General features: G+C 46.6%; 1 protein-coding gene across 1 annotated transcript; it reads left to right on the forward strand.

Moving 5' to 3' along the window:
- The first annotated feature begins 20,500 nt into the window (after nt 1-20,500).
- On the forward strand, nt 20,501-58,310 carry LOC142250636 (keratin, type I cytoskeletal 18-like). Its single transcript, XM_075322822.1, has 8 exons — nt 20,501-20,828; nt 35,558-35,640; nt 40,914-41,070; nt 47,564-47,728; nt 47,869-47,994; nt 51,754-51,965; nt 56,160-56,188; nt 57,645-58,310. The coding sequence occupies exons 1-8, from the start codon at nt 20,514-20,516 to the stop codon at nt 57,758-57,760; spliced, it is 1,203 nt and encodes a 400-aa protein (XP_075178937.1). The 5' UTR covers nt 20,501-20,513; the 3' UTR covers nt 57,761-58,310.
- The last annotated feature ends 1,666 nt before the right edge of the window (nt 58,311-59,976 follow it).

Raw genomic sequence — 59,976 nt, forward strand, 5'->3', positions numbered from 1 at the left:
AAATAAAAGTTCGTCAGGAACTTCTCAGCTGCAACTGAAGTAACACCTCAGCTTCCTCCAGAGACTGGTTCCTTCTAAGTGGACAGCATACAGTAAGTGTGAGCTATAGCCAGCATAAGAAGGAGTAAGGAGCGAATATTTATATCAGAAGGGATTGGCTGCAGCTGAGGTTACAACTACCTCTTAGATCACTGCAGGGATAGAAATGAACTTTAACCCCTTAAGTACCAGATGGAATTAAATATACTCCATCTCAAGGTAAATGATCAGCAGCCGCTAAATTGTATCTGCATCTACAATGCGCTGTGACCTCCTGATCCCAGATGCCCCCGAGATCACATCAGGCCTGCCACACTCATGGCAGGCATACAGAAAATGGCAGCAGGTCATGCAGCTGCTATTGAGCTTGTGAACTGGTCCTAGTGCCAAACAGCCCAACCCCTTGGCTAATTGGTATCCATCCACTTCTCCTGACATCTGCTGCATATATACGACAGAAGTCGAGAGGATTTGCCTGGAGCAGGCTCACACATTGAGCCTGCTCTATACCTGGTGAATACTAGCTGTTTTACAGATCAGACACCTGCCGGTAACTGCTCTGAATGGAACCAGCTCCAAATGCAGCGGGTTTACCCCTAATATGCTATGGCTAACAGGAATCATGGCATCTAAGCGGTTAGACAGGAGAAGGGGCCAACTGTTACCTTCATTGGGATTCCACGACGTGATAATGTACTGCTTAATGACATTTGGGGCTACTGGGCACCCAGATTTCTATGCACACCCGTGTAGATGGACACTACAGAAATATAAAGACAATGTTGCGATCAGTGAGATACAATAAATTCTGGAGTAATAGTATAATGCAAGTCTTACTTACGGGTAGTACAGACAGTAGAATAGTCAGGAAAGCCGGGGTCTAGTAACAGGAGGACACATATGGACACAGGGAGAATTCAGGCATAGTCAGGTCACAATCCAAGGGGCAGAATTCCAGGAAGGCACATAATAGATTCATGAAGAAAACTGAGACGTAATCAGGTAACGGTCCTAGGTCAAAAGCCAGGAGGTCGCGACAGGAACAGGGAGCGAGCAGAGAGGAGTCAAAGAACAGTCTGGGGTCAAAAAACATGATCAGAACACGTGCAGAGAAACAGGCCAACAGCACAACTATTAAACCAGAATGTACGACTGGCAAGGTTCTGGAGGAGCATGCTTAGTAAAGAAACAGGGAAATTACCAGAAAGATGAAACACCTGAGTCACCCAGCACCTCTCAGAACCAGCATGGAATCCTGCGCTGTCAATCAACCTGTCAGCTCAGTAGTCCAGAAAAACACAGCAGAGCATCTCCAAGTCCAAGATGCTCTACACAGAGAAATCGTGAGAAGTAGCCTTACAAATAAAAACAAGCAAAAACATATATTTAGTAAAAATTATATTAAAATTCCTAATTTTGCAATTTATTCTCCTGTTGGTTATATTTTCTAAGTCAAGCGGGGTGTGGACAGTATATACAATATTGCTCTTGGGTAAGTCGGCACAGGCTGTAAATACATCCTGCTCTCTGTATATTGGCGTGTCTTTTTATGTACATATCTATATTTTTAGTTATCTTCTTATGTGTTCACAAGGGTGTGTACTGTACTCCTATTTATCTTTTATCATCATCCATCCCACTAAGGTACCGTATATAATGTATACCTATATATATATATATATATATATATATATATATATGTATATATATATATATATATATATATATACATAGATAGATAGATATGCATGCCCATCACTTTTACTGTATACGGTACTTGTTACTGTATGGTTGCCAAATAAAGACTTTACTGGAAAACATGTTGCAGGTAGCTGTGAATGAGCTCAATAAAGTCCCGTCCTCCTGGGACCCCTCCCTCCCTTTAGCCCCTTCTCTATATATAGTGCACGGGATACACAGCTCAGCTCAGTGCTCTACGGATCTGTCTGGAGAAAGGTACATTCCTCCATATATTGTCGGTGTCATGGCGTGGTGCCATAAGTACTTGGCTTGATGCACCCTATTTGCTGTATTATCAGTGCATTATATTACTGAATCAATAGTGAACTGTATACTTCTCTGTACTGATAGTTGTATTTCAGGTTAGCTTATGGCATAGATTGGAATTTGTTAATTGATTTGTTTGATTTTATTACATTTATTTATTACATTTCTATTATTTGTGCCTTTTTTGTGTTTGACGTGTAGTTGTATTATATATATATATATCGTATATATATATGTCGTGGGCGGGGAGGACGCCGCTGCTGCGCTCGCTAACGCTTGGGTCCGGCACTGCTGCGGCTGCTGCTACTCGGTGGCTCGAGCGGTGGGCCGGATCCGGGGACTCGAGCGGTGCTCCTCACCCGTGAGTGAAAGGGGTGGTTGGTTTGGGGGATTTAGTCCATAACGCCACCCACGGGTTGTGGTGAAGATGGGCACCACCGCTGCTGGTGACGGGGATCCCGGGAGCGATGGTAGGGAGCAGCTGGGATGTTGTTTTCCCCCTCCGTGGGTAGGGGTCGGTGGTCCCGGGGCCCGGTGGTGTGACGGGGAGGCAGGATTGGTGAGGTGCAGGGTTGCAGGGACGGCGCGGCACGGTGCCGGATGGCACGGGTGTAGTCACTCAGTAAGAGATGCACAAAGTCTTCAGTAAACCAAACGGCTGGATGGACGGGTCCCGCAGCCGGCTGCAGTGTCTTTCCCTGCACCTTTGTGTACTTGTTTGACTACGATGGATCCCTAACAACGGTAGTCCACTCCCCGGTGTATGGATGCTGGAGGAGCCCGTTTGCCCGCAGGTGCTGGCCCTTGGGTCTCTAGCCTTAGGCGGTAGCTGTATACCCTCACGGTGTGGGCGGTTGCCTTCTATCGGGTCTTTGGCTGTTAGGAAACCCCTGGGGTTCCTGTCACACTTGGATTTGACTATTGTCGGCGGCTCCAAGCCTGGTCGGGGTCCGATGACCCTGCCTGTGTGTGCTGGCTTCACTTCGCTCCCCGGTCGGTACTGGCGGGCCAATGCCCAACCCCGGTCCTACGGTTCCGCGTTGCTTCACCACTCCTGCAGACGGCCACCACCGTCTGCCAACCTTGTTGTCAGTGCCTGGGCCACAACCCAGACACTAAAGTGTTTACTCCTCACGCTTCAAACTCCAAACTCGTTCTGTCACTTTTCCCGCCTCCAGGCCTGTGAACTCCTCGGTGGGTGGGGCCAACCGCTTGGCTCCGCCCCACCTGGTGTGGACATCAGACCCTGGAGGGAGGCAACAAGGATTTTATGTTTGGCTAATGTTACTGTCCAATGGGGGGGGGGGGGGGGTGTGAGTGTTACCTGTGACGACCTGGCTAGTCCAGGGCGCCATATATATATAACCACAACTATGCCATGTCTGTACTGAGCTGAATAAATCACCTGGTCACTCAGCTGGATCGTTTTCCTTCATTTCTCATTGCTGCGGCCGGGGCAGGGACGGATCCGAGTCTGAGGTGCGGTGAGGTCAGACGTGGGTGAGCTGGATTCCTTTTCAAATATATATATATTGATAGATTATTATTATTATATAATATATATATATATATACACAAGTAAAATATATCTTTGTACCGTGTTAGCCAGTAGAGATAAAAAATTGTTTAAAAGAACTGAGAGTCCTCAGTGGTTGATACCTTTTAATGGCTAACTGAAAAGATGGTAATAATTGCAAGCTTTCGAGACTGCTCAGGTCTCTTCATCAGGCTCAATATAACACAATTTGAAGAGTCACATATTTATACACAACAGGACTTAGAATTGTGCAGTAAAAAAAAACAAAAAAAACCCCAAAAAACAAGTTATATAAAACAGAACTATCTCTATGGCAGGGGGCAAACTGTTGTGGCCATAAATTTTGCTGCAGTTCATTGTGAAAGTTTTATTGTCCTCTGATAAAGGTCTGGTCCAGGGCTGTGACACGCTCGGATGGTCAGAGGAGCACATCTTTTAACTGATGCAAAAAGACATGAATGCATGAGACACATTCATTCCTACTCTGAATGTGTCAAAGGTCATCATAAGTTTGTACTCCCATAGTCTCCTATATAAATATATATATTGTTAAATTGTTGGTTACTTTTGTTGAGGTTAAGTATTTAGCGCACTCTGGTTGCTTTAGGCAACCAGAATGATCTTACTGTGAGACAATTCTCATACATGAGGCCCCAGTTACTCCTGCAGTGGCTATAGACAACCAGAACAATCTTACTGTGAGGCAATCAGCATAAATGAGACCCCAATTACATCTGCAGTGGATATAGGCTGTGAGACAATTCTCATACATGAGGCCTGACTTACCTCTGCAGTGGCTATAGGCAACCAGAACGATCTTACTGTGAGGCAATTCTCATAAATGAGACCCCAATTACTTCTGCAGTGGCTATAGGCAACCAGAACGATCTTACTGTGAGGCAATTCTCATAAATGAGCCCCCAATTACTTCTGCAGTGGTTATAGGCAACCAGAACGATCTTACTATGAGACAATTCTCATACATGAGGCCTGAGTTACCTCTGCAGTGGCTATAGGCAACCAGAACAATCTTACTGTAAGACAATTCTCATACATGAGGCCTGAGTTACCTCTGCAGTGTCTATAGGCAACCAGAACAATCTTACTGTGAGGCAATTCTCATAAATGAGGCCCCAGTTACCCCTGTAGTGGCTATAGGCAAACAGAGCGATTTTACTGTGAGGAAATTCTCATAAATGAGGCCCCAGTTACCCCTGTAGTGGCTATAGGCAAACAGAGCGATTTTACTGTGAGGAAATTCTCATAAATGAGGCCCAACTTACTTCTACAGTGGCTATAGGCAGCCAGAACAATCTTACTGTGAGACTATTCTAATACATGAGCCCCAGTTACTTCTACAGTGGCTATAGAGAACCAGAACAATCTTACTGTGAGGCAATCTACATAAATGAGACCTCAATTACATCTGCATTGGATATAGACAACCAGAACGATCTTACTGTGAGGGAATTCTCATAAATGAGGCCCCAGTTACCTCTGTAGTGGCTATAGGCAAACAGTGCGATCTTACTGTTAGACAATTCTTATAAATGAGCCCCAGTTACTTCTACAGTGGTTATAGGCAACCAGAACAATCTTATTGTGAGGCAATTCTCATAAATGAGCACCAGTTACTTGTTCTGTGGCTATAGGCAACCAGAACAATCTTACTGTGAGGCAATTCTCATAAATGAGGCCCCAGTTACTTGTGCACTGGTTATTGACAGCTGTTGCTATAGTTAGACTTTAAAGCGAGAAATCAAGTTGCCCCACAGTAGCAAGAAAACCAAGGTTTCTTATTTTGAAGAAGAAAACAAAAATAAGAAACCTGTATACCAAATATCGACCGTACCTCATAGAATCATAGAATGGTAGAGTTGGAAGGGACCTCAAGGGCCATCGAGTCCAACCCCCTGCAAGTGCAGGTTTTCCTAAATCATTCCAGCTGTATGTTTATCCAGCTTCCGCTTGAAGATTTCCATTGATGGAGAGCTCATCACCTCCCGTGGTTGCCTGTTCCACTCCCTGACTGCCCTCACCACCTCCCGTGGTCGCCTGTTCCACTCTCTGACTGCCCTCACTGTCAGAAAGTTTTTCCTAATATCTAATCTGAATCTCCTTCCTTTAAATTTCATCCCATTGCTTCTTGTACTTCCTTGTGCTAATGAGAATAGGGTATTTCCCTCTGCACTGTGACTGCCTTTCAGATATTTGTAGACCGCTATTAAGTCTCCTCTCAGCCTTCTCTTTTTTGAAACTAGTTCTTTTAGCCGTTCTTCATATGACATGGTTTGCAGAATTTCTATCATTTTGGTGGCTCTTCTCTGGACTTGCTTCAATATATCGATGTCTTTCTTGATAATCTTTCTTGACGTCTTACCTGTTGATAACCTAGCGATGGAAAATGAGAGACATGTAAATGTAAAACAACCCATAAAGACATGGAAATCATATATGACCAAACTATTATAGTTTAGGCCCAACGTATTAACCACCCATGGGCATATAAATGTGAGCAAGCAGTGGAGGTGTTCCCATTATATCAATGAGCTTGCATATATTTAATACAGGCATTTACAGAGGAATTCATCATCTTTCTGAATTCAATTCGCTTAAAAAAGAAGCTAATAACCGATTATCCATAGATAGCTCTCAGTTAATGGTCAGTGCGAGTGTCAGGCTGGTGAAGGCCTCCAAAGTTAGACCAAAGTTGGCCAAATGCACCCATAATGACAGGTTCGGTCAACAGAATAATGTGTATGGGGCACTCAACTCTCCCCCCACAGTTGATGTTGAGGAAGTTGAATGGGTTGTCCACTACTTTTACATTGATGGTGTATACTTAGGATAGGTCATCAATGTCTGATTGGCCGAGCGCCTTCGCCGATCAGGTGTTGGCAGCAGGCGTCCGGAAATGCTCAGTTCTGGAGCTGCTCCTTCTTGTGAAATCAATAGGAGGTGGATGTGCAGTACCCGGCCGGGGCCACTACCAGAAGATGGGGCACTTCAGGAACTAAGCATTTTCCGTCACCGGGAGCAGATGATCGGCGGGGGTGCCAGGTGTCGGACTTCGGGGATCAGACATTTACGACCTATTCTAAAGATAGGCCATAAATGTAAAAGTAAGGAACAACCTCTTAAAGGATCTTGTATGACCAATTTCCAACGGTAGATCCCTTGGTTCACACCGGAAATAACTTGTTGCCAGAGGAGAATGTAGAAGACAGAGATGTCTGGCTGTGACTCTCGCATACAGAACACTAGAGCGGTCGAGGAGCTCAGCTTTTCAGTGTATGGAGGAGTCGGGAGAAACAGCTGGCGGCCAAATGACATCTCTAGTGAGTCGTGAAACAAGACCAGCACCACATGGAGCCCAAAATATGGACATTTTCAGTCCATACACTCTTGCATACATACTTCGGCTACTTTTACCATAGTCATATCCTGCAGTTTTATACATTTCTTCCATGTTACAAGTGACCACATGCAGTGACAGTTAATAAAAAACTTCATGGGCTCTCCAGATCCAGATACAAAATGCCACATACTCAGACTGCTCAGAAATTTCCATAACTCTCTAAGAGATCTCTCACAATGTTTTATGAAAAAATGCCTCCCCAGGCAGAAGTCATAAGGGGATTTAGCAGAAAGAAGAAATAGAAGTCTTGACTTTTTATTTCCAATTTTTTTTAATCCACTTCTGGTTTTAGTTGAAAAGATTAAATGAAAAACTGCAGTGGTATATAAAGAACATGCTGCGTATGAGACCACCCTGGGTGGGCGTCCATTAGGGTACTATGGGCAGTACTGTAGGCCGAGACATGGACTAATTAATTTAAAAAAGAGCTGATACTTTACTGTCACCCTCTGTACTTGACATCCCAAAAATCATGACTTTTTTTATTTCAGTTCCATGTTTCCCTGAAAATAAGACACTGCCTTATATTATTTTTTGGCCCAAAAAATGCACTAGGGCTTATTCTTGGGGTAGGGCCTATTTTTGGGCAAACACGGGTTCTGGGTAAGTTTACCCTCAAAAAAGGTAGACACCCCCAGGAGAATCATACTTTCCAGACCCCAGACATCTGTGTCGCTCCCAGTTCCTCCTGGGATCCACAGCAGGCGCTCCCAGCAGGTCCTTGTGTGCTCTACAGCGGTATTCCCCTGCTTCTAGCCAGTACTCACACACACGCACATCAGATCGCAGTAACATCACACACACACAAACATCCAGGGATACCGTACTGCTAACGGCCTGCAGGGGGACCTGAGACACTGCGGAACGTGATGACTTGAAGTGGAAAGCATCAATGCGTTCCACCACAAGTCCTCGAAGCATTCCACCACAGATCCTCACATTCCACTGCGTTCCAGGTCCCCGGGGCAGTACAGTATCACCGGATGTGCATGTGTGCATTCCGCCATAGGTCCTTAATGTGTTCCACCCAGATCCTCAGATTAAACTGCGTTCCAGGTCCCCGAAGCAGTACAGTATCACTGTATGTGTGTGTGTGTGCATTCCACCACAGGTCCTCGATGTATTCCACCGCAGGTCCTCAATGTGTTCCACCGCAGATGCTCACGTTCCACTGCATCCCAGGTTCCCAGAGCAGTACAGTATCACCTTTGTGCATACCACTGCAGGTCCTCGATGCGATCCTCGCCTTCCAATGTGTCCCAAGTCCTCAGAGCAGTACAGTATCACCGGATGTGCGTGTGTACATTCCCCCATAGGTCTCAATGTGTTCCACCGCAGATCCTCCTGTTCTACTGTGCCCTAGGTTTCCAAAATGGTGCAGTATCACTGGATGTGTTGACATTCCACCGCAGATTCTCAAAGCGTTCCACTGCAGGTCCTCACATTCCACTGCATCCCAGGTCCCCGCAGCAGTACAGTATCACTGAGTGTGTGTGTATGCGTTCCACTGCAGGTCCTCGATGCATTCCACCACATATCATCCTTGTGTTCTACAGTCTCCCATTTGAGGCCTGGTAATTTTGATTGTGGGGTCTGTGTTCTCTTTGTTGGGGGTGTCGGCTTTCTTTAATGAAGTGTCCTGCAGTATTCTTTAACTTTTTTGAGGTAGGGCTTATATTTACACCTTACTCTGAAAAAGCTGATAATTCCTGCTAGGGCTTATTTTCCGTATAGGGCTTATATTGACACCTAACTCAAAAAAGGCTGAAAATTCCTGCTAGGGCTTATTTTCGGGATAGGGTTTTTATTTACACCTTACTCTGTAAAGGCTGAAAATTCCTGCTAGGGCTTATTTTCTGGGTAGGGCTTATATTTACACCTTATTCTGAGAAGGCTGAAAATTCCTGTTAGGGCTTATTTTCCAGGTAGGGCTTATATTTACACCTTACTTCAAAAGAGCTGAAAATTCCTGCTAGGGCTTATTTTCGGGGTAGGGCTTATTTTCGGGGAAATACGATAGAGTAGATGGACAATGTTCCATCTATACTGCAGTTTCAGTTTCCTCATACTCCATGTATGTTGTTCCTCTTCCTTTAGACTATCACCCCTTTAGAAGACCATTTTTACTCAAATTTTGGGTGACAGTTTCGTAGAGGTTTGGTTTCACTGTAGATAGAGTAGATTACATTAATTTTTTCCACCATATGATCCTTCCTTGTCCCTCTTTCTATTGTATTGGCTCTAATGAGGGACTTACATGTGAAACAATAAAGCATGGGAAATATACAGTAAATGTTTGCACATGCCGTCACAGTGGAAATATACTGTTACGGTTGATGATATGAACAGGTGGTTGCCCTTGGGGTAGAAGCAGATAACTTACGAAATATGCGGGCTAAATGTTGTGGGTTATTACAATGGCCATTGTGTGCAGCTCCAGCGTAAGCCAAGCCACACATGGGAAACCTCATACCTGCGGCTGCGTCATGTGTCACATATGATAACATGCACTTAAGGTTTTTGTGTTTTTACTATGGCTTTTCTGCAGTGGAGGAATCTAGTGTGTTAGTGTTGTCTCAGGTAATTAGTATATATGTTGTCTTTACAATAAAATGTTATAAATGGAATGTATTAGAGATGAGCGGATAAGTTGGAATACATGTACAGTACAGTGCAACATGTCGACTTGGACACCCATCAATCGTCCAGCAAAGTGATCGAGGGGTGCAGAGGGGTGACCTTGGCAATGCTGTTGCATTGCAATGTATAGAACAAGCTAGAACCTCCCAGTTAAAAATAAAGAAATCAAAAAAGTTAAAAAATAAACATATTTGATATCAAAACATCAGAAAAAATCCCATCTATCAAAATCTAAAATTATTTAACTCGTACAGTAAACACTGTAACTTAGAAATAGAATTGAATAACGAGAATTACCTTTTATTGGTTGTTACACCTCCCCAAGTAATGCAATAAAAAGTGAGTAATTTATCCCAAAATTGACCTTGGCATGAAGGGATTAAACAATAGGTCTGAGATACTAAAATAAAGCGGGGACATTCCATCATACCGGCAATACATGACACTAGGCAAAAGGATGATGTTACAATATGACAAGGGGCTCCTATAGTATATACCATATAGGACAGGCTCAGGAATAGCATTATCATTTACGATCTGAGACCATGCACATTTCAATGTTGCTTTTTTCCTTTGGGCATTTAAGGGTTAAACCTTTCCCTCGTGCAGCAGCAGACTTGCTCAGCTCCCATCAGTTGAGCACTTCCGGGCTGTATTTAATCCCTCTGCTTTCTGGAGAAGTTGCTGGTTATTCTATTCAGTTAGGAGCTAGCCAGGGAGCAGAGAGGACATGTTCTTACTGCTTCTGCTGTGATTGTTTTTGGTCATTGTTGTAAGTTGTTTATTCTACCTCCTTTTCTTTGTACCCTTAGGGCGGCTTTGCACGTTGCGACATTGCACGTGCGATGTCGATGGGGTCAAATCGAAAGTGACGCACATCCGGCGTCGCAGTCGATATCGCAACGTGTAAAACCTTTTTGATACGATGAACGAGCGCAAAAGCGTCGTTATCGTATCATCGCTGCAGCCTCCGACATTTCCATAATGCCGGTGGAGCGACAGGTGCGATGTTGTTCCTCGCTCCTGCGGCAGCACACATCGCTGTGTATGAAGCCGCAGGAGCGAGGAACTTCACCTTACCTGCCGCCGGCTGCAATGAGAAGGATGGAGGTGGGCGGGATGTTTACTACATCCTGCTCATCTCTGCCCCTCCACTTCAATTGGCCGCCTGGCGTGTGACGTCGCTGTGACGCCGCACGACCCACCCCCTTAGGAAGGAGGCGGGTCGCCGGCCAGAGGGACGTCGCACGGCAGGTATGTGCGTGTAAAGCTGCCGTAGCGATAATAATCGCTACGGCAGCTTTCACTAGATATTGCACGTGCGACGGGGGCGGGACTATCGCTGCAGCATCGGTAACACATTGTTACTGATGTCGCAGCGTGCAAAGCCCGCCTTAGCTGTTCAACTTTGGTTATCTCCTGGTGCAGGTTTTAGGTGTGTTTGCCTTTTTGTTTACCCCCTTCTGTTGTTCTGTGTTGGTGGGGTTTTTGGAGTCTCTGTCCCGGTCAGTTTCCTGGGTAGTGGGGACATAGTCTTTAGGGCCAGGACAGGAGTAAGGGTCATGTTGGAGGCTTGACCCTGACTACCTTTAAGTCTACCATAGTTATTTGTTTGTATATGAACCTCCTGAATTGTAAAGCGCTGCGGTATATGTTGGCGCTATAGAAATAAAGATTTATTATTATTATTACCGTCGGGATAAGGAGCAGCACAAGGACCCCCGTCCTAGGGTGAGCCGAGGAGCCCTTGTACCATCCTTGTCTCCCCTTTACACTTGGGTACTCTAGGGTATCCCTATCCTAAGGGTTACCCCTAATGTTGGAGGTGCCTGAGTCTCATGGCTTGCTATTCAACTAAACAGAGCTAATTTGTTCCCCCCAGGGAAAAAGGAGCAGGAGTGTGATGGAAACACAGATTTAGACAGACAGGGATAACAGAGACTCCGTCACACTGCACACTCTCAGAAACAAACAGTAAGAAACTAAAGGGAAAAGCAAGAAAAGCTAGGCATCAACAAAAGGTCAACAGGGGTTAACACCACAGCCGCTCATAACAATAATGCACACAAACACCAGTAAGTCTGGATAAATCCTCTTCTCCAGATCAATATAGACAAGATATAGCTGGCACTAATGGAATAATCCAGCCAGCATATATAGGAGGAGTCTGAATATGACTCGCTCACCAATAGCATGTGACTAAAGGAGATAAACAAGTAGACCAGCAGAGATTAACTCTTGCTAGCCTGCCTATGAACTACAAGTCTGTGGGTCGACACCCAAGTCTCCCTGTGCTGATCACAGACATCAGAGAAATTAGAAGGTAGAGTGTAAGATATCTGGAGTTTCCAAAAATCCTGAAAGCCGCCACAACAGTTGGCGATGCTTGCAAAAACCTCCTTGTGACAGATGAATAGGCATTCTGGTAATGTTCTTTTACAAACAAATTGTAGCAAAATTTCGAACATGCACAACTTCTTTTAAAGACAGTTCTGCCATTGGTCTGCTGAAATGATTGTTTGTTTATAAATTTCATTTAATGAACTTTGGTGTTGATTGAAAATGGCTATTGTCATGTGATGTTCGGCTCTGCACCCACCTGCTGGTACTGTGACATCAGACTCTGTTCACACTGCAGAATTTGACAATAAACCTGAGGTTTCTGGATTGTTCAGCCTGAGCCGAATGTCGGCTAATTCAGGTTAACTGGTTTTCAGCTCTGCAGGAGTTAATTCCTGCAGACTGCTGAGTAGGACCTAAATGCTGAGGTTGCTGATTGCCAAGTGCAGCTGTTACTTCCCCATTTAAGGCACTACCTCCTTCCAGGAGGTGCTGATGATAACTTCAGTTTTTACTCCAGCATCCCAGTCTTGGTGCTTTTCCTGTGTATGGTGATCTGTGCTAAGCTTCTAAGTGGTTTGAGCGTTCTGCGGTTATGTGTTGCTTCCTCCCCTTTTGCATTGCCCCTCAGTACACATATTGTCTTTCCTGTGTGTTTTTAGTGCTGTATGTACGAGTTTCTTTTCTCCCTTGTCATTTTGTGGAGTTTTGTCTTTGTGTTTTCCAGCCCGCCCCGAGGGTGTGGGAGAGGGGGAGTAATATCAGGGCTCAGTCAGGAGTTAGGGTCATGCTGGGGGCTTGAACCTGGTTACCATCAAACCTACCTTCGAGATAAGGGACAGCACAAAGTAACAATTTTTTGGGCCAGCCTAGGGGCCCCTGTCCTGTCTCTGTTTACCCCATGACAGCTGTTTTCAAACAATTGTTTGGGTGCAATCTTAGAGTATAAGATGACCTATCACAAGGTCAAAAGTAGCCAGTGTTTGCTCTATTTTATTCCTGCTTCCCTCCTGATTATTCCATATTTTCTTTTTTAAAAATCCACCATACGGTTCCAGATATATATACAGTTAGGTCCAGAAATATTTGGACAGTGACACAAGTTTTGTTATTTTAGCTGTTTACAAAAACATGTTCAGAAATACAATTATATATATAATATGGGCTGAAAGTGCACACTCCCAGCTGCAATATGAGAGTTTTCACATCCAAATCGGAGAAAGGGTTTAGGAATCATAGCTCTGTAATGCATAGCCTCCTCTTTTTCAAGGGACCAAAAGTAATTGGACAAGGGACTCTAAGGGCTGCAATTAACTCTGAAGGCGTCTCCCTCGTTAACGTGTAATCAATGAAGTAGTTAAAAGGTCTGGGGTTGATTACAGGTGTGTGGTTTTGCATTTGGAAGCTGTTGCTGTGACCAGACAACATGCGGTCTAAGGAACTCTCAATTGAGGTGAAGCAGAACATCCTGAGGCTGAAAAAAAAGAAAAAATCCATCAGAGAGATAGCAGACATGCTTGGAGTAGCAAAATCAACAGTCGGGTACATTCTGAGAAAAAAGGAATTGACTGGTGAGCTTGGGAACTCAAAAAGGCCTGGGCGTCCACGGATGACAACAGTGGTGGATGATCGCCGCATACTTTCTTTGGTGAAGAAGAACCCGTTCACAACATCAACTGAAGTCCAGAACACTCTCAGTGAAGTAGGTGTATCTGTCTCTAAGTCAACAGTAAAGAGAAGACTCCATGAAAGTAAATACAAAGGGTTCACATCTAGATGCAAACCATTCATCAATTCCAAAAATAGACAGGCCAGAGTTAAATTTGCTGAAAAACACCTCATGAAGCCAGCTCAGTTCTGGAAAAGTATTCTATGGACAGATGAGACAAAGATCAACCTGTACCAGAATGATGGGAAGAAAAAAGTTTGGAGAAGAAAGGGAACGGCACATGATCCAAGGCACACCACATCCTCTGTAAAAAATGGTGGAGGCAACGTGATGGCATGGGCATGCATGGCTTTCAATGGCACTGGGTCACTTGTGTTTATTGATGACATAACAGCAGACAAGAGTAGCTGGATGAATTCTGAAGTGTACCGGGATATACTTTCAGCCGAGATTCAGCCAAATGCCGCAAAGTTGATCGGACGGCGCTTCATAGTATAGATGGACAATGACCCCAAGCATACAGCCAAAGCTACCCAGGAGCTCATGAGTGCAAAAAAGTGGAACATTCTGCAATGGCCAAGTCAATCACCAGATCTTAATCCAATTGAGCATGCATTTCACTTGCTCAAATCCAGACTTAAGACGGAAAGACCCACAAACAAGCAAGACCTGAAGGCTGCAGCTGTAAAGGCCTGGCAAAGCATTAAGAAGGAGGAAACCCAGCGTTTGGTGATGTCCATGGGTTCCAGACTTAAGGCAGTGATTGCCTCCAAAGGATTCGCAACAAAATATTGAAAATAAAAATATTTTGTTTGGGTTTGGTTTATTTGTCCAATTACTTTTGACCTCCTAAAATGTGGAGTGTTTGTAAAGAAATGTGTACAATTCCTACAATTTCTATCAGATATTTTTGTTCAAACCTTCAAATTAAACGTTACAATCTGCACTTGAATTCTGTTGTAGAGGTTTCATTTCAAATCAAATGTGGTGGCATGCAGAGCCCAACTCGCGAAAATTGTGTCACTGTCCAAATATTTCTGGACCTAACTGTATATATATATATATATATATATATATATATATATATATATATATATTTAACTCTAAATTATATGGTCTTTTCCAAGGGGGTGTAGCTCATGTAATCCTCAGGGGTGTATCTTCATCATCCCGTGAGCCACTCCCCCTTTGTAAAGACAAAAATAGCACTAAATAACAATGCCCATATCTCTAGAACTATATGGCGGATTTAAAAAATACAAAAAAAAAATACACAAGGGAGTGAGACAATTAAAATAAGTTGTAAAACTGGACACTTTTGATTTGTTTGCAGGTCCCCTTTAAGTCCAAAGATGCTGATACTTTTGGCAGTTCTAAAAGTGGACTTAAAAGTTATTTTTTGCCACAAAGTGTATCAGTTGTCTAGATGCAAAATTCTTAGTTTCATGCTGTTGTGTTTAACAACAAAAGATGGAGTTTTATTTCAGGAAGAAGCCATATAAATGTATATGGGATTCTTCAGGGCAAGCATATGCAAATGAATAATCAAGTAACCATACTGAGATCTTATGCGAAAGACTAAAATGTCATATAAACTGACTGCAAGCGGGGGAACAAAGGTCAAAAGGGCCACAAAACAGACAAATGAGCTGGTGGATACAGCGGGTGAAAAACTGGTATTCTTACTCGACAAGCATCCTTTAAACAATGGACTCAATGCTATATATAAGAATAGAGGTCAGTTACGTTGATATGCACCCTGGTAACAGGAGACTTATGTTGTACTCATGTAATTGTATAGTAATATTGTATTATTATGTAGTGATTCCTAGCCACTCTGCTATAGAATATGTTAGCACTACAAGCAAACAAAAATAACAGAATTATTTTAATTTTCAGAATATGGACAACTTATTTTTTTTACATTAAATGTATATATTTTTGGGATAAAAATCATGTTTACAATTTGGTTTTGTTAAAAAGTTTGTACCAATTGGCTTTTACTGGCTCTTTTTGTTCTCAACACATTGCTGCAGAATAAGTGGAAGGGGTTGTCCACTACTTTGACATTCTACTTTGACATTGATGGCTTATCCTTAGGAGAGGTCATCAATGTCTGATCGTCCGGGTCCGACACCCAGCACCCCCACCAATCAGCTGTTTCCGGATCCGGCAGAGGCAGCAGGTACTGCTCCGTCTTCTGATACCATAGGAGGCGGATGTGCAGTACCTGGCCGCGGTTGCTATCAGAAGACGGAGCAGCGCCGGAACTGAGCATTTCTAGCTGCCTGCTGCCGTCGTCGGGAACAGCTGATCAGCGGGTGTGCCAGGTGTCAAACCCCGGCCAATCAGACATTGATGACCTGCTCTAAGGCGGGCTTTGCACGTTGCGACATGGCTAGCAATTGCTAGAGATGTCCAGCGCGATAGCACCCGCCCCCGTCGCATATGCGATATGTGGTGATTGCTGCCGTAGCGAACATTATCGCTACGGCAGCTTCATACGCACATACCTGCTCGGCGACGTCACTGGGACTGCCGAACAATCCCTCCTTCAAGGGGGAGATGCGTTCGGCGTCACAGCGATGTCACCGCGACGTCACTAATCGGCCGGCCAATAGAAGCGGACGGGCGGAGATGAGCGGGACGTAACATCCCGCCCACCTTCTCCCTTGCACATTGCCGTTGGGGCGCAGGTAAGGAGATGTTTATCGTTCCTGTGGGTTTACACACAGCGATGTGTGCTGCCGCAGGAACGACAAATAACATCGTACCTGCGGTCGAACCGACATTATGGAAATGAACGACCTTACACAGATCAGCGATATTGTACGCTTCTGTGCTCATTCATCGTCGCACCTAGGATTTACACGTTGCGATGTCGCTACCAGGGCCGGATGTGCGTCACTAACGATGTCACCTCGATGATATATCGGTAGCGATGTCGCAACGTGTAAAGCACCCCATAGTATAGGCCATCAATGTCAAAGTAAGGGACAACCCCTTTAACTGAGAATTCATTAGTGAGCTCCTTGTGACAGGGAGTTTGTAACTTTTTTTTGCGTCTTTTTATAAGCTCCTCTGTGTTGATTTATGACCATATCAAAGTTCAGCTCAACTTTGATGTGGTCTATGATCATAAATTAGCAATTAGTCATGAAATTTATTTTCCTGCTTAAATGTCTACAAGGTCATGGTTTCAATAACACAATCATTACTTTCTATCTTATTTTTTATATATATATATATATAATTTTATCTTGTCCCACTGTTTGACTTAAAGGGGTTGTCAACGTTTTGATAATGCTTTTTAATTTTGTTTTTTACTTAAAGAAGTTCTCCACTACTTTTGCATTGATGGCTTTTCCTTAGAATAGGTCATTATTGTTTCATCGGGTCCGACATCCCGCACCCCTGCCAATGAGCTGTTCTCGATGCCGGTGGTGGAACCAGGCAATTGGAGTAGCTCAGCTCTGTAGATGCTCTGTCTTCTAATAGCAGTCGTGGCTGAGTACATACGCCTCCCATTCAAATCAATAGGAGGCGGATGTGCAAAACCTGGTCACGGCCACTATCAGAAGACGGGGCAGCCCCAGAACTGAGCATTTCCGGCTGCATGCAGCCATCGTCGGCACTGAAAAACAGCTGATTAGGTGTCGTACCCAGGCCGATCAGATATTGATCTTGTGGATAAACAGGGCACTTTTGTGTGGTAGGTGCTCAAGTAGGTGTTGGGGTGGCTAGCAGGGGCTATTGTAGTCATTGTAGCAGAGGCTTTTAGGCCGCAGCACAGCCATACATTAAGCCCTTGCGCCCCCGTCACCACTCCAGTGCAAATCATTTCATACGTCTGTCCTTACATACTCTAAGACAATAACTTGGACACAGGGGGATTCTTTTGAAACACAGGAACTTTACTTGGCAACTTCTCCACATCATCACATCGCATTTTGCGGGCATCATTTCTGATCCCATCGGGGTTCCCTTTAGTTTCCATTACATAGTTCAATTTCCCGGCCGACCGCTGGATCTCAGAGAACACCGCTAGGCCTATCATCTCTTCCTTAAACAATAAAACGTGTGACAGGCTCATCTTCTGCTCACACGCCTGGTCCCTCCCTATCCTTAAGGTCCAGTCACACTAAACAACTTACCAGCGATCCCAACAACGATAGGGATCGCTGGTAAGTTGCTAGGAGGTTGCTGGTGAGATGTCACACTGCGACGCTCCAGCGATCCCACCAGCAACCTGACCTGGCAGGGATCGCTGGAGCGTCGCTACACGAGTTGCTGGTGAGCTCACCAGCAACCAGTGACCAGCCCCCAGCGCCGCGTGGAAGATGCTGCGCTTGGTAACTAAGGTAAATATCGGGTAACCAACCTGATATTTATCTTGGTTACCAGCGCATGCAGCTACACGTGCAGAGAGCAGGGAGCAGCGCACACTGAGCGCTGGCTCCCTGCTCTCCTAGTTACAGCACACATCGGGTTAATTACCCGATGTGTACTGCAGCTAAATGTGCACAGAGCAGGGAGCAGCGCACACCGCTTAGCGCTGGCTCCTTGCTCTCCTAGTTACAGTACACATGGGGTTAATTACCCGATGTGTGCTTCAGCTAAATGTGCACAGAGCAGGGAGCATCACGCACAATGCTTAGCGCTGGCTCCCTGCTCTCCTAGCTACAGCACACATCGGGTTAATTAACCCGATGTGTCCTGCAGCTACATGTGCACAGAGCAGGAGCCGGCACTGACAGTGAGAGCGGCGGAGGCTGGTAACAAAGGTAAATATCGGGTAACCAAGGACAGGGCTTCTTGGTTACCCGATGTTTACTGTGGTTACCAGCCTCCGCAGAAGCCGGCTCCTGCTGCCTGCACATTTAGTTGTTCCTGTCTCGCTGTCACACACAGCGATCTGTGCTTCACAGCGGGACAGCAACAACTAAAAAATGGCCCAGGACATTCAGCAACAACCAACGACCTCACAGCAGGGGCCAGGTTGTTGCTGGATGTCACACACAGCAACATCGCTAGCAACGTCACAAAAGTTGTTCGTTAGCAGCGATGTTGCTAGCGATGTTGCTTAGTGTGACGGGGCCTTTAGGGGCACACTAACCGCCAGTCACTTGAAGGGAATCATTGGGAATTCTTTCTAGGGGACAGCTGACACTTACACCATCCGGTCTACAATCTCCAGCAGGGGATTTAGTTATCTTCAGTCCTACACTTTCAGGACCCCACGTGTCTGGGTTATGAGTTCGACCCAGAGGGTCAGATCAAATCAATACTTTGGGCTTCTAAACACTTGCTCCTTTCTGGGGACTCTCCTGCCCTCTTCCTTGCCTCTTTTATGACTAACAGCCATCACTGTAACTAACCCCTTACTAACCAAGATGTACCAGGGAAGCGGTCACTTGGGCCATGCTGCCACCTGTATATATACACGGACATATCCTCCACAGGTTAATTGCCGGGTTGCCTGAAGCTACTCCATGACTTAGGGTCCAGTACCCTGCCGTGCTTTGGGTCCCGGACCGGTTATTAGACTCGAGCTGCTGACCGTCCTCCAAGACCAGGTCTAGGCACCCAGCCTCAATAGCCTCCGACTCCTCCGGGCCCAGACCACCGTCTGTGACCCAACCTCTAACTCCCAGGGAGCCACACACTCCCCTAGCTCCTCACTACTCGAGGGCTAACACTCAACTCCTTCCTACTTCCCTCCCACCACTCTGTCTGAACCCTAGGTGGGTGGCCCTATTCCAGCTCAGCAGCCCACTGGTGTGTCTGACAGGGTGTGCTGTGAGGTGTGGTTGGGATTTGGATGCTGATGGAGGCAGTACCATAGATTGGGAACCCAGAACCATGGGTGGTTGTGCCCTGCACGAAAGAATAGAAAGTGCAGTACCCTGTGATGCCCTGACTAGTCCAGGGGCGTCACATAAGCTTGACCAGATACAGCACCAATGTTTCCGTTTAACATAGACCTTCATCAGTGTTCAGTGTAGATGGTCTGCTCAGATTGTGAGTGAAAGTAGCGCTGATGTACATCATGGTGTCCACCGCTGTGTGACAGAAGCGCTTCTGCCACACAGCGGTGGACAAAGTGATCTACACCGGCGCTGCTTTCACAAACTGAGCAGACCATCTACACTGAACACTGATGAAGGTCTATATTAGATCGATCAGGTAGTGATGACTTATCCTAAGGATAGTAGTAGTGGACAACCCCTTTAGGTGCATGTAATTGATGGCTTTGAGATAGGGTCTTATTAAAATGTTTGTGCCGAATATGCTGTTTGCTGAATACATAAAAAGATTTTTAGCTTCAAAGTCATGCATTTAACATAGATTGTAAAAAAATCCCCCCAAACATGCACAACAGATTCTTTATTCTTATCAGCATGAGTAGCAGACTGTAACTAACAATGTTTTACAAAAATGCAATTGGCATTAGATAATATTGGTGGGGTGAAGGTCTGCAGTCTAGTGAGATCACCAGTTCCTGGAATAAAGAGACTAACGCATGTGTATGACTCAAAACCATAGACACAAAACAATTACGGAATGCTTATCGATTTTAATGGGAAATGTTATGGATTAATGATAAAGTATGATTAAGATTAAATGAACTTTCCAAGAAGTCCTTTGTCTGAGACATGGACAATCTGAATGCCTTTTTTTGAAGGCTATGACTTCTTGTTTTGGGAACTTGGATGACAAGTTGGCTAGATCTTATGAAAACACCCTGGAATTCCCCGGCAGCCTCCCTAAATCCTTACTAGATGCCTTGCTTTCATTATCTATTTGTATTTTTCACTTTCATTCTTTGCTCTTTTGATTATTCAGAGTCCATAGAAGCTCTTATGGCCACCCTGTGTTCTCTGCGTGGAAGTCCCTCCAAGCTTCGGACCTCCTCAACCAGTGTCTCTTACAATGGAAGGCCTTGGGTTGAGTCTTCAGCTCAGGTTCTTAGTTCTTCACTTGCTCATGGATCAAATGATAAAGAGGTGATGCAAAATCTCAACAATCGACTTGCCAGTTACTTGGAGAAGGTCAACGCCCTGGAAAAGTCCAATAAACAATTGGAAATCCAAATCCGAGAGAAATTATCAGAAGGTGCCGCAGTGAAAAAAGACTACAGTGATTACTTCACTCTGATTAATACCCTCAAAAAGCAGGTAAGACATGAAAAAACTGACTGTGATATATAATATTAGTGAACCCCATGACATAATCAAAATGGACCCCATAATACTCAATGTTGGTGTTTACCATTGGACAGATCAGGCACATTATTTTCTTTTTTCCTATTATGTTTAGTGCAGATGTGAACCTAGCTTTATCATTCACACATAACCAATTTTCTAAGTAAATATATTTCTAAAAGTGCAATTCACATGAATTTCTCACCAAATGTCGGTAACAACCTATCCAATCCACGCAGGCAAAGAAATGAAACCATAGCTGTACATACTGTATATACTAACAAAATACTATTAGCTAAGCTACCTGTAACTACCACTAGGAGGACATAGGAGAGGTCTGCATACTGCTTTATTATTGATATTTATGTATACGCTGTATGCAGTAAGCTCTTTAGCTCCCCTAGTGCTGGCTGCAGGCAGCCTGATTATTATCTATTAAATATCTATATGCATAGAATTGTAAATCAGAACAAAAAAACATCCAACTCATAAAAAGATATATTAACCTGTTTGGAAAAAATAATTAATATTCAAGGTTGGATATTCATCTAAACCCTACTTAACCATCACATTGTACTTACATTGTGTACTAATATGGCCCTTCTTCTGGGTGTACTGTATATATGGCTGCAACCACTATAGCTGCTCCCGTACATATCCATAGACATTTAAAATCTGCATTAAAACTAACATATACAGAACAAAGATCAGGATCTAGAAGCTAATAATTGACAAAAAAACTAATTTATACAATGGAAATACTTTTACACCTCTGAGTTGCTAAGTTACTAAGTTATGAATCATTTTTATCTCTATTAACTAAGGATCGTGCGTATTAATAGAATACTAAGTGTGAAAATGGCCAAAGCTTCGCTTTTAAATTCTAGCATTTATTTTTCACGCACAATAAAGTAAAAAAAATGTCTGACTCCTGTCCTGTCTTTAGGCTAGAAGTAATATGTCTGCTCCATATGGCGGTTACAGTATCATTATTTAATGTGACAGAATGTATTCACCATGGTCAGACTTTAGCTGAATAAGAGGCTTAGGGGTGCTTCACACACAGCGAGCTCGCTGCCGAGATCGCTGCTGAGTCACGCTTTTTGTGACGCAGCAGTGACCTCATTAGCGATCTCGCTGTGTGTGACACTGAGCAGCGATCTGGCCCCTGCTGCGAGATCGCTGCTCGTTACACACAGCCCTGGTTCGTTTTCTTCAAAGGCGCTCTCCCACTGTGACACACAGATCGCTGTGTGTGACAGCGAGAGAGCGACAAATGAAGCGAGCAGGGAGCAGGAGCCAGCGTCTGGCAGCTGCGGTAAGCTGTATCCAAGATAAACATCGGGTAACCAAGGTGGTTACCCGATATTTACCTTAGTTACCAGCCTCCGCAGCTCTCACGCTGCCTGTGCTGCCGGCTCCTGCTCTCTGCACATGTAGCTGCATTACACATCGGGTTAAGTAACCCGATGTGTACTGTAGCTAGGAGAGCAAGGAGCCAGTGCTAAGCAGTGTGCGCGGCTCCCTGCTCTCTGCACATGTAGCTGCATTACACATCGGGTTAATTAACCCGATGTGTACTGTAGCTAGGAGAGCAAAGCTAAGCGGTGTGCTCTGGTAACTAATGTAAACATCGGGTAACCATACCCGATGTTTACCTTAGTTACCAGTGTCTGCAGCTTCCAGACGCCGGCTCCGTGCAAGCGCAGCGTCGCTTGCACGTCGCTGCTGGCTGGGGGCTGGTCACTGGTCGCTGGTGAGATCTGCCTGTTTGACAGCTCACCAGCGACCATGTAGCGATGCAGCAGCGATCCTGACCAGGTCAGATCGCTGGTCGGATCGCTGCTGCATCGCTAAAGTGTGAAGGCACCCTTAGTGTATGTTCCTCTCTCGGCCTATTAGTCTCCTGCAATTTAGTACTTTATGGTATGTTTGCATTAACAGCAACAGGTGTGTTTACCTACTTTTCTATGTAAAGACTATATCTAAAGTGTACGCAAAATATCCAATTGGTCTTATGGACATTCATGAACATGGAAAAGTACAAATATACAGAACTGTGTAATAGTTTCAGCCAGGTGTGGAAAAAATGCTGCAAAGTAAGAATGTTTTCAAGAATAGAAGTGTTAATAGTGTCTTTTTTTATCAAAGAACAAAATGCAAAAGAGAAATGTAAACAAGATCAATATTGTCACGATGACTCTGGGATAGTGGGGAACCGGGGCCCCTAAGTTGTCCTTCAAGCTAGGGGGTCCTATGCTATCCCTTTTCTCAGAGATGCCACTAAGGGTGGGGATGCCTGAATCTCCTTCCTGGCCCTGCTCCTGAACAGTCCTGGTCTGTTTCTCTCTGCTCCCCCATGAGAATCGGGAGAGGAGTGTAATGAAAGTCACAGATATAGACAGACAAGGAAAAAACAAAACTGTTACACAGCAAGCATGCGCACAGGTAAAGGCAATAAGAGATTCAGGAGGAAAAACACAAGAGGAAGGAAGCTACAAAACAACAGGGGTAAACTCAACAACTGCACCAAGCAAATAGCACAATTTTCACCAGATTATCTGGGACACCACACCTCACAAACCAACATAGAAACTATAGCTGGCATGGGTAGAAGATCTCTTCCAGCTTAAATAGAAGTGAAGCAGATGTGATTGGCTTCCTCACCACATGTGATCAAAGGAAACTAACAAACAGACTAGCAGAGATTATCTCTGCTAGCCTGCCTATGACTCAGCATGCAGCAGATCAACGCCTAAGGGGTACTTTGCACGAAAGTGACACACATCCGGCGCTGGTAACGACATTGCAACGTGTAAAGCCTAGATGCGCCGATAAACAATCGCAAAAGCGTCGAAAATCGGTGATCTGTGTAGCGTCGGTCATTTTCATAATGTCGCACCAATAGGAGATACGATGTTGTTCTTCGTTCCTGCGGCACCACACATCGCTGTGTGTGAAGCCGCAGGAGCGAGGAACTTCTCCTTACCTGCCTCCACCGGCTATGCGGAAGGAAGGAGGTGGGCGGGATGTTTACGTCCCGCTCATCTCCGCCCCTCCGCTTCTATTGCCCGCCTGCCGAGTGACGTCGCTGTGATGCCACACGACCCGCCCCCTTAGGAAGGAGGCAGGTCGCCGGCCAGAGCGACGTCGCAGGGGAGGTAAGTGCGTGTGAAGCTGCCGTAGCGATAATGTTCGCTACGGCAGCTATCACAAGATATCGCATGTGTGACGGGGGCGAGTGCTATCGCGCTCGGCATCGCTAGCCAATGCTAGCGATGTCGCAATGTGCAAAGTACCCCTAAGTCTGCCAGTGTTGATTCCAGACACTAGAGAAACCATTGGACAGAGTGTCAGAATCTGCAATGTGAACAGAGCTCAATGCCATCATGACTGTCAGCAAAGTTTGTGCAAAACTCCAAGTGACAAACATTTGCCATTTGTCTTCAAAACAGCATCAATTCTTCTAGTTACACTTCAATAAAGTCAGGGATTTTTTAGGATTATAGTCAGGTGTAGGAGTAACCAATTATACCAAACAAGTGATAATTTTCATATGTAGGTTGAAACCATTAAGTCATTAACTGAAACAGAAACAGTTGTGTTGGAAGCTTAAAACTGGGTGAGGAACAGACAAACTCTTACAAAGGTGAGGTTGTGGGAAACAGTTTCATGTCAAAGGTTACACGAGCAAAGCAACAAGACACAAGGTAGTTATACTGCATCAGCAAGGTGTCTCTTAGGCAAATATTTGAAAGCATGCTAAGGTTTCAAGTTCCTTTGAAAAAGCTCCAGGAAATTGACAATATTGAGGATTGTAGATGCAATGGTCAGCTAAAGAAACCTACTGAAGAAGTTAAAAAGCACACATCATGGTTACTTACCATAAAAAATTAGCAGTGGCATCAGTTCAGAACTGGCAGCAACCAGTAGGACCAAGCCACAAACATCTACTATTTGGAGTTCTCTGGCCAGAAGTGGTCTTAATGGAAGATACCTTGAGGATGGAAACAACACCAAGCAATTCAACTATGCATGAAAACATAAGAACTGGCTTGCAGAAAAATGGCAGCAGGTTGTAATACTATTGTATGTTCTGAGGATTTCGATAGCGTTAGGGCAATGACAACCAGAGACGAGTTCTTGGTGCAGGGATATTTATAATACGTAACCAACGATAGGTACACAAACGGAACAAACACAGTAGAACAATAACACACGAAATACCTTCCCGAATCGGAGCGAAGGGAATTCCCGGGGCCACGCACCGGACTCCCCCAGGGAGACCACCAAGAGCGAACCCCTATACAGGGACTGTCTGGCAATCACCCCGGAAGGCCTAAATGCGCAGCAGCCGGGACACAAGGGGCAATAGGTAAAGTCCAGGAGTGTCCGTACGGAATGAACGTCCAGAGGTTACGAACCGGAAGGAACCGGGCAGAAGTGCTGACCCAAGACGGCAGGCGGAGTCCGGGCACAGCTTGATGAAACCGGGTAAAGTCCAGAGTCGGTGTCGGTTGTCTTCAGGAGGATCCAAATGTCAATCAGGAAATAGAAGCAGCAAAGCAGGAGCACACAGCAAGCAGTATACTCAGGCACTGGACTAAGCTTAGAGGCGGCCTTTTAAGCAGCTGGACAGGAAGTAGGGCAACAGAACAGCAAACTCCATGTTAACCGAGGGCAAGCTCTTTCAAAAGAGAACTGGAAATCCCGGAAGCCTGACAGTACTCCCCCCCCAGAAACGGCCTCAGGACGGATCAGGGCCTGGCTTGTCCGGGTACCGCCGATGAAACTGAGCAATCTTCCGGGGCGCCCGAATGTTACCCACCGGTTCCCAGGAATCGTCCTCGGGGGAGTACCCCTGCCAACGTACCAGATACTGAAGCCGATGACGATGGAGCCGGGAGTCAATAATGTCCTCAACCACGAACTGCTCCTCGCCGTCAACCATCACAGGCGGAGGAGGAGGCACGACACGACCATGAAACGGATTAGGAGAAACGGGTTTGAGGAGAGAAACATGAAAGACCGGGTGTACCTTTAGATGGTGCGGTAACCGCAGCCGACAGGCCACAGGGCTCACGATCCCGGTGATCTTAAACGGACCGATGAATTTCTGTCCCAGCTTCTGCGAAGGAACCCCCAATCTCAGGTTTTTGGTGGATAACCACACTGAGTCCCCTACCTTATACATGGGGGCTGGTTTCCGGTGAGTGTCTGCCGACCTCTTGTAACGCTCCTGAGCTGTAGCCACAGTGTCCTTTAGTACCTCCAGAATCTGTCGTAGCTCCGTCAATCTGTCCTCCACTGCTGGCACCGAAACCGCAACCGGTGACCTAGGTAAAACATTCGGATGGTAACCCAAGTTAGCGAAAAAAGGCGTTACCTTAGTGGAGCTGCTCTGAGTGTTGTTATACGAGAACTCCGCCAACGGAAGCATCTTCAACCAATCGTCCTGCAGATGGCTGACATAACATCGAAGGTACTGTTCCAGGGTTTTATTAGTCCGTTCGGTTTGCCCATTTGTCTGAGGATGGTATGCAGAAGACAAACAGACATCAATCTGGAGTGCCGAACAAAACCCCTTCCAGAACTTAGACGTGAACTGCACGCCCCGGTCAGAGATGATCTCATCCGGTACCCCATGCAATCGGAATATGTTCTGGATAACCAAATCCACTGTCTCTGCGGCTGAGGGAAGACCGGTACACGGAATAAAGTGAGCAGCTTTTGTCAACCGATCCACCACCACTAAAATGGTATTGTGACCGCCTGAGACTGGCAACTCCACAATAAAATCCATTGAGATGGATCCCCAAGGGCGAGATGGAACGGGTAACGGTTGGAGGAGTCCCGTAGGAGCCACACGAGGGACCTTGCACCGGGCACAAACCACACATGAGTGGACATAGTCTTTTACATCCTTTAAACAGGTAGGCCACCAGAAGAAACGGCTCAGAAATTCCTGTGTCTTCTGTACCCCCCTATGACCAGCCAACACGGAGTCATGGACCAACTTGAGAACCCGAAGTCTTACGGCCTCCGGGACATAAATGCGTCGCTCTCTCAACCACACACCATTCCGAAGAACAAGAGTCACATCATTCGGGGGGGCAGTAAGAAATACGTCACCATCATAGGCCAGCTTGATGTCCTTCCACAAGTCCTGGTCCTGGATTACTCCAACGAAATTGGCATCCGATAACACGGTCTGAGACGGGGTTCCAGGCACGGAGTCCACGGCGTGGATTCGGGACAAGGCATCGGCTTTCCCATTACGTGAACCTGGACGGTATGTAACGATAAAATTGAACTGGTTAAGGAATAAGCTCCAACGGGCTTGCCGTGGAGACAGGCACCTGGCAGACTTAAGAAATTCCAGGTTACGATGATCTGTGAGTACTATCACTTGCTGTGCAGCTCCCTGTAAGTGGTGTCTCCATTCCTTGAAAGCTGCAATAATCGCCAACAATTCCTTGTCCGCAATGTCATAGTTCCTTTCTGCAGGGGACAACCGGCGAGAAAAGAAAGCACACGGATGCAAGAGACTCTTGTCCCCAGTCCTTTGAGAAAGGATTGCCCCTAACGCATAATCGGAAGCGTCGACTTCCACAATAAAGGGAAGTGCGGGATTCGGGTGTACTAGTATTGGCGCTGAGGTAAAACAAACCTTGAGACGATGGAAAGCTTCCTGGGCCTGGGCGGACCACACAAACTTCTGTCCCTTCTTGGTTAACAGAGTGATGGGACGGACGATCTCTGAAAAGTTACGGATAAAGCGTCGGTAAAAGTTGGCAAAACCGACAAAGCGTTGTACCTCCTTGATGTTTCCCGGTTCCGGCCAGTCTAGAATTGCTTGTATCTTGCCCGACTCCATGTTCAGTCCCTAAGGAGAGATGACATAACCTAAAAATTGTATTTGTGAGCAATGGAATTCGCACTTCTCCAGTTTAATGTACAGGTGGTTATCCCTCAGACGGGTAAGTACGGTCTTGACGTGCTCCTGGTGTTCCTGTAGGGAATCAGAAAAGATCAGGATATCATCCAGATAAATCACCATGAATTGGTCCATTATATCCCTAAAAATATCGTTAACTAGGTGTTGGAAAGCCGCAGGAGCGTTACAAAGTCCAAAAGGCATCACTAGGTACTCATAATGTCCATACCGACATCTGAACGCTGTCTTCCACTCATCTCCGGGACGTATGCGAAGTAGATTATATGCCCCACGGAGATCCAATTTAGTGAATATCTTTGCCTGTTGGACTCTCTCCAATAGCTCAGGAATCAACGGTAACGGATACCGGTTCCGGATGGTTATCTTATTCAGTTCCCGGTAGTCAATACAAGGTCTCAGAGTTCCCTCTTTCTTTTTCACGAAAAAGATGGGTGCCCCTGCTGGTGAGGTAGAAGGGCGAATAAATCCCTTGGCTAGACTTTCATCGATGTACTCTTTTAGTGCTTCTAGCGCAGGTGCCGCCAACGGGTAGACATGACCAAACGGGATCTCTGCCCCTGGGAGTAAGGCGGGCTTTGCACACTGCGACATCGCAGGTGCGATGTCGGTGGGGTCAAATTGAAAATGACGCACTTCCGGCATCGCATGCGACATCGCAGTGTGTAAAGTCTCGATGATACGATTAACGAGCGCAAAAGCGTCGTAATCGTATCATCGGTGCAGCGTCGGCGTAATTCATAATTACGCTGACGCGACAGTCCGATGTTGTTCCTCGCTCCTGCAGCAGCACACATCGCTGTGTGTGAAGCCGCAGGAGCGAGGAACATCTCCTACCGGCGTCACTGCGGCTTCCGTAGGTTATGCGGAAGGAAGGAGGTGGGCAGGATGTTTACATCCTGCTCATCTCCGCCCCTCCGCTCCGATTGGCCGCCTGCCGTGTGACGTCACAGTGACGCCGCACGACCCGCCCCCTTAACAAGGAGGCGGGCCGCCGGCCACAGGGACGTCGCACGGCAGGTGAGTGTGTGTGTGAAGCTGGCGTAGCGATAATTTTCGCTACGCCAGCTATCACCACATATCGCTGCTGCGACGGGGGCGGGCACTATCGCACTCGGCATCGCAGCATCGGGCTGCGATGTCGCAGTGTGCAAAGCCCGCCTAAGTCTATGGGACAATCATACGGTCTATGCGGGGGAAGCCGATCTGCTTTTCTTTTGTCGCATATATCAGCGAAGTCATGATAAACCGGGGGTAAAACAGGTACCTGTACAGTGCCCTCCGCATTCGGTGTTACTGGAACCGGTACAGTTGGACTAATGGTCGGACCACTCTGCGGTGGGAAGGATATTTCCTTAGTCTCCCAATCGATGACTGGATTTGTAGACCGTAGCCACGGAATTCCTAAAATAATCGGAAAATGGGGAGAAGAAATCAACATGAAAACAAGGGTCTCCTGCTGACCTGGCTTCATCACGCATTCTAGGGGTACTGTTTCCCGATCAACTGGTCCAGAAACTAACGGAGATCCGTCTACCGTCTCCATGGTAACCGGTGAGGATCTTTGTTGAGTCCGGATACCGTGTTTCCTGGCAAAAGAAGAGTCCATGAAATTACCCCCTGCCCCAGAGTCTATCATAGCAGATGTAGGTATTAACTGTCCCTCCCACCGGATCTGAATGGGAAGCGAGCAATGGGTGTATTTCCCTTCTGAGTCCTTAGGTGATGTTGACATTACAGTCAAGGGAAATACCGCATCCAGGTGTCCACTTGCCTCAGAGATATCGGACTCTGCGTCCGTGTTGTCACACTCTGCCATGGCTGCCAATACCTTATTTGGGCGATTTGGACGTCTCGGGCAGTCAATCAAGAAATGGTCCGATTGACCGCAATAGAAACACAAACGCTCACGGAGCCGGTGTTCACGACGTTTGTTGGTCTCTCGCTTTTGCAGAGAGTCCACTTGCATAGGAACGTCCTCGGCCTCCCATGGCGTCCTGAGAGCGGGTTCTCTGGAAGGAAACGCAAAGTTGGTTACCCGGTTTACAGCTGCCCATTTTTCCTGTCTACGTTCCGTCAAGCGGGTATCAATACGCACACAGTGTTGGAGAAACAGTTCAAAATCCCCTGGAGATTCGGAACGAGCTAACTCGTCCTTGATGGTACCGGACAAACCTTTTTTGAAAACTGACAATAATGCATTGTTTCCCCAGTCGGTGTCTACCACTAACCTCTTGAACTCAGTGGCATATTCAACGACAGACCGCTTTCCCTGACGTAAGGAAAGGAGAGCCGATTCAGCGGTAGCACGGCGATTCGGATCATCAAACATTTGCGCCATTGCGGTCAGAAAGTCATCCAGGTGATTTAAAAGGATATCCCGATTCTCTATCATAGGATTAGCCCAAGCCAGTGCTCGTGAGGTTAATAACATAATTATACATAACACTTTTGACCGGTCAGAACGGTAATAATCAGCATGTACATCAAAAAACAGTATACATTGGTTAACAAATCCACGAAACTGACTACGATCACCATTGAAACGAAATGGGGGTAACCTAGGCATACCAGCAGCTGATACGGACGTAGTGGGGACGGCTTCCTGAGCCTCCACTCTGACTTGCAAATCCTGAATAGCCGGACCCAGTACCTGGTGATTATGGCCCAGCTGTGCCTCCACATCTCTAAGTTTATTCTGCACCGCCTCCATCTCCTGCTGCAAGGAGTTAATCATGGAAAAAAGCTGATCTACTCGTGTCTCAGTCATTGCCCCAGCGAAATCCTCTCTTGGCCTGAGTATAATGTAATACTATTGTATGTTCTGAGGATTTCGATAGCGTTAGGGCAATGACAACCAGAGACGAGTTCTTGGTGCAGGGATATTTATAATACGTAACCAACGATAGGTACACAAACGGAACAAACACAGTAGAACAATAACACACGAAATACCTTCCCGAATCGGAGCGAAGGGAATTCCCGGGGCCACGCACCGGACTCCCCCAGGGAGACCACCAAGAGCGAACCCCTATACAGGGACTGTCTGGCAATCACCCCGGAAGGCCTAAATGCGCAGCAGCCGGGACACAAGGGGCAATAGGTAAAGTCCAGGAGTGTCCGTACGGAATGAACGTCCAGAGGTTACGAACCGGAAGGAACCGGGCAGAAGTGCTGACCCAAGACGGCAGACGGAGTCCGGGCACAGCTTGATGAAACCGGGTAAAGTCCAGAGTCGGTGTCGGTTGTCTTCAGGAGGATCCAAATGTCAATCAGGAAATAGAAGCAGCAAAGCAGGAGCACACAGCAAGCAGTATACTCAGGCACTGGACTAAGCTTAGAGGCGGCCTTTTAAGCAGCTGGACAGGAAGTAGGGCAACAGAACAGCAAACTCCATGTTAACCGAGGGCAAGCTCTTTCAAAAGAGAACTGGAAATCCCGGAAGCCTGACACAGGTGCTGTGGACTGATGAATCAGAATGTGAAATATTTGGCTATAAAGGAAGATAGGGCTGGAGACACAATAATGAGAGCCTACAGGAACAGTGAACAGCGGAGGAGGATCCTGCAAGATTGAGGCTGAATTTCAGTAAATGGAGTTGGTGAATTTGTCAGGATTAATGGTGTCCTCAATGCTGAGAAATACATACTGATATTTATCCATAATGTAATACCATCAGGGAGGCATCTGATTGTGACTGAACAACGACCCCAAACATACAGTCAATGTAATTATAATCTATCATCAGCGTAAAGAAGTTCAAGGAGTCCTGGAAGTTATGATCCGGCCCACACAGAGCCCTGGAGGTAATGATCCGGCCCTCGCAGAGCCCTGGAGGTGATGATACAGCCCCCGCAGAGCCCTGGAAGTGATTATCCGCCCCTCATAGAGCCCTGGAGGTGATTATCCGACCCCCACAGAGCCTTGGAGGTGATATACCGGCCCACACAGAGCCCTGGAGGTGATATACCGGCCCACACAGAGCCCTGGAGGTGATGATCTTGCCCCTGCAGAGCCCTGAATGTGATGTTCCATCCCCCGCAGAGCCCTGGAAGTGATTATCCGACCCCCACAGAGCCCTGGAGGTGATGTTCCGGCCTCCACAGAGCCCTGGAGGTGATGATCTTGCCCCTGCAGAGCCCTGAATGTGATGTTCCAGCCCCCGCAGAGTCCTGGAAGTGATTATCCGACCCCCACAGAGCCCTGGAGGTGATGATACGGCCCCCAAAGAGCCCTGGAGGTGATGATCCGACCCCCAAAGAGCCCTGGAGGTGATGATCCGGCCCCACAGAGCCCTGGAGGTGATGATCCAGCTCTGCAGAGCCCTGGAGGTGATGATCCGGCCCCCGCAGAAGCCTGCAGGTGATGATTCGGCCTCCACAGAGCCCTGATCTCACATCATCCAGTCTGTCTGGGATCACATGAAGAGACAGAAGGATTTACACAAGCCTCATACACAAAGATCTGTGGTTAGTTCTCCAAGATGTTTGGAACAATCTCCCTGTCGAATTTCTTTAAAAATTGTGTTCAAGTATATCTAGAAGAATTTCTTTTTTTTTTTGTTCTGAAGGCAAAGGGCGGTCACCAAATATTTATTAGATTTAGATTTCTTTTTTGTTCATTCACTTTGCATTTTGTTAATTGATAAAAATTAACTATTAACTATTCTATTTTATAAAGCATGCTTACTTTGCAGCATTTTTCCAAACCTGTGTAAAACATTTGCACAATACTATATGTCCAGGAAAAAATCTACTGCCCTAAAGTGCAGAAATAGTAAGCTCAACACCTACTGATAAGACAACAGACACCGTGCCACAAAATGTGAACAAGTTAACAATAAAATGTGTGACTTTTCTTATCAAATTTAAAAAGCGGCTAAATAAATTGCTATGGTCTCCAAGGAAATATAGTTTTAACATATTTTTAGGAAGAGTAAATGAAAATAGCACAGATTTTAGGAAAAACATTTAATTAACATAGGTCAATGTTGGGAAATGTGAGTCAATGTATATGTATAATTGAGAAAACTAATGTAAAGTGCTAGTAGCCATTATAAAATCTCTGTCTTTCTGTCCATTTACAATAGCGCTCCTCAAACTTTAAGGCCTCATCTCAAAAGTCAATCCATGGTGATGCCAGAACTTCAGCAGAGTACAAAAACTACCATACAGCGCCCATATGACCTCTGTAGCATAGCCCAAAAAATACCACCATGCAACAACCATATTTCACCATAGAAAAAACAAATTTCACAGTGCAGCTTAGAACACCTCCCCAGTGCACCAAACCTATACCACCATTTAGTAACTAAGTTCCCCCAATAGTGCCAAAATAATACCACCAGAGCAGCACCTGACACAATACCTACCAATAGGGAAAATACATGTGCTGTTTTTGTGATGGCGCCGGAAAGATATCACAGCAGGTTACATCTTGTGTTGGAGCAGATTTACTTTAATTTGATGCTGAAAGGTCCATCCTTGTTGGGTGAGCTAGCATTCATCACAGCTGCGGCATCTTGTCATCACGCCCTTCTGCTATATTTACCCACTCTTGACTTTACTCCACGCCAATGATAGATTCTCTATACTGACCACTTGGAAGGAGCCTGTCACTGGAGCAGCTGAGGTGTCATTTCAGTAGCAGCTGTGAAGTTCCTTTTGAAAAAACCTAAGAATATTATTTGTTGTGTTTTTCCCCACCCATTTGTCTTACTTTCCTTATGTTGTTTAATTGTAGTAGTGGGACTAGTGTCCCACTGCCCTACTCACTAGCCAGGGTAAGTTCAGGGTCAGCGAGGCCCTAGGCACATGATGGCGCATGGGGGGAAAGACCCTTCTAGGGACGTTAGGGAGCTCAGGGATCAGTCACAAGTGAGTGACCCCTCTTCCCTCTCCCTATCGCCAGTGTCTTCCATTACATCTTCCCTGGTTTTCCTGTTTCGCACCTGATCTTATCAGGGTGTCACAGGGAACTGCACTCCTTTTACTTATGGTGCAGAAGTCACCTTCCATGGTTCTGGGATCCTAACTATTGGTATTGCTTCCATCAACATTCAAATCCTAGCCACACCTCACACCACACCCTATCAGGCACACCAGTGGGTGGTCTAGCTGGAAAAGGACCACCCGCCTAGGTGTCAGGCAGACTGGTGGGAGGGACATAGTCAATCGAGTAGTAGCCCTCAGAGAGTGAGGAGCTGAGAGAGTTGTAGCTCCCTGGGAGACTTTGGTTAGGTCGCAGATGGTGGTCTAAGACCGGAGGAGTCGGAGACCCGGTCACAGGGTATTGGAGAAAGGTGCACAGACTTAGTTTTGGAGAACGGTCGGCACCGGAAAATCTAGTAACCAGACCAGTACCGAGCACGGCAGGGTACTGGACTCTAGATCAGGGAGTAGCTTCATGCAACCTGATAATTAATCTGTGGAGGATAGTCTCTTTATGAACTTTCCCCAAGAGCTCAGAGATCGAAGGCACCAACCCAGCGAGGGGGATAGGGCTTTCCAGCTTATGCGGCCCACTGAAATCCCAAGTGTCAGCCATCGAGAGCACAGCTCCTCTATTTAACTATAGGGAGCGGGACCCCGACAGCCTCAGACCGAGGGGTCACTCAGAAACGTCTAAACACAAGTGCATGGAGGCAGGCTCCAAACCGCCAGCAATACCAACGAGAACAGATTCCCGGACGAGCTCCCCAGAGTGGCAGCGGCACCCAGAGACTTGGTTTACTCCTGTGTCAGAGTTTGCTTAATGGTCGCACCAACATCCACACGGTCTGAGTGAGTACGCTGCGCTCCCCTGAGTCTGCCCGCCTGGCCTGCACCACGCTTCCCTACACCTCCATCATCCAGAGTCTCGTGGAGGGAACGTCATCTGGCTGCCCCACTCCATCTCCCTCGGGTACTCCCATCGGCAGCGGTGGTACTCCCCTTACCGCGAACCATGGGTGGCGTCACAAACACTAATCCCCTGTAAATAACCCCCTTTCATTTTTGAGTGGCCGCAAGCCCCCGGGTCCGGGGACCCTCGAGCCACAGCAACCACGAATCCGAGAAGTCCGATTGCTGCAAGGGCGGTACACCTCCTCTGTGTGTTGAGCCGCAAGCCAAGCGTTCCCTCACCCCAACACTACGAAGGGCAGTTATAGAGAATCCAGATTAGGGGTTACTTGTAGTAAAATATCAAAGGGGTAAAAAGTTAGAATAGTTCCCTCATTCCAAATTGGAAATAGAAAAGTGCTGATATGGACTGTATGTGGTCAAAATACCATCACGGAAGGTTCCACCCGAGGCAAAGTTGCCACCTCATCTTTATAAATGGGGTCCCTTTTATTAACATAACATTTTAGCGTACCTGTCATTTTAGCGTACCTGTCATTTTAGCGTACCTGTCATTTCAGCACACCTGTCATTTTTGAGTACATAAGAAATAACATTACTTTTTGACATATGATTTGTATCCTGTATTTTTCTCTGGTTTCCCTTTCTGCAGGCTCTATCTCTGATTTTCAGTTGTCTCTGAGCTGGTAGGTGGGGACTAGCTGCTATGATATTCCCCATATACTTTTTTTCTGGTTGTAACATGTTCAGAAATAGCAGTACTTTTGAAAGATACAAATCAGATGGATTTAAATAGAGGAGAGCAGGGGATGAAAATGTGGCTCATATTTCTGTGTAAAAATAATGTACTTTTGATTTCTGAAACTTTTTTTAAATGTCAAACTCTGAAAATCTCATGCCTTTAGATTACAGATTCAATCTCTGAGAATACAAATCTGTTACTGGCCATTGATAACAGCAAACTGGCTGCAGACGACTTCAAAGAGAAGTAAGTATAAGATATGGACAGCATATCTGAGCTCTCGTACTCAGGGCTGGTTTATTGAAACTTGGACAACAAGCAATTATTGTATAATAATATAGTTCAACTTCCATATTATCATCATCATCCAAAATTAAATATGTTGGATGGCTTTAAATTATTAATAGGAATCTTGTCCTCGCAAATTCCCAACAATGACGGCCTTAGGCAATTGTGGCACCCCTGAGGCTTCAGTCACCATAGTGTACTGCACCTCACTTAAGGTGCGGTACTCATCCTGGATCCAGAAGAGGTCAGTACCGATTCCCCAACACGCCAACTCATACACACAACCAGGTTGGCCTCCCCACTGGAGACCGGCTAGGGTTGGGTCTTAAGGCAGTCACCAAACATGGGGGGATGCCACCCACCAGCGAGAGGGAACCAGGGGAGGAACATCCACCAGGGGGAGTGAGAAGCAACACAACAGTTAGCGAGTTCTCCAGCAGGAGAGGAAGAGAGCAGTTGGGTTTTACCAGAGGGTCTGGGGGGGACGCAGGAGTCAATACGGTCGCCGAGGGGAGAGCTTCATTGCTCCCTCAGGATCGGCGCTGAGCAGGGTGCAGAATCCTAGGGTGGATCATACTTCAGGTTGTCCACCAAAATTGCATGTCCCTCTGGCCCCCACAGTTCCCAGAGCACAGTGGTATATAGGATCCGTGGTCATGTTCCAAGGCAGGCCCCATAACGGACCTGCGACTCAGACGGGAGTAAACACTTTTCAAGAACCGGGGTCCCCAAGAAGCCTCAGGCCACCGTGGAGGTTGGCACCCTAAGAAAACGCAACATTTGCCCCTCACGTCTGGGACAACACTACGAGATAGAACATTGGCCTTAACATTCTTAGATTCGGAGAGACAAGATACGGGAGCCAAGGATCTCTACAGACATCCAGAAAAGCAGGAGTCCCCTCATAACTTAACCTCTTGGGTCTACCATTTGAAGGTCAAATTGTGTTTAAATAACCATGGCAAGCCCAGCACTAACTTTGGAGGTGGAGAAGGTGGAAACATAAATGAAATGGATTCCGTCTGTAACCTACCTACATACATACATTCTTGACCTTCATAGTAACATCATTTTGTGAAAGAGTAGAGTTATCGATAGCAGAAACTTGAATGGGTAAGTTGAAAAAGGAGACACCATAACCACAATCTACAGTGAAGTCATGATCAATTAGATTCAAGGTAGAACCTGAATCTACAAATGCAGGTGTAAAAATAAAACCAGACTTAAGCGGGCTTTACACACAGTGACATCACTAGCGATGTCACTGGTGAAAGCACCCACCCCCGTCGGTTGTGCGTCACGGGCAAATCGCTGCCCGTGGTGCACAACATCGCTTACACCCGTCACACGTACTTACCTGCCTAGCGACGTCGCTGTGGCCGGCGAACCACCTCCTTTCTAAGGGGGCGGTACGTGAGGCGTCACAGCGGTGTCACTATGTGGCCACCCAATAGAAGCGGAGAGGCGGAGATGAGCGGGCCTTCCTTCCAATGGGTCTTCCTTCCTCATTGCGGGCGGCCGCAGGTATGGTGATGTTCCTCGTTCCTGCGGTGTCGCACATAGCGATGTGTGCTGCCGCAGGAACGACGATCAACCTGCGTCCTGCAACAGCAACGATAATCGGGATTTGAACGACTAGTCAACGATCAGGTGAGTAATTTTGATCGTTAACGGTCGTTAGTGCATTTCACGCGCAACAACGTCGCTAACGAGGCCGGATGTGCGTCACGAATTCCGTGACCCCAACGACATCTCGTTAGCGATGTCGTTGCGTGTAAAGCCCGCTTTAGTCTCCAAAGATACCGGTAAGAAAAAAAAATGTATGCCTGTCCCAGAGACAATCTCAAACTCTTGGAACCTGAATCTCTACAAAAAGTTTCCTCTTTTTTCTCTTTGAAACTCTTTAATGTTGTTGCGGGTGGAGGGGATGCGCTCGCCACGCTCGGGTCCGGGGCTTCTGCTGCTGCTGCTCGGTGGCTCGAGCGGTGGACCGGACCCGGGGACTCGAGCAGCGCTCCTCACCCGTGAGTGAAAAGCGGGGGTGGTATGTTTAGGGATATTGTTCGTGACGCCACCCACGGGACGTGGTGATGATGGCACCACCGCTGCTGATAACGGGGATCCCGGGAGCGATGGTAGGGTACAGCTGAGATGTTGTCCCCTCCGTGGGTAGGGGGGTTGGTGATCCCAGGGCCCGGTGGTGTAGTGGGGAGGCCGGATAGCTGGAGTGCAGGGACTGCGCGGCGCGGTGCCGGACGGCACTGGTGTACTCACTCAGACAATCACTGACAAAGTCTCTGGTAAACCAAAACGGCCGGATGGACGGGTCCCGCAGCCGGCTGCAGTGTTGTTGTTGTGCTCTCCCCGGACGGCTGATGGTGGCTGTCTTTCCCTGCACCTTTTAGAATGTTCTTGACTCCTGTGGTTGCCCACCGGTAGTCCGCTCCCCGGTGTATAGGTGCCGTAGGAGCCCGTTTTGCCCGCAGGTGCTGGCCCTTGGATCTCTAGCCTGTGGTGGTGGCTGTATATCCTCTCTGGGTGGACAGTTGCCTTCAATCGGGACTTGGTAGTTGTGAAACCCCTGGGGTTCCTGTCACATTCGGATTTGACTATTGACGGCGGCTCCAAGCCTGGTCGGGGTCTGATGGCCCTGCCTGTGTGCTTAGCTTCACTGCGTTTCCCGGTCCGGTACCGGCGGGCCAACGCCCGTCCCCGGTCCTTACGGCTCTGCGGAGTTCCACCAACTCCTGAAGACGGCCACCACCGTCTGCCAACCTTGCTGTCAGTGTCTGGGCTCCAACCCAGACACCTCAAGTGTTTACTCCTCTCACTTTCACCTCCAAGACTAAACTGACTCTTTTCCCGCCTCCAGACCTGTGAACTCCTCGGTGGGTGGGGCCAACCACCTGGCTCCGCCCCACCTGGTGTGGACATCAGACCATGGAGGGAGGCAACAAGGGTTTTTGGTCTGGCTGGTGTAACTGCCTAGGGTGGGGGTGTGTGTGTTGGTATGTATGTGACTACCTGGCTAGTCCAGGGCGTCACAATATCCTTGAAACATTGAATCATGATGTGACCAGAAGCACTGCAATATAAACAGAACCAAAGAGATGCTTCAAGTACAGGTCCCCTTTGGTGTCATTGCAAGCACAAATTTGCATAGGTTCATCAGTGTCAACTAGTAACGAAAAAGTCACTGAAACACCTTTTAAATGTGTCTCTGTCTCTCAGGCGTCTAACAAAAAAAACAGCCAGAGTCATAGCTTCCTCCAGGGACTGTGGGCAGGGACTATAAGCCATCATGTCCTCATCTGACCTGAAAGTACCTCACAAAACTAACTACGGAGAGCAGAGTCACTCTAGGAGGTCCCTACGGGCCAACATCTAGACTGTGAGAAGTAGTTCTCAACTCTACGGCCTTCCTATGGATCTTAGATTCGGCAACAGCGACTTTGTCAGGGTCATCATAGATTAGGCCAAGTGACAAAAAAACCCCCACCTCAATAGAGGAAAATGCCGGGGAACCCTCAGGCAAAGAAAATGCCTAAACTTGTGGATCACCATGGAGCAAAGACAAAACAATGCCCAATCGTCAACTTTCGTACCCAGAAGAGACCAGACGGAGGCGAAAAAGTACAACTTGCATGAGGTAGAAAAAAATTGAGAACTTCCATCCCTGTCAAAGCAGTCCGCTAACTTTACCTTGGGTTCCAATGCGCCATTAGGACTAGCGATTCGTTGATGACATCTCTTGTCCGTCTAAGGACAAAATTTGAAGTTGTGATGCCAAAGTATCCACGTGCTCCATGATGACGCTCCAGCATATTGGTAGAAATAAACTATTAATAAACTATTCTCACTACACAGCTTTTTGCACACCTGCATAAAATGTTTTCACAGTTTATATATATATATATATATATATATATATATATATATATATATATATATGCGCACACACACACACACACACACACACACACACACACACACACACACAGTGTGTCCACCCATATCCTGTCCACTGCCATTAACTTGAGAACGGCGGCAGCAATAGGCATAGAAGTGGTGGCTAGCTGTAGTAAAGTAGCCATGCGCAACGCAATGAAACCACCTATAGCGCCACCTGGTGGAAAACAACGGAGTTAGCATTTTTAGCTCGAAAACGGAATAATGTAGAGAAAAAAGTGAATTACAAAGTTGTAGGTCATCATCAATTCAGTACAAATCGACACCTTGCATACAGAAATGCTATGATTAGAACGTGTAAAACTCACAAGGCTGCGGACGTGAAGCGATACCTCATGGAGACCTTCCTACAAGTCAATAGGTATGGTGGCTGTGTGGAGTGGCCTCCACGCTCACCTGACCTGACCCCATTGGACTTCTTTCTGTGAGGTCACATCAAGCAGCAGGTGTATGCGACCCCTCCACCAACATTGCAGGATATACGACGACGTATCACAGAAGCTTATGCAAACGTGTCACCTACCATATTGCACAACGTGCAGCAAGATACAGTATGCTGTGCAGAGCCCAGATGTGCATTGCAGCTGACGGTGGCCACATTGAGAATCAAAGTTAAATGAGCGCCATATGCGTGACCAGCATTCAATGTTTTGGGGGGGGGGTCATGGGTTTCATATCATAGCATATCTGTATGCAAGGTGTTGATTCGTATTGAATTGATGATGCCCTACAATTTTTTAATTCACTTTTTTCTCTCGTTCCATTTTCAAGATAAAAATGCTAACTCCGTTATTTTCCACCAGGTGGCGCAATAGGTGGTTTCAGTGCATAACGCATGGCTACTTTACTATACCTAGACACCACTTCTATGCCTATAGCTGCCGCCGTTCTCAAGTTAATGGCGGTGGACAGGATATGGGTGGACACACTGGAGATTATATATATATATATATATATATATATATATATATATATACTGTACACATTTTTGCATGTATATGCAATTCTCCAATCAATTTCAGTTTTCTATGACTGTCTCCTGCAGTATATTTTATTAGTTCACAGCAGAAACGCTGCGACTAAGCTTCTTTTAATAACAGTATCAAAAGTAAATGAACCCCGTACCAAGCTAAAAAGTAAGCAACCTTGCTTTATTAAGGGAAATTCATTGTAATCCTCATCAGGTATGCCTTGAAGTCCTGATAATCTGCACAGCTATGCATTATACCTTCACAAGGGATCCAAACATTGTATTTTATTAGGTGGAGCACAGAATCTGCCTTGCGTCAGTCTGTGGAACGGGATATGAACTCGCTGCGAAAAGCAAAGGAAGATCATGTGGTTATTAATGACAGCCTGAGAGCGGACGTAGAGAGCCTGCAGACTGAGCTCCTGACCTTAAAGAATGACCACAAGCAGGTACGATATTAATCATTTACTAAGAAGTATTCCACCAGCTATTATAGCTAACTCTGGGGTGGAACGGTTAAATATTAAGCCTCATTTTAATTTCATAAATCAATACGACACATGAAAATAAGCAAATTTGTAATATATCTTATCCGAGAAATCTGTTTCTTTCTGTTCCCGGATATGTCTTTCAATCTCAATTCAAGAGTAAAATCTGTAAAATTGGCAGTTGGTGCTTATAAGATTCTATGAAGAGGGAGAAGCTAGAGGCAGAGGGAGTAGCTAGAGGCAGAGGGAGGAGCTAGAGGCGGAGACAGACATGCTGAAATAACATTTACACTTTAAAGGGAATCTGTCACCAGGTTCTTTCCTTATAAGCTGCAGCCACACCTGTGAGATCTTATATACAACATTCTAGAATACTGTATATATGAGCCCAGTGCTCTATAACGTCAGAAAGAGCTTTTATTATAATCACCTGGTATTGGTCAGGTCCAATGAGCATCCTTGGTCTCAGTCCGGCGCCTCCTCTCTTACTTCCATCACCGTCCTCCTTCCCAGCACCATGTGGTTGATGTGTCCTGCGTCACCTACACAGATCAACATTGCGGTCTTGCACATGCGCACGTTGATCTGCCCTGCTGAGGGCAGCACAAAGTACTTTAATGCGAAGGCGCGGAGAACGTCAAAGACCACTCGTGCATGTGTAGCACCCAGGGGGCAGAGGTTTGTCAGGCACGGGGTTTCTCTTACCTGCGTTACTCGTCACCGGGCTGGTGTGATGATCTGGGATGTCGCGGTGGCCTGCCCAGCTTCGTGCCCCGAGGTGTACACCAATAAGGAGGGAGGATGATGGGGGTAGTCGTAGGATGAATGTCGTGATGCCACCTGTGGTATGCGGACAAGGATTTAGCCGCCGCTGCTGTCACTGTCCTCCGAGGAGGATGGTAGTAGCAGCCAGAGATGGTGTCGCTCCCCACAGGTGGAGCGGGCCCCGGGGAGGATGACGAGGGGAGTAGTGATGGCGTTAGCCTCTGGCGCTGGGCGTTGGTGTCGGCAATAAGAGTCCGAGTCAGTGGCTGCGGTTCCGGATGTCTTTTCTCACTCTTTGTGCCACTTGCCCGGATAGTACTGGTCACCTGCTGTGATGGGCTCCGTCGAACCCGGGTTCCTTCAGAAGTCAATACAGTGTGGTACACAGTGAGTCCCTTCCTCCTAGCGCCATATGTGTTGGATCCCCATGTCTTAAAACTACCTAGGAACCCCAGTTCGTCTCGAGTAGTACTCTTGTCCCTATTTGCAGGTACCGCGCCTCCGCAGTGGGGTCTGGTGCTGTCCAAGGCCCCGGATACTATCTGGCACTGTGCTTTCAGGCTCTTTGTGGCCAGGGAAGCGTGGAACCTCCTTGTCCCGGCAGATTCTGGAAAACCAACTTGGAGAATGATCTTCCCTAGGGTCCTGCACCCTGTGTGGTGTCGGTTCCGAGGGAGCAATGAAGCTCTCTCCTCGGCAACCGCATGACTCCTGTGTCCCACCAGAGCACCGCTGAGGCACATCTGCTCCTTTCCTCTCCTGCTGGAGAACTCCTCCTAACTGTCGTGTTGGCTCCTAACTCCCTCTTGTGGCTGCTTCTCCCACGGGTCCTTGTCACTAGTGGGTGATGCCCCCCCATGTTTGAAGGCTACCTTAAGACCCTACCCTAGCCCAGTCCCCATTGGGGAGGGCAACCTGGTTGTGAATTTGAGTGTGTAAGGATGCAGCATTACACCTTAAATCAGGTGCAATACTCTGTGGCAACTGAAGCCTCAGTAGCGCCACACATGCGCAATACAATACTTTGCCCTACCCTCAGCAGGGCACAGAGAAGTGCGCATGTGCACGAGTGCAATGGAGGTTTCTGTGTAGCTAATGTAGGACACATCATCCATATGGAGCTGGGAAGGAGGACAGTGACTGCACAGGATAGATGACACGCTGGACCCGAGACCAGCAACGCCAATTGGACCCGACTGCTCCCCAGGTGAGTAGAAGAAATGTGTTTATTTATGTTATACAGAGTAACCGGGACTCTTATATACAGTATTCTAGAATGCTGTATGTACCGCCCCGTGCTCGGCAGCCGAGCCGCTCGGATCCGGACCTTCAGTGGGTGGCTCGAGGGTCTCCGGACCCGGGGGTCTCGCGGTCACTTCAACTGAAAGGGAGGTTGTGGTTTGGGGACGTAGATGTACGGCCAGAGCCGTTTTAAGTTCATGACGCCACCCACGGGATGTAGTGAAGGTGGACACCACCGCTTCAGTTACGGGGCACCCGGGGGAGATGTTACGCAGCAAGTTGTTAAGCCCTCCGTGGGCAGGGATGGTGGCCCCGGGACCCGTTGGGAGGATGTTTGGCGGTGCAGGGAGATGGACGACCAGAGGGTGCTGTTGTACTCACTATTAGTAAACCCACGAGTCTCTGGTAAACTACGGTGATGGTGGTCGGTGCCCGCAGCCGGCTGCAGTCTGGTCCCCCACCCGGCTGGTGGTCTCTGTCTTTCTCCCGCACCTGTGTTGGATGGTGGACTGCCTGTCCTTGCAACTTCAGGAGTCCGCTCCCGGCTTGTGGCTGGCTAGGGAGCCCTTTGCCCACAGAAGCTGGCCCGTGGGATCTCTGAGCCGTGGCAGTCGCCTAAGGAGCCCTTTGCCCGCAGACGCTGGACCGTGGGATCTCTGAGCCGTGGCGGTGGCCGTTTATCCCCCTCATTGGGCTGTTGCCTTCAGTCGGGACTTTGGATGGGACAGGACCTCTAGTCCTGGCCGCAATCAGTTAATTGGCTAGCCCCCAGTAGCTCCCGGACCTAGCTTCAGGGTCTGAGTACCCCGCTTTGTGCTCCGGTTTCCGAGTTGGTTCCCCGGGTCGGTACCGGCGGGCTGCAAGCCTGTCCTGGTCCCGTCTTCCCGACTCCTGCAGACGGAGACCGTCGTCTGCCTCCTAGCCAAAAAGGCACCAGGGCTCCCACCCCGGCACCTGCTCAAATTGTTTTTTCTCTTCTGCTGGAACTCCACACAGCTCCAGCCCACACACCTCTCCAACTTGAACTCTGAAACTGTACTGTTTACTTTCCCGCCCCAGGCTGTCAGACTCCTCGGTGGGCGTCTTCCTACCGCCTGGTTCCGCCCCCTGGTGTGTCCATCAAGCCCTGAGGGGGGTGACTAGGGTTTAAGTGTTTGGCTGTATGTTACCTATGAGGGACAGGTGTAATGTGGGGCCCTATCTGTGACTACCTGGCCCGGCCAGGGCGTCACACCGTATATAAGAGCTCACTGGTGGTGGCCACAGGTTATATGGGAAAAATCTGGTGACAAGTTCCCTTTAAATATATGGTAAAAAAAATCTAAAGTGTACCTCTTGTTTCGGGAGAACTTGCAGCAGGATGTCTGTGTCTGTCTGTAGCTCCTCCCTTCTCTTTGCCCCTCCCTCTTCATAGAATGTTATAAGCTCCAACTGCCATCTTTTATCTTTAATTTCACCCATGAATTGAGAGTTAAAGATGACTGCAGGAGGAAAAAGAAACACATCTTAGCAACATATTACAAAGTTACTTATTTTTATTTGTACTGTTGAATTATGAAATAAAAATGAACACGTGGCTTACTCTTCAAATATCTTGTCGATTGGAGCAAAAAAAAAGCCTGAAGTGAATGCAGAACCTTGTCCATCATTGTGTTTTGTTACTTAGGCCACTTTTACGTATTCAGACAGTACATTGGCCCAAAGTAGTTTAAAGGGGTTGTCCATCACTTTAACACTGACGGCCTATCCTTAGGATGCACATAATTACATTGTGAATAAGGTGTAAAAAAGACAAGTTTCCATCAAGGTTAGAATTAATGTATATACAGTGGAAAAAAAAGTATTTAGTCAGCCACCAATTGTGCAAGTTCTCCCACTTGAAAAACATGAGATTTGCCTGTAATTGACATCATAGGTGACCACAACTATGAGAAACAAATGAGAAAACAAATCCAGAAAATCACCTTGTCTGATTTGGCAAGATTTTTTTTCACAAATTACGGTGGAAAATAACAATTTGGTCAATATGCGACGCCCAGGCCAGGCCAGGTAGTCACAGATAGGGCCCCGCATTACACCGTTCCCTAACAGGTGACAGCAGCCAAACACATAAAACCCTAGTCACCCCCTCAGGGCTTGATGGACACACCAGGGGGTGGAACCAGTCGGTTGGAAGACGCCCACCCAGGAGTCTCAGACTGCCTGAGGCGGGAAAGTTTAGTGTTGTTCTAGAGTTCAAGTCTAGAGGTCAAGTGGAGAGGTGTGTGTGCTGGAGCTGTGTGCAGCTCCAGCAGAGGAAAGACCCAAACTAAACCGGTGCCAGGGTAGGAGCCCTGGTACTGCTGGCTAGGAGGCAGATGGCGGTCTCCGTCTGCAGGAGCCAGGAAGACAGCTCGGGGGGAACCGTGGTGGACAGGGACAGAGTAGTGGCCCGCCGGTACCGACCCGGAGAACCGACTCGGAAACCGGAGCACAAAGGGGGGTACTCAGACCCTGAAGCTAGGTCCAGAAGCTACTGGGGGCTAGTTAATTAACTGATTGCGGCCAGGACTAGAGGTCCTGTCCCACCCAAAGTCCCGACTGAAGGCAACAGCCCAACGAGGGGGATAAGCAGCCACCACCACGGCTCAGAGATCCCATGGGCCAGCGTCTGAGGGCAAAGGGCTCCTCAGGCAACCACAAGCCGGGAGCGGACTCCTGAAGTTGCAAGCGCAGGTAGTCCACCATCACAAATAGGTGCAGGAGAAAGACAGAGACCACCAACCGGGTTGGGGACCAGACTGCAGCCGGTTGCGTGCACCGACCACCATCACCTTGATTTACCAGAGAGACTCGTGTGTTTACTAATAGTGAGTACATCCGGCTGCCCATCTCCCTGCACCGCCAAGCACCCCCAACGGGTCCCGGGGCCACCATCCCTGCCCACGGAGGGGTTAACAACTTGCTGCAAAACATCTCCCCCGGGTGCCCCCGTAACAGCAACGGTGGTGTCCACCTTTACCACATCCCGTGGGTGGCGTCACGAACTTAACACGGCTCCGGATGTACACCTACTTCCCCAAACCGCAAACCCCTTTTTGATTGACGTGACCGCAGGACCCCCGGGTCCGGAAACCCTTGAGCCACGCACCGAAGGTCCGGACCCGAGCGGCTCGGCTGCCGAGCACGGGGCGGTACAAATATCCTTATGCACTCTAACTTCTTCATCAGTATTCTGCCATCACTATAGTTGCAGGAACATCCCTTCCCTCATATCCCAGCATTTATTGTTCCTTTCATTGTCCAATGTCTTGCCTGCTCTGAACATAAAACTCACCTCTCTGTTTTGTCTGTACGCTGTTTGACAGACAGGAGAGCAAGAGCATATTTTACCTTAATTGTGGGATATGCATATCAACCCATAATTAATAACTAGCCGCTGGAAGACAATAGACACATCACATTTCCTAGCTATGGATAGATAAAATCCTAATAGGAAACATGTAGGTACTATCTTCCTCGTGGGACACTCAGAGGCAGAGATGTGAGGAAAGCTGCCATTTCATAATTCTTTGAAACCTGAATGCACATCCCCTGTCCAGCCCTGTGATGGGTCACCAGGTGGGCAGTATGTGGCAGGTAGATGGGTTATTAAAAACCAAAGTGGACATTTTGGAGTTGTTCTTCTAAAGGTGGCTTTACACACTGCAACATCGCAAACGACATCACTGTAACGTCACCGGTTTTGTGACGTTATAGCGACCTCCCCAGCGACATTGCAGTGTGTGAAACACATCAGTGACCTGGCCCCTGCTGTGAAGTTGTGATCACTACAAATCGTTCAGGACCATTCTTTGGTCCTTTGTTTCCCGCTGTGCAGCAAAGTTTTAGTGTGTAAAGGGGACTTTACAGCGACTTCGTTAGCGACTTCCCTTTCAAAAAGCTGCTTTACAACGTCCCCAATGACTAGCTAGGTCGTTCTGCAGGTCCGGATCGCTGTTGCGTCGTTGGCCAGGTTTGCCTGTTTGACAGCTCACCAGAGACTTTGTAGCGATCCCGGCCAGGTTGGGATCGCTGGTGGGATCGCTAGAAAGTTTCAGTGTGTAAAGGGACCTTTAGAGAGGTCACATACAGTAATCCTCAGCTGTTCTTCATAGATTGGTAGCAGTGGGGTGTCTGCGTAATCTACACCCCGGCTGTTCATCACAGAGCCTGTCTAGATTTCATACTGTCAGTGGTTCGGCCAGCCTGGAACAGCAGACAAGTTCCCCAATATCTCCATAGCTATCTTGGAGACTTGGGCCCCTGTATGAGAAAAATGGGGCCATTTTTTACAAAGCAGTAATTATTTAGCATAGCACATTGAACATATAAATTAAATGAGCTTTTGATGACTCATCACTGGGAAAGATATTTAGAATGAAAGGGTTTAATACACCAATGACCTGACATACATTGTGCCTTGTAGGATCTTGCTGCCCTCAAAGACCAACTCGAAAGAGGAAAGGTTGAAGTTGCCGTTGATGCGGTTCAGGGGCCTGATCTCACCTCCGTCTTGTCTGACGTTCGTGTACAGTATGAGGCTATAATAAAGAAAAATAAGGAGGAAGCAGATGCTCTGTTCCAGACCCAGGTAGGATTGATACCCATATGGGGCCAGAATGGGCGGCAGCCCACCAGGACAACTTGTGAATGGCGACCACGGCCCTGTGTCTAGTACAACACTCCATCCTGCTGTTTCTGCGAAATGTAAATCTGTAATTTGTTTTGTAGTACGAAGCAGTATCCCTACAAATCGCAAAAGAAGACGAAGACATAAGAAGAGCGCAAGATGAAGTGCGAGAGAAGCGAACCGTGTTACAGGGACTGCAGCTGGAACTAGAGACTGCCGGAAGCCAGGTGATTATCAGGAATTTGTGTATATATGTATTGTAACATGGCAACCGGTGTGTATCATGGAGGTGACGTAAACCTGAATATCCGCTCTAGTACACGTAGTGCTACGAGTCTTGTCAGGGCGTTCCAGGGACAGATTTTACGAAGATGGGCGGATCGGTCCATCCACATACCTCCACCCATGGGTGTGTCTCATGTGTTAAGATGGAGACTAGTTGTTTGGCACGTGGTTAGTGTGTGGAGGCTGCTATGCCTCCAGAGAGGAACCTCTAAGATAAGGGTGTTGTGTACTCACCGGGGTCAGTGAGTGGGAAGGGAGATACCTCCACCAGGATACTTCGAAGGAGAAATGTATCCAAACCTGTGTGGTCGTACTGCAAAGTAAACGGACTGTATACCATGTTTATTTCTTGTGAAGCCAAAGGAAGGATTGTGAGTGTGGTTTGTGTTTTGCTTAATAAGCAAAATGGACATTTACATAGAAATTGTTCCTGTCGTGATCTTGTGGAGCAAACAGAGTGATTAAACCCATCAAAATATATATACTGAACATATAAATAGCCTGCTTTGGACACATCATACAAAAAAAGATATAATAGTCGGAAGAAGGTGAAGTTGAAGACAAGCGACCCAATGGCTTGAAACAATGAAGAAAATGGCATAAAAGACCCTGGTGAAGCTATCTAGGCTGCTGAAGAGCAAACTTTCTACTGAGTATTCAGGCATTAATTCACCATGGCTCGAGATCGATATAGAGGGTGAAATAGGTATTGAACAAAAATTTTCTAAATAAAAATATTTGTATAGATGCTATTGACATTAATTTCTCACCAGATGTCGATAACAACCCATCCGATCCACACAGGCAAAGAAATCAGACAGTAGATGTCCATATATTAAGTTATGTGCAATACTGAAAAAATACACAGGGAAAAAGTATTGAACACATGAAAAAAGAGAGGTGCAAAAAAGCCTTGGAAAGTCATGACACCAGATGAAATCTACCAGTAATTAGAAAGTAATCCAGCTACTTAGTGAATAATAATATCAGCTGGTTTAACTGATGGCCTATAAAAAGGTGTATCATTACCAAGGTAAAGAGCTGGAGGGAAAGGAGCGCAATAGGGTTTTACCCAGTAAGAAGGAATAAAAGTAATAAAGGAATTTGGCCATACCGGTGAATTTCCTGATGAAGAAGTGGGCTAACACTTCGAAACGCGTTGAATTAAACCACATTGCATTATACCTCTCCTGGATGTGTGTCGTATCTCCAGCAGCACAGTAACAATTCTACATTTACAGTGTTCCCGAGTGATCATTACCAAGGTGGCACACAAGAAACATCTAATGATGACTTAAACCAGTGAGCTGTCTCAAGACCTTGTCAACCTTATTGTTTCAAAGCACACTGACGGCATTGATTAGAGAAGAAGTTCTAAACTACTGAAGGTTCCAGAGCGGCTCCAGTGACCATAATTTGGAAGTGGAAGGAACGTCATTTCACCATAATCCGTAAAAGAAGTTTACAATCCATTGCACTGTGGCTAATCTCCGTGGCTGTGGATGACAGAAAAAATTGATGAACGGTTGCAACACAGGATAGTATGGTAGGTGGATAAGCAGCCCCAATCAAGTTCCAATAACATTCAAGCTGTCCTGCAGGCTCAGGGGGCATCAGTGTCAGTGCAAACTATCTGTCCACATTTCAATGAACTGAAACTTTATCGAGGAGACCCAGGACAACCTCACTGCTGACACAGAGATATAAAAAGCTAGACTGCAGTTTGCAGAAAAAGCATCTTGTGGACAGATGATTCCAAGATATAGCTTTTTTGTAAAGCACATAATTCTACTGTTTACCAAAAATGGAATGAGTCCTACAAAGATAAGAACACAATACCTACAGTCAAATATGGTGGAGACTCAAAGATGTTTTGGGGTTGTATTGCTGCATCTGGCACTGTGTGCCTTGACTCTATGCAAGCCATCATGAAATCTGAAGATTATCAAAGGATTTTGGGTGGCAATGTAGTGACCAGTGTCAGAAAGCTGGGTTTGCATCCTAGGTCATAGGTCTTCCAGCAGGAAAATGTTTCAAGAAGCCCCCATAAATGGATGGAAACAAAGCTCTGGAGAGTTCTGAAGTGGTAGCAATGAGTCCAGATCTAAATCCCATTGACACCTGTGGAGAGGTCTTAAAATTCCTGTTGGGAGAAGATGCCTTCAAATATGAGAGACTTGGAGCAGTTCTCAAAGGAAGAGTCCTAAATTCTAGGTGAGAGGAGTAAGAAGCTTGTGAATGGTTATAGGAAGCGATTGTTTGCAGTTATTTATTCCAAAGGTCTACGACTGAATATTAAGTTGAGGGTGCCGATGAGTCGCCCACCACAGTGCTGCAGCGGTCGCCTCCGGGACACTGCGGGGACTTCTCTTTAGGGACCTTCTGGCAACAGGTAGGTCAGGTTCAATTTCATAGGAGTCATGACGCCACTCTCGGTTTTGCGGTCAGGGCAGTGACCGCCACTGCAGTTTAACGAGCGTCTGGGGCTGGTGGTGTCTGCAGTCTGGTGGTATGGCCTCCCGAGAGTGAGGCGGGCCCCAGGGGCTCGGATGTATGTGTGTGGAACAACAGGTCGCAGAATAACTCAGTCTCAGTCCAGAAATGTCTTTCAACTTGTTTACTCACGTTCAGCTTTGTGAGGTAACCCGGGCGATACTGAGATAGATCAGAGAGAACCAGGTATCCTTCAGGCTGGTATAGGGGTGACTGCTGTCTCACCTTCCTAGCACTTCTTGTTTCGGACAACCCCTGACTTAAAGTACCCTGGGATTCATCCAGGGAAGTCGCAGCTGCCTTTTCTCCCCTTTCTGGCCCGTTTGCTGGCAGCGTGGACCAAGGTGGATAGCTTCAGGCTCGATCCTCCTTATGGGACACTCGTTGCTGCTGATGCTTGGACTTTGTGTTGGTTGGTGAGAACCTCTAGTCCCACCACCTACAGGATTTAGCAGACCACTAAATGGATGTCTGGCTCTAGGGACCTGTTCCCCGTGCGTGCTTCATTACCAGAAGTCCCCATACTCAACTGCCTGTCCTTTCTCTTCTGCAGAAGTTTTTCAGGCTGACTGTGTGGCAATGTACTCCCCCGCCAGCAGCCACTACACGTGCAGGGTCTGACTAGTGTGTTCGCTCTCCTGCGTCTACACTTCACACTCGGCTACCTCCAGCTCCTCTTCCCTTGATTGCCACTGCAACTCTCCTTCCAGCTTCTCTACCGCACCACTAGCTGAGATGTGGAGGCCAAGGCCCCTCCTGGGTCTGCCCAGGGGTCCCCTCTAATGTGTGTGTGAGACCTGGTTACAATGTGCCTGTGCGTACACACCCTTCTCAGCCTTTGGGATTACCTGTTTGCACTCACCCAGTGTGGGTGCAGTACTCAGTGATGCCTGACCAGGTCAGGGGCGCCACACCAATTTTGTCTGTCCCATTTTGGAGTCATTTGTGAAATTATGTCCAATTTGCCTTTTTTATCAATACACACAAAGGAAATAAACATGTGTATAACAAAACGTGTAATTGCAATAATTTCCTAGGAGAAATACTTCATTTTCTGGAACTATTTCAAGGGTGCCAACACTTTTGGCCATGACTGTATACCATTTATAATTTAATGAATTTCCACTTTTCTATTTTTGCTGCTGCTTTTGATGACTTCTCTTTCTATGATGTCTGATTAAGCCGCAATGATTTTTTTTTTTTTGCAGGTGAATGCGCTAAAGCGAGACCTTGTTGAGACGGAGTTGCGGTATAAAAAAGAACTGGAAAAACATCAGGGCAGTATTACGGGAGTGGAGCAGGAGCTTTCTGAGATATTAAAGACCATACAAAACAATAAACTGGAATATGAGGCGCTGTGGAAGATTAAGGAAACTCTGGAGGCCGAAATCGCCGAGTACAGACGTCTACTGGGTGGAGAGTAAGTGTTCGGTGGAGGTGATGGATTGTAGCCAGTGATTAATTATGACATTCTGAGAATGTCACAAGCCTGTGTAATACGTAGCCCCCTCTCTGTACACACCGGCCCTACATTCCTGGCCTGTCCTTGGTGTGTGGGAGCTCCACGTTGACATTCATGTGAGTGTTCTTTCTTGCATTCACAGCTCAGATTCGATTGTGACTACTAATACTTAATAGCAGAACATTTAATTCCATATTTCATGTCTATCTAAGAGGTGTAATGTCCTGACGAAGACCCATGACTTGGTCCTCCCGACTGCTAAACGGTCAGCTCAACCCAAGAAACACTTGTGGTCCTCCTGCTGAGACCACCTGTAATCTATGGATTACCTAGGAGCTCAGTTCCTCCCCTTAAAGGGAACCTGTCACCAGATTCGGCCACGATAAGCTGCGGCCAACAACAGTAAGCTCTTATATACAGCATGCCAGAATACTGTATATAAGAGCCCAGGCCACTCTGTGTAACGTAAAAAACACTTTTATTATACTCAGTTAGCGGGCAGTCTGGTCCGATGGGTGTCGCTGATCTCCAGTCCGGTGCCTCCTCTCTGCTGCGACGGCCATCCTACTTCTTTGCAGGCCTGTGTTGATGACATATCCTACATCATCCACCAAGGCTGGCATTATGGTCATGCACAGGGGCACTTTGATCTGCCCTGCTGAGGGCAGAACAAATTAATTGTAGTGCGCATGCGCGGGCGGTCTTTGCCCTTTCCTTGTTCCTGCGCATTACAGTACTTGGATCTGCCCTCAGCAGGGCAGATCAAAGTGCGCCTGCGCAAAAGCGCAATGCCGGCCTGGGTGGAAGACGTAAGATGCATCATGCACACGCCTGTGAAGAAGAACTGCTATCGCAGCAGAGAGGAGGCGCCGACCCGGAGAGCAGCGATAATCATCAAACCAGACCTCCCCTTAGGTGAGTATAATAAAATTGTTTTCACATTACACATACCGGACTGGGCTCTTATATACAGTATTCTGGAATGCGCTATATAAGAGCTGTCACACTGTACTAAGGGGGACACTGAAATATAAGCAATGTAGCTTCAGAGTGCAGTTAGCAGGCAAACCACCAGAGGGCAGAAGAGTAGTCAGTAAACCAGGTCAGCAGCAGGAGGTTTTGTCAATAGCACAGGGATAATCAAATCATGGTCAGGTGATAGCTGAGGGTCGGAAGCCGGGAAGTCACGCATGTAACAGAGGGGAGAGACAGAGCCGAAGTTAGGGATGAGGATACAGGTCAGATGCTGGGAAGTCCAAGTACTAACAAGGGAGGAGGACAAACAGGTTGGGACCGTAATAAGACAGGCAGGGAAGGATACACAGTAGACAGGATTGGGTAGTCAGGGACCAGGAAAGATGGACAAACGGAGGCGAGTACGGGTCAGAACAAGGTAGCTGGGAGGCAGGACAGATCAGGTAACTCACCAGAGCCAGTAACAAACGCTGCAGTGCATAAACTATCACTGGCACTGAACCGGAGGTGCAGCAAGAGGATATAGTGTCCCGGAAACCAAAGTGAGGCAGGGAGGAGTTAACCCCTGACATGACTAGGCAGGAGCTGGGTAAAACAATCAAACCACAGCGGCCGATACAGACCTGGATCATGACAAAAGCCTACTGGTGGTGGCTGCAACTTATAGTCGAAGAATCTGGTGACAGATTCCTTTTAAAGTGGTTTTCTCATCTCCAAGATTCTATCCCAATAATAATAGTAGCAAATATCTCGAATTAGAAATTTAATACAGTTCTTCTGGTTCACTATGTCGCTTATCTCATGCACAGGGCATGCAGGAACTTAGGTATCGATGCTTCTGACCACGAGCAACTGACTGTCATTATATGCATGTTTGTAACCATATTTACCCAAGGTCCTGTAATGCCCTGCACATGAGGTAAGAGATACTGCTATATCAGGAGAACTATACTACATTTCTAATTAGATATTATTTGCTAATATTATTATTATGTGTACTACATATTAGTATAGGATGTTGGAGATGGAAATAACCCTTTAAGCGCCAGAACAATACAAATTAACCAGCCTAACATTTTTAATCCATAAATCATCAGTACGCGTGAAAATAAGCAACTTTGGCATAAATCTTATTAGAGAAATCTACTTTTTTCTCCTCCTTGACTGCTCTTTCACTCTGAACTCACAGGTAAAATCTGTATTCAGTGAAGAAAGACTCTCCCATTACTTAGATAGGAGATGACAGTTGGTGCTTTTAAAATTCACAGGAGGGAGGAGCTAGAGGCGGAGACATTCTACCATATCAGTTACAGGTTCTCCATAGAACTTCATGCGCACCAACTGTCATCTCCTATATCAGTTATAGGAAAATCTGTTCTTCCAGGACACTCAACTTTGATGTGGTCATAAATCTGCTGAGAGTTCTCAGAAAAAAGGCAAATAAAAGTGAACTCACCATAAGATCATCATAGGAGGCTGACAGATTCTTAGTTAACTCATTCTGCAGCCAGTGCAACACAAAAGGTAGAAAGGAAGGAAGTAAAAAGTAAATAAGTAAAGTAGAAAGATAAATAGTTCAAAATCTTTAATGGAACCCAAGTGTAAAAATAAGAAATGTGTCCCTTAAGGTGGACAACCCCTTTAATTCAGTCCAGATGAGTATTACCTAGTCTACTTTCATTGTTTCTCGGCAGGTATTATAGCTTAAAAAAAAACAAACAAAAAAAACACTCCAATGTTTCGTTTTTATTTACGTGTTGTAGAGGTGCTCTAAATTTAAACCCCCTGCCCCTGGGTTTATACTCACCCTCTGAAGCTTTCACTTTTTTGTCACCATCGCTCTGGTCCCGCAGCACCATTTTGTGACTGGCTGAAAGTTATTAGTAGAAATTACATCACAACTTCACATGCTATTAGTAAAAGTCTACGAGAGCCAGAACGAGGCTCTCATAGACTTATATTGAAAAATGACCTCCTGCGCTCCATGAAACACTGGAGCTACCAGCAGGCCACAAACAAATAAAAGGTGAAGACGCCGGAGGCTGGGTATAAGACGGGGCAGGTGACTAAGATTTAGAGCACCATTCCAGTGGTGAAATAAAAAAAAAAAAAAAAACACACAGGAGTGGTGATCTAAACTATAAAGTCTAAGGCTAGTTTCACACTTGCGTTGAACGGTATCCGTTGCATTGCGTTGTGTGACGGATGCAACGGATGTGTTGCATATAGTGGCACAACAGATGCTGCAAAACAATGGAATCCGTTTTTATTTTTTTTTATTTTTTTTTTTTTACAGTTTTACCGGCGGCAGACTATTGTGAACGATCAGCTGATCACTCCCAGTAGCCGGCCGCCGGGTGATCAGCTGATCGTTCCCTGCAGCCGGCCGATCAGCTGATCGCTCCCTGCAGCCGGCCGATCAGCTGATCGCTCCCTGCAGCCGGCCGCCGGGTGATCAGCTGATCGCTCCCTGCAGCCGGCCGCCGGGTGATCGGCTGATCGCTCCCTGCAGCCGGCCGCCGGGTGATCAGCTGATCGCTCCCTGCAGCAGGCCGCCGGGTGATCAGCTGATCGCTCCCAGTAGCCGGCCGCCGGGTGATCAGCTGATCGCTCCCTGCAGCCGGCCGCCGGGTGATCAGCTGATCGCTCCCTGCAGCCTACCGCCGGGTGATCAGCTGAGCGCTGTCAGTTGCCGGCGCCCGGGCATGCCGGCGGAGGCTCAGCTGAGCGCTGTCACTTGCCGGCGCCCGGGCATGCCGGCGGAGGCTCAGCTGAGCGCTGTCACTTGCCGGCGCCGGGTCATGCCGGCGGGCGGGCGCTCAGCTGAACGTTCAGCCACCTCGAGCCAAAATAAAGTTTGTGATTTTAAAAAAAAAAAAAAAAAAAAGGAGCATGCGCAGTGAAATCCAGAGGATTCCGCTGCTCAAAACAACGTTACATGCTGCGTTCCTCCCGCTGGGCGGAAGCAACGGAGCGTCGCCCAGCGGAAGCAACGCAGGTCCTTTTGGTACAATCCGTCGTCCATACAAGTCTATGGGAAACAGCGGGATCCGTTAACGGATTACGCTGTTTTCCAAAAGGGCGGATTGTAACGGAAGGAAAACAACGCAAGTGTGAAAGTACCCTAATAGCTGTTTGGTTTAGCTTGTTCTAACAGTTTCTTTAATTACTTTTCAGAGAGAATATCATCATACCCGAACCAAGACGTAAGTAAAATGTGTACAAAGATGGTATCAGACACAAGGTCCAACTCTTATGTCCGCACGCTGCATCTTGCATGCATCGTTTCATCATGTGGTCACAGAAAACGCATCCTTGGGTCAAAAAATGTATGAAAGAACACAGGCATTTTGCCACGTTTTTGTTAATGCAATTTTTATGTGTTTTTTTAAAGGAGAAACAAAATATAAGATAGGATACTTGATAGATAGCTAAAATAGATAGATTGATAGATAGATAGATAGATAGATAGATAGATAGATAGAAAGAAATAACAGAATATCTTGCTAGATACTGCAGAGCGATAGCTAGCTTGGCCAGCTGTTTATTTTTATTGTTTTTTTGTTGTTTTTTTTTAAATGACGTGGGGTCCCTCTCATTTTTTAAAAGCAGCCAAGGAACAGCAGACAACTGAGGGCTGATATTTTTTGGGTGGGAAGGGCCATGGTTATTTGTCCCTTTCCAGCCAAACAATAGCAACCCACAGCCGCCTCAGAAGTGGCACATCCATAAGATGCGCCAAATTCTGCCAATGGGCCGAGCTCTTCCCGTTGCCCTGGTGAGGTAGCAATCGGGTTAATAATGAGTTAATAGCAACCCACAGCTCCCACTAAGCCCTAGATTAGTAATGGGAGGCGTCTATGAGACCCCCATCACTAATCTGTAAGTGAAAGTAAATAAAAACAAATACCCAAAAAATCCTTTATTTAAAATAAATGACAAAAAAGCAACCTCTTTCACACCTTTATTAACCCCCAAAACATCCCTGTAGGCTCGACGTGATCCACACGAGGTCATATGATGATTCAGCTGTTACATCTGAAGCTCACAGCCAGTGCCTTAGAACATGACTGCCCGGTGTGAGCTTCAGGCAGAGACTGAGTGAGCCACGTGATAAGCGATGACGTCACTAAGATTATTTGCGGTTACAAGTACCTCCAACTGTGACCGCAAATTACCTCATTGACGACACCACTGATTGCGTTGCTCACTTCAGTCACTGCCTGAACCTAACAGCAGGTAGTCATGTTCTATGACCGCTCTTTGTGAATTCAGATGTAGCAGAGCTGGAAGCGTTGTGGGACCTCATGTGGATTACGTCGAACCTGCATGGGTGTTTGGGGGGGTTAATAAAGTGGTAAAAAAGGGTGCCTTTTATTTCAAGTAAATGATAACGTAAAGAAATGCTCTTGTGACTAGTCCCTGCACTCATTAGCATATCATAAAGGATCTTTGGAAATACTTTTCCTAAATATCTCTTTATCTATGCTACTAGATACAGGGATAGTTAGGCAGGGATTAGATATATGTACTCAGAACTGCTCGTGGTTCTGGGTGCATATTGCACCTGACAGGTTCCCTTTATCCAATTACCCTGCAAACATTGACATCCATTCGGTCAGTAGTTGGATCCATTTTCTGAGCTTGTATTTCTCTTTCCAGAACCAGATATCCGGACCAAAAAAATAGTAAAAACAGTCACACAGACTCTTGTGGATGGAAAGATTGTGGGTGAATCGAGCGAGGTGGAAGAATACGAGCATGCTGAAAAAAAATGAAAACAATGTGGTTGGTCCTCAACTGCTCGTCTACATAGAAGTCTTGCAGTTGAGTGATCATTACACCATCATCAATGCCAAGCATTCTGGTGTCAACTATCCTCTCACAGAGTAATATGAGATCCAGTTTATTTTCCGCAGATTTGTTATATGCAGTGGCTTAATCTGATATTACATGCAAGGTTTATTTTGTACATAGTTTACCTGTTCTTTACCATCAATGCTTTTCTATGGATTGGGTGGTGTCAGCTGACATCCCATAAATATTTTGGCCTTATTGCTCATTTTTTGAGAACATGATACGATCTAAAGCCCTGGCAAATCCTCCGACACATGAAATGTGAATTCTGCATGTCGATGTGAAAGTTTAAAGAATGTGATAATGGCTCTGACTGCCCAAACAGTAGGTCGTCTGGGAAGTTGCGTAAATTTTAGGCACCTTCTCAAATGCTGATGTTTTTGGGATCTGGGGTATGTGAAAAAATATAAGCCTATCGCTTGGACGTCAATTATAACTAAATTAATTTTAAAAATTATTTTTTTGTTTGCATCCGAGCTACAATTCTATTAAATATTAAAAAAATAATACATTTATTATATAATAAAAATTGTTTCTGCTATTTATCAAAAGCTGTGTGGTGTCCTGCATCAAGAAATGACTAATATTTATTTAAAGGGGTATTCCCATCTCCAAGAACCTATCCCAATGTGTAGTAGGTATAATAATAATATTAGCAAATACATCCAATTAGAAATGTAGTATAATTCTACTGAATGGCTATGTCACTTACCTCATGTGCAGGGCATTGCAGCTTAGGTATCCATGGTTACAACCATTGATATTGTGAGAAATAGGGTTCGGTTCTACTTGTGTACAGCTTCCGATTCGAGAGCATCGGAAGCGATATGCTAATGACCCTCTGCTGCGGGTGTCAGCCAAGGGTCATGCGACTGTGTTGCGATCTTTCGATTGTATCACAGCTGCGGAGAAGAGGGAGGGAGCACTTACTCCCCATCTCCTCCGTTGCCTGTCTCTGCGTACATCACACTGCAGTCGGATGACATGCGAGTGCAGTGCGATGTTTCACACGCTCCCATAGACTTGTATGGGGGTGCGTGACCCGAGAATCGCTGCAAAACGCCGCATGCTGCAATTCATTCTGCATTCCGCTGTGGCATGAGAAATCAATCGCAGATGGACTCTGCCCCATAGTTGCACTGGTGCGAGTACAGTCCGATGTTTCATCGAATTGCACTCGTCTGTGCAAATTGCAAGTGGAACAGTACACTTAGTTAGTTGCTTGTGGTCGTAAAAATAGATACTCAAATTGCAATGCCCTGCTCATGAGGTAATTGACATAGCTAATCAGGAGAACTATACTATATGGAGGAATTTGCTTTATTAAGGTAAGGTCTGATGAAGCGAAGGAGGTTGGGGCGTTGTGTCTATAAGGCCGTGTTCACACTAAGAGTACAATTCATTAACGGGTTTTGCCAGAATTCTGGTGTAAGACACCTTAACACATCCCAATATTTTTGTAGATTTTTTGGATTTATTTTGATTGTATTTTTTGTGATTAATATGTTTTGTAGTGATGTTCACGGGAGGGGGCGATTAACGTGCTACACTATAATCCTAGCGTAAAACACTTTAATCAATCAGTCAGCATATTTTTGTGTAACTCGGAAGTTGTGACTTTTGGTTTACACAGCCAGGTATGGCGGGGCCACAGTCATTTAACAAAAGTTGCATGTGTGCTATATCATTCTTAAAGGGAGCCTGTCACATGGAAAAATGCTATTAACCTGCAGATATGGGGTTAATTTGCAGGATAATAGCATTCTGAACCTGCTCTGCACCTGCACATTAAGCCCCGCTGCAGGGAGAAAAAGAACATTAATCCTCCCTATACCGTTCAGGTTTCAGTCATGGAGGAGGCGGCGCCGGCATGGGTTCAGTCACTGTCCTGTGTATAGTGAGTGGCAGCTATAATCACATCCCCCACCCTGACTGACAGCTTATGCTAATGCTTAGCGGCTGTCAGTCAGTGTGGGGAGCGCAGTTACAACCGCCACTCTCCAAACACAGCAGCTCCACCCCCATGACTGAAAGCTGCCAGGAGGAATAAAGTTTATTTCCTGGCAGTGTGGTTTAATGTGCCGGCACCGGGTAGATTCAAAATGCTATTATCCTGCAGATTAACCCCATATCTGCA

The sequence above is a fragment of the Anomaloglossus baeobatrachus genome, chromosome 9 (genome assembly GCF_048569485.1).
Source record: "Anomaloglossus baeobatrachus isolate aAnoBae1 chromosome 9, aAnoBae1.hap1, whole genome shotgun sequence".
Classification (NCBI taxonomy): domain Eukaryota; kingdom Metazoa; phylum Chordata; class Amphibia; order Anura; family Aromobatidae; genus Anomaloglossus; species Anomaloglossus baeobatrachus.

Excerpts from the sequence above, each read along its gene's own strand:
- LOC142250636 (XM_075322822.1), top strand. The coding sequence starts at position 20,514 with ATGGCCACCCTGTGTTCTCTGCGTGGAAGTCCCTCCAAGCTTCGGACC. Across the intron at positions 51,966-56,159 it reads AGACGTCTACTGGGTGGAGA|AGAGAATATCATCATACCCG; the intron begins GTAAGTGTTCGG and ends ATTACTTTTCAG. Across the intron at positions 56,189-57,644 it reads CATCATACCCGAACCAAGAC|AACCAGATATCCGGACCAAA; the intron begins GTAAGTAAAATG and ends TTCTCTTTCCAG.